Source organism: Eretmochelys imbricata, chromosome 1 (assembly GCF_965152235.1).
Source record: "Eretmochelys imbricata isolate rEreImb1 chromosome 1, rEreImb1.hap1, whole genome shotgun sequence".
Taxonomy (NCBI): Eukaryota; Metazoa; Chordata; order Testudines; family Cheloniidae; genus Eretmochelys; species Eretmochelys imbricata.
This window is the reverse complement of record NC_135572.1, coordinates 345,288,769-345,346,452: the sequence shown is the minus strand read 5'-3', so window position 1 is coordinate 345,346,452 and position 57,684 is coordinate 345,288,769. Positions and strand designations below refer to the sequence as shown.

Below are 57,684 nucleotides of genomic sequence, written 5' to 3'. Positions count from 1 at the left end.
GAATTACCATTGAAATCTAGAATGCAAAATCTACTGTGACAGCAACAACAACAACAAAAAAGTGGGCACTGTGCTATTTTTCCAAAGTTGAGGGGAAGGGTAATTGTACACATCAGATGTAGATGGTCAGTGTTTTTCATATGTCACTTTATTAATTATTTCTTGGTTTGCCCTTATATTTTTGAGGTTGACCATTATGTAATAACCATAAATGTTTCAGTCCATTACTGCACACATTAGTATTGTGCAGCAGTATTAAAGCTTATGTCCTTGTTAGCTGCTGTCATTAGAAAGACTGATTTCACAAGTGCTGAACTTCTATTGCCGTCAGTGGAAGCTGTGAGTACTTGGACCTATGAAAAATCAAGCACACAGGAACATGTACTGCAGTAGGATGACATGCCATCCAGTAGAGAAGGCAGTACTCCTACACAAATGTGAAGAACAATGTGCAAGCAAAGCGTTTTTTTTTATAGCTGATACTTTGCACTTGGTGTACGTTTTCATCAAAGGATCCTCGGGATACTTTACCAACACTAAGGCCAAGTCTACACTACAAAGTTTTTCTGACACAAGTTACATCGGCATACAGGTGCCACAGTTAGAATATTGCTTGTCATATGTATATTTGGCTCCTTCTGTCGGCGCAGCACTTACTCACCAGAAGTGCCTGTGTCAATTCACAGTGCGGTGCACCATGGGTTAGTATCCCATTGTGCAACCCACCATCGTTCAGCGTGCTGTCTTTTGGGTGGTTTTGGCAATGCATGGTGGGGCAGAAATGACTTGTGCAGTGGTGACAGGGAGCAAGGGGTCTCATAATGTTCTCCATCTCATAATGTTATCTCTATCCCATAATTTTCATGCCTATTTTCAATTTCCCACAAAATCCACTTGGGACTTGTTGCTGTCTACCGTCTCGGATAGGAGTATGGAGACTGCATAGCTCAGCATTATTGTCATAAGTGTTGCAAGCATAGGACGCATTGTCCTCTGGCATTCGCAGAGCCTCAACAAGAATCATGGGGAACATGATGATTTCCTAGTGGTCAGTTTGCTGTGGGACCTAGAACCAATTCAAGGCTGTAGGTGACCTGCACAGAGCAGCTGCAAATGGTAAAGTGCCACTTCTGGGTCCAAGAAATGAGCACTGACTGATGGGATCACATTGTAATGCAGATTTGGGATGATGAACGGTGGCCGCAGAACTGTCGTATGCACGAGGCCATATTCCCAGATCTGTGTGCTGAGCTTGCCTCAGCCATTCAATGCAGGGAAGCCAAATTGAGAGCTGCACTGACAGTGGAAAAGCGAGTGATGATCATACCGTGGAAATTTGAAAGCCAGATTGCTACTGGTTAGTGGGAAGTCATTTTGGAGTGGAAAAATCTACTGTGTGGACAGTTGTCATGCAAGTGTGCAACCAGCTCCAGCTACTCAGGACTGAGAGTCTTAGCAATGTGCAGGACATAGTGGATGGTTTTGCAGCTGTGGGGTTCCTGAACTGCAGTGGAGCGATAGACAGCATGTACATCTCCATTTGGCCCCAGACCAATGGAAAGGGCTCCTTTTCCATGGTTATGCAAGTGCTGATGGATCACTGGGGTGTTGACTGGTTGGGGAAGGTGATGACACTCACCTCTTTAAGAACACAGTGCTCTTTAGAAAGCTGCAAGCAGGGACCTTCTTTTGCAACGGTCAGATTATCATTGGCAATTCTGAAATGCCAATAATGATCCTGGGGGATCCAGCCTACCCCTTACTCGCCTGGTTCGTGAAGCCATACACCAGCCACCTCAACAGCACCAGTGAGAGATGCGACTACAGACTCAGCAGGTGCAGAATGGCAGTTGAATGTGCTTGTGGTAGATTGAAAAGGCGCTGGCGCTGCTTACGCACCTGAATCTCAGTGAGAAAAATATCCCAATGAATATAGCTGCCTGTTGTGTCCTGTATAACGTTTGTGAAGCGAAGAGGGGAAATTTCCTGCAGGGATGCAGGTGGAGCAGCTGGGGTTTGAACAGCCAGGCACAAGAACTAGCGGATGTGCTCAATGAGGGGCTATATGGGTTAGGGAGGCTTTGAAAGTACACTTTTAACAGTGAACCACAGTAATGTGGTGTACTGTGCTCAAACTGGGGCAGCAGTTTGGGGGCTTGTTAGGAATTGTGTGGTGCTTTTTACACACTCTGTCACTGAAATATGCACAAGTACCTATTAATGTTGGGGGGGTTGCTATACATTTATGACAACTGCCATGTTTAGCACTAATCCGATGGGTTCTGGGTGTACAAGACTGATTTTCACTGCCAGCAGGCATTATATACAATGTGTATACTAATAAAAGATGAATAACTAGCAAAACAAGAGTTTTGCTCTGTAACAAAAACAGCATCTAACAAAAAAATCGGAAGGACATAATAGTAAAATTTGGGAACCTTAATAAATAAGGGAAAGAAACACGGATGTCTGTTATAGCTACGCATACATCAACTGTAGCTCTCAAAGGTCAGTGTAGGTGACACAGTGGTTGTCCATGCTTTCCCCCGGTGTGGAGTGGTAGAGGTACGTGTGCTAGTCCTGAGGCCATGGGGAATGCTGAGGGGGTGAGTTAGGGAGGCAATGGGAGTTGGGACCAGGATGGTTGACCCTGGAGGTCCACAAAAGTCTGCAGTATCTGAGTGCTGATGGAGAAGCCCCATTACGTCCTGGTGCATCTCCGTCTCCTTTTGCTGTGCCTTTTCACTGCCTGCTCTTTCCTTCTCCATAGTCTTCAATATTCACCCTCCAGGCCCTCTGTTCACGGTCTGATGCTGCACTGGCTTGAAGGATGTCCCCGAACATGGCCTCCTGCATCCTCTTTTTTCCCCTCCTGCTTATCTAGTCAGTCATTCTGCTGGTGTGGAGAGTGCCCCTTCAGCCACAATGGCTGCAGCTACAGATAAAACACACAAAGGTACCAATGTCAGGATAGTAGGAACAGAAACGAAAACTGATGCTTCAGAACTCTTCTCCCCCCCCCCCCCCCCCGCCACCTTCCCTTGCTCCCCTAAAGCGTTAAACAAGACAAGCTTATTGACGCTTCTGCTTTGGAGTTCCTGATCCTCGTTGCCATTCTCAGCTCAGGCCACGGTGAATATGACCCATCAGGGAAACAGGGAATTGCTCAGTTGCACGTACAGGCCAATGGCACTGAATACTGGCACCGTTGTCCACAGGTGGTAGAGTTAGCTGATATCTCGCTCCTGAGAATAACAAAGGCAGAGAGAGCACAGCATCTGCTGCTGTCCCAAAGTCGCCCGGGCCGACATGCCACTAGCCTGTTTACTGCAATTGTGTCTACCAAGTTATTGCAGACACAGGCATGCAGGGGTGTAATGAGGAAAGCCAAAGCACAATTGGAGTTGCAGCTAGCAAGAGATGTGAAGGATAACAAGAAGGGTTTCTACAGGTATGTTAGCAACAAGAAGAAGGTCAGGGAAAGTGTGGGCCCCTTACTGAATGGGGGAGGCAACCTCGTGACAGATGATGTGGAAAAGCTGAAGTACTCAATGCTTTCTTTTTTTTTTGCCTCGGTCTTCACAGACAAGGTCAGCTCCCAGACTGCTGCACTGGGCAGCACAGTATGGGGAGAAGGTGAGCAGCCCTCAGTGGTGAAAGAACAGGTTAAGAACTATTTAGAAAAGCTGGACATGCACAAGTCCCTGGGGCTGGATCTAATGCACCTGAGGGTGCTGAGGGAGTTGGCTGATGTGATTGTGGAACCATTAGCCATTATCTTTGAAAACTCGTGGCGATCAGGGGAGGTCCCGGATAATTGGAAAAAGGCAAATATAGTGCCCGTTTTTTAAAAAGGGAAGAAGGTGAATCTGAGGAACTACACACCGGTCAGCCTCACCTCAGTCCCTGGAAAAATCATGGAGCAGGTCCTCAAGGAATCCATTTTGAAGTACTTGGAGGAGAGGAAATGTGATCAGGAACAGTCAACATGGATTTACCATGGGCAAGTCATTCCTGACCAACCTGATTGCCTTCTATGATGAGATAACTGGTTTTGCGGATATGGATAAAGCGGTGGATGTGACATATCTTGACTTTAGCAAAGCTTTTGATATGGTCTCCCACAGTATTCTTGCCAGCAAGTTAAAAAAGTCTGGATTGGATGAATGGACTAGAAGGTGGATAGAAAGCTGGCTAGATCATCGGGCTCAATGGGTAGTGATCAACGGCTCGATATCTAGTTGGTAGTCAGTATCAAGCGGAGTGCCCCAGGGGTCAGTCTTGGGGCTGGTTTTGTTCAACATCTTCATTAATGATCTGGATGGTGGGATGGATTGCACCCTCAGCAAGTTCGCGGATGACACTAAGCTGTGGGGAGAGGTAGTTACACTGGAGGGTACGGATAGGGTCCAGAGTAACCTAGACAAATTGGAGGATTGGGCTAAAAGAAATCTGATGAGGTTCAACAAGGACAAGTGCAGAGTCCTGCACTTAGGACGGAAGAATCCCATGCACTGCTACAGACTAGGGCCCGACTGGATAAGCTGCAGTTCTGCAGAAAAGGACCTAGGGATTGCAGTGGAGGAGAAGCTGGATATGAGTCAACAGTGTGCCCTTGTTGCCAAGAAGGCTAATGGCATATTGGGCTACATTAGTAGAAGCATTGCCAGGGGATCGAGGGAAGTGATTATTTCCCCTTTATTCGGCACTGGTGAGACCACATCTGGAGTATTGCGTCCAGTTTTGGGGCCCCTAGTACAGAAAGGATGTGGACAAATTGGAGAGAGTCCAGCGGAGGGCAATGAAAATTATTAGGGGGCTGAGGCACATGACCTACGAGGAGAGGCGGAGGGAACTGGGCTTATTTAGTCTGCAGAAGAGAAGAGTGAGGGGGGATTTGATAGCAGCCTTCAACTATCTGACGGGGAGTTCCAAAGAGGATGGAGCTATGCTGTTCTTAGTGGTGGCAGATGACAGAATAAGGAGCAATGGTCTCAAGTTGCAGTGGGGGAGGTCTAGGTTGGATATTAGGAAAAACTATTTCACTAGGAGCGTGGTGAAGAAATCTCCATCTTTAGAGGTTTTCAAGGCCCGGCTTGACAAAGCCCTGGCTGGGATAATTTAGTTGGGGTTGGTCCTGCTTTGAGCAGAGGGTTGGACTAGATGACCTCCTGAGGTCTCTTCCAACCCTAATCTTCTATGATTCTATGATCACTGCCTGTTGCGGGGGAATGTCTTACCAGAGGAGGAGAAATAAGGCTGCCATCACTAGAAACTTTTGGGAGAGGATTGCAGTGTACCTCTATGGAAGTTCCATTGAGATCTCTCAGGAGGATTCAAGGGATGTCCCTGTGTACATGGATAAACTGCTTTGTGTGCCCTCCCTCCGCTTAACTCTAGATAGAGGGAAATGAAAAGAAGATAACAACTCTACCTCTCTTTGGTGTACCACTCCCTCCACTACAAGTGAAATAATGAAAAGTCAAAAAATACATCCTGCTAATTTGTGGTGCCATCCCTGTAATGGAAAATTGATTTACACATTTACATGAAGTTCCTTCCAATGCATCGGGCTCACCCGTGTTGACTAGCAGGACTGGCTGCATTGCAGTGGAGTTAAAAACAGATCCTGGCTTATGGAACAGCTGGATCTCCAGGCCCCTGTCTTTCATACCCCTCCTCCTCGCTGTTCATGACTCAAGCACCTCAGAAATATCCATGGTGGTGTATGTGGGGGGGGAGTGGGATCTGCGCCAGGCATGGTATGCAGTTCATTGTAAAAGTGACACATCTGTAGATTGGCACCAGATTGACTGTTGATGTCCCTGGCCTTCTGGTATGCCTGCCACAGTTCCTTGGCTTTCACGCAGCACTGCTGCTGGTCCTCGTCGTATCCTTTCACATGCATCCCTTGAGCAAACTGCTCGTAGATGTTGATGTTTCTACAGCTGGTTTGGAACTCTGCCTGCATAGCCTCTTCTCCATGCATGCCCAAGAGATGTAATAACTCCTGTCTACACTAGGCAGAAGTGCAGCTGGAGCATGTAGCTGGCATGATCAGTTGGGCAGCTACGCATAACAATGGAGAGCCGATAGAGGTGTGCTCACCAATCTGGACAACCAGAAAAAGGAATTTCAAAAATGTGCAGAAGTTTTAAAGGGAGGGTGGTATCTGGTTTACGTGATCCCTGGGCAATGAAGCTCTCAGTTGTGACCAGAGCGGTCAGTGTCAAGCATTGTGGGACAGCTGCTGTTAGGGTCGACATGAGTAATGCCGTCTGTGTTTGCGCAGTATCGACCTCTGTACAATGACTGTTGCTCAATGCTGCTTGAGGAGGTAATGTTACTATGTTAGCGTAATGGAGCACTTAAATTTGTCTCCCATCATTGTAAGTGTAGACACATGCACAACTAGGTCGATGCAAAGCAGCTTATGTTGACCTAGCTTTGTAGACCAGGTCTAATTGTCACAAATCTTTTAACTATGAATTACTTTGTGTCTGTTTTGCAAATGAAGAAACCCAGTTGCTAGAGATTCTGCATGTGATAGTAATTTGATAGAAGTACTGTAATTCAGCATTCTTCTGATAGAAGGTTAATGGAGCTGATTTAATAAAAGGAGCATTAGTCCTACTTGGAACATGGAAAATCCGTGCAAAAGGCCATAGTGAGAATTACCTATTCAACAATCAAGCCAATAATAATCATTTTTAAGTGGTTTGAGTTAAGTGGGGAGCTGGGTGTGAAGTGCGTCTGCAACGGCCAATCTACTCCTGGGGGAGGGATAGCTCAGTGGTTTGAGAATTGGCCTGCTAAACCCAGGGTTATGAGTTCAATCCTTGAGGGGGCCATTTAGGGATCTGGGGCAAAAATTGGGGATGGCCCTGCTTTGAGCAGGGGGTTGGACCAGATGACCTCTGAGGTCCCTTCCAACCCTGATAGTCTATGATTCTATGATACACTGCAGCAGCATAACTAAGGGGCTCTAGCAGTGCTGCTGTAGCACTATAGCATAGCTCAGGGGTCTCAAACCCCATTTACCTCAGGGCCAGCGCCAGTCCTCAAATACTCCCAGCGGGCCAATCATGTCACTGGAGATGGTGCTCAGAAAATAAAATGGTTATATTGTATTTTTTATTTCAAATTTCTTAGAAATAATAAAACTGTCAGACAACTTTATATAATTCTTTGCCTGTGTTAGCCGACGGCCAAGGATGTTTGGTGAGGTGCCAGCTATGCCCGTTTATACCATCCGTGACTTTAACCGCTAGGACGCACTGTCCCTTCACGGCGGGCAGCCCGGGCTAGGCTGACGGATGCCCCAAGGTCCTAACCACCCGTGACTTTAACTGCTAGAGCTCAGAGCTCCTTCGCAGCGGGCAGTCAATACTGACTGACAGGTGCCCCAATGGCAGCACTAAGAGTCTCTCCACGCCCGTGACTTTAACTGCTAGAGCTCAGAGCTCCTTCGCAGCGGGCAGCCAAGGATTGACTGACAGGTGCCCCAAGAGTTTGCCCCGTGGAGGCGGCACAACTCAACACTAGGCTCTTAGTACTCTCACCTAATGGCCAGGCTTTAGAGCCAAAACGGCTGAGGTTCTTTAATTGTGTTGGCTGCTTTACAGTAAACCAGAGAAAACAAGTCAGGCTTATGCATAAATGGTTACCAAAATTTTATTAAGCTAGATTCTAATCATGTGGTTACAAAATTGCTAGTGCCTACTTATTTAAATGTGGAGATGTTACACACACAAACAAGTTACAAAACTGAAGCCACAATCCCAAAAAAAGAAAACAAAGTATAGAGCTCTATTTCAAAATATGTGTACACTAAAGATAGGAGATCAGGTGTGGGTGCTTCTTACCCTCCTTGCATCTCTCGATTCCAGCGGTGCCAAGCCAGGATCGGTCACTCAATTCCGCGGAAAGATGAATAAGGGACAAGGCTTAGGGACCCTCTTAGCTGCAGAAGCCTTGGGAGGCTATCACTTATCTGACCAGCAGATAGATAGTGAAAAGCACTCAAAAATCATGGTGCTGTAGGTCCCCTACTTATACCTCTGTACTCCTTTATTCTCTTTCTCCTTTCTTATGCCAAATTGAGGCTGGTCAGTCGGGGTGACGCCAGCTTTCGCAAGAGTAGTTTACACTTGCAAGGGAGAGAAACAATAAGTTTCGACTACTGGACATTTCTTTTATCAGGGTAAATATTTTCCTACCTAGGATGTTGGTGTGTGTGCATCACGCTATTTAGTAGGGGCTAAGAGCCATGTCTGTCACAGGGCCTCTGCCTGCTGTGAGCTTAATCGTTGTATCTGTTCCCAGAGGCACATTGTAGCAGCACACCTGTGCTTTTCACAGCTTCAAAGGCTGTGCTGGAATATATGTTAAGTGCCCTGTTCCGGCTTCCTCCTGTGTTTCCAGCAATGCTGGTCTGAGGGGGTTGGGGGGGGGGCTGGCTGTCTGGCTACAGCCTGCCAGAGAGTTTTTAGTGTTTGCCAGACACCTGGCAACGCTTCAGTTCTGTCAGTTTGTTGATGTTTGGCCTCAGTGACTGAGCAGTTGAAACCTTCAGGATTGCAGCAAGGTGGGCGTCAGATAGTTGTGTTCGGTATTTTGACTTGTTTATGTTCATTGTGGGGAAAAACGTGGTGCTGCCTCCATGGCTGACTCTGCCCAGCAACTAACGATGGTATCTCTGTCCCTCTCCCCCAGCCAATGGGGGCGGGGGGCGGCGCCTGCAGCAGACATTGCTGGCAGCGTGTCTGCCTGCGTGTCTCATCCGCAGGCCGCAGCGGGGAGGTTCTAGGGCCACAGATGTTGGATCACCCCTGCATTTATATATAAGAAGTAGTGGTAGGCCGTTTGATATATATGTTATAAGGATTCTTTCTTTCTTTCTTTTCTTTTCTTTTCTTTTCTTTCTTTCTTTCTCATTCTGTCCCTGCACAAACTGTATTCCCGTTTTGAGCTTACCTCTGTAAGAATTGCAAGGCCAAAGCGCTAATTATCTCAGGCTGCTACGGGGGACTGAGTTAAAGTTTGTGTTAGAAAGTGATAAGAATGGCCGTTACAAGACAGAGAGTCTGTACCAAGGAGTGATAAGAACTTCGAGAAAACAATGCTGCTCTTTGAAGCAACACGCTCTCACCCCTGAGGTGCTTTATCATGTCTATGTAGATTTTTGTATAACAAGAGATGGAAAGGGAATTGGATTGAATTTGTTACACCCTAAAAGTCATGAAATTACATTTGAAATAGAAGAATGATGAGTGTATGGGAGTGAGTGTTTGAAACAGGTAATTGATTGGTTAGTTGATGGTGCCAACCTAAACCTAAGAATTATAACTCCAATATCGATGGGCTGAAGAGAATGCAGAGTGGAGATAACCGAATGACCCCCTGAGGGCAAACCGGAATCCACCCGAGCGCATCAAGGAAGGACAGAAGAACTGAAGATAACACCCAGCCATCATGGAACTGTCATGAATGTACCATCTGATGATTGAACTGATTAATGGTCATCTCAAGTGTAACATCAGCATGATGAAGCAACCTCCATAGACTTGTACTGGGCCAAAGACCTATAAAGACAGAACCAAGGGATTGGGTTCTTTGAGTCTGGTTCTGCGACCACCCTCCAGGAGCATCAGATGCGTATCTGACCACAACTTGGCTCCACCCTCGTGTCCGGGCCACCTGGCCAGTGACATGGCATGAGCAACCCTTAGGCTGGAAACTATAACAACTCTGCAGAACCTGTGTGAATGTTTGTATGAGTGAATAGTTATAGTGATTGCATTTGCTGATTTTCTGTTGTATTTACAATAAATGCAGCATTTTGCCTTATCCCTCTTATAGGATCCTATTGGTATTATTTTATTAGTGTAACACAGATGGCCTGCGGGCCGGGACTTTGAGACCCTGGTGTAGATGCTTCCTACGTTGATGGAAAGGGTTTTTCCATCAAGATCTATCTTTCAAAGAGGTAGTGGCTAGGCTGGTAGGTACCTAGCTATGTGTTCATTGGCGATTAGCTCAGCTTAACTATGTTGCAAACAAATAGTTCAACAACCAACTCAGAGATGGACAAATTGCACCAGTCACCAAGTCCCGTTATCTTCAAGTAGAGTCTACAGCTACACTCTCTGTTAGCTGTGTTTTGCTCTTCTCTGAAACAATGACAGGATTCAGAGTCGCAGCCGTGTTAGTCTGTATTCGCAAAAAGAAAAGGAGTCCTTGTGGCACCTTAGAGACTAACCAATTTATTTGAGCATAAGCTTTCGTGAGCTACAGCTCACTTCATCGGATGCATACTGTGGAAAGTGTAGAAGATCTTTTTATAAACACAAAGCATGAAAAAATACCTCCCCCACCCCACTCTCCTGCTGATAATAGCTTATCTAAAGTGATCACTCTCCTTACAATGTGTATGATAACCAAGTTGGGCCATTTCCAGCACAAATCCAGGTTTTCTCTTCTCCCCCTCCCCCCCCCCCGCCCCCAAACACACACAAACCCACTCTCCTGTTGGTAAAAACCCTGGATTTGTGCTGGAAATGGCCCAACTTGATTATCATACACATTGTAAGGAGAGTGGTCACTTTAGATAAGCTATTACCAATAGGAGAGTGGGTTTGTGTGTGGTTTGGGGGGGAGGGGGGAGACGAGAGAACCTGGATTTGTGCTGGAAATGGCCCAACTTGATTATCATACATATTGTAAGGAGAGTGATCACTTTAGATAAGCTATTACCAGCAGGAGAGTGGGGTGGGGGGAGGTATTTTTTCATGCTTTGTGTATATAAAAAGATCTTCTACACTTTCCACAGTATGCATCCGATGAAGTGAGCTGTAGCTCACGAAAGCTTATGCTCAAATAAATTGGTTAGTCTCTAAGGTGCCACAAGTACTCCTTTTCTTTTTTCTCTGAAACAGTTACCCCAAGTTTCTATATTTGAGTTACTCCCTGCTTGAGCTAGTTTAGCTAAAGTGACAGGCTAAACTGCACTGCAACACTTGAATTACACAGAGTGATTGGATTAGCAGCTAACTCAAAGTCATGATAAAGGGAGATGTTGGGGTGCATTCTCGAGACTCCTGTCCCTAGAACATAAGAATGGCCATACTGGTTCAGACCAAAGGTCCATCCAGCCCAGTATCTTGTCTTCCGACAGTGGCCAATGCAGGTGCTCCAGAGGGAATGAACAGAACAGGTAATCATCAAGTGATGCATCCCCTGTTGCCCATTCCCAGCTTCTGGCAAACAGAGGCTAGGAATGTCATCCCTGCCCATCCTGGATAATAGCCATTGATGGACCTATCCTCCATGAATTTATCTAGTTCTTTTTTGATCCCTGTTATAGTCTTGGCCTTCACAACATCCTCTGGCAAAGAGTTCCACAGGTTGACTGTGCATTGTGTGAAGAAATGCTTCCTTTTGTTTGTTTTAAACTTGCTGGCTATTAATTTCATTTGGTGACCCTTAGTTCTTGTGTTATGAGAAGGAATAAATAATACTTCCTTATTTACTTTCTCCACACCAGTCATGATTTTATAGACCTCTATCATATCCCCCATTAGTCGTCTCTTTTTCCAAGATAAAAGTCCCAATCTTATTAATCTCTACTCATACAGAAGCTGTTCCATATTGTAAGTAGAATCAGAATGGCTCTACCCTGACATCTGGTGGTGAGATGTGGAAAAGGACTTCAGGGGCTGATCTCGTTTGCCTGGGCACACCCACCCTGTCTAGCATGATGGACTGCTTGCCCAAATGGTCACTTTGGCTGCTGTGGGATCCCCAGTCTCTCTGTTATTGGGGCAGGAGTAATAAAGTGTTGTTATCCTGGTTATGTGAATCAAGGACAGTAGAACTGTACTTGGCATTTTATGATGGAGGGACTCGCCCTCAACTATGTAGCACTCGCTGGGCAAGGGACATGGGTTCCAAAACCCAGTGAATGGAGAGAGGCTGGGGATAGGTATGTGTACCTGGTAGTGTGGGCCTATTCTTATTCTGAGGGCTTTAAACGCTATTTTGACCCCTCCACTGTGTAATAACAGAGCTAATTTTGGCTCCATTAGGAGTCTTGTTACATGCTGCAGAGCTGAAATCACTGTTACCTTGGTCTAAGCATTAGACCTATTTTGGACTAGCACTGAGGCTCCCCTACTACCAGTTAAGAGTCACTGAGAGCTGAAATCACTAAAGAGCTGAAGTTACTAAGAGTTGAGATTACTGAGAGCTGTGTTAAGTAGGGGGTGGGGGGGCCTGAAGACAAGTTGGTGAGCAGACAGCAGGACCCCATGGAGAGGCGTGGCACTTGGCCATCGACCCAGCAGTGGAGCATGTAAGATGACCCCACATACCTCCCTCCACTTCCACCCAGGCTGGGAGGTAAATTCTGCAGATGAACTTCTGGACTCTGGGGGGCTGCACTGACCTAGGACAGAAACTGGGGGGGGGGGGAGGGGGTGACTATTGGGTTGCTGGACTTAAGACCCTGAGGGAAAAAGGACACTGCCAAACTTACTTGGGGGTGGGTCTTTTGCTCATGGTTGGTGTTATGAATCCTGTTTGTGGTATTTCTCCAACATAATGCCACATTGTTTCCCTCCTTTATTAAAAGGCTTTTGCTACACTCAGACTCTGTGCTTGCGAGCGGGGAAGTATTGCCTCTTAAAGATGCCCAGGGGGGTGGTATGTAATTGTCCCAGGTCACTGGGTTGGGGCTTGAGCCGGTTTTGCATTGTGTTATTGAAACGGAACCCCTAGATACTGAACCCAGCCCTTGTTGCTGCCAACTCTGACGGGCAGAAGAGTTACAATATGTTTAATCATTTTTGTTGCCCTTTTCTGAACCTTTTTCAGTTCCAATATATCTTTTTTGAGATGGGGTTACCACATCTGCATGCAGTATTCAAGATGTGGGTGTGGATTTATATAGAGGCAATATGATATTTTCTGTCTTCTTATCTATTCCTTTCTTAATGATTTCCAACATTCTGTTTGCTTTTTTGACTGCGCTGCACATTGAGTGGATGTTTTCAGAGAACTATCCACAATGACTCCAAGATCTCTTTCTTGAGTGGCAACAGCTAATTTAGACCCCATCGTTTTGTATGTATAGTTGGGATTATGTTTTGGTATGTGCATTACTTTGCATTCATCAACACTGAATTTAATCTGCCATTTTGTTGCCCAGTCATCCAGTTCTGTGAGATCCCTTTGTAGCAATTTGCAATCTGCTTTGGACTTAACTATCCTGAGTAGTTTTGTATCATCTGCAAATTTTGCCACTTCACTGTTTACCCCCTTTTCCAGATCATTTATGAATATATTGAATAGTACTGGTCTCAGTACAGAGCCCTGGGTCTATTTACCTCTCTCCATTCTGAAAACTCATATTTTTTTCCAACCCTTTGTTTTCTATATTTTAACCAATTACTGATCCATGAGAGGACCTTCCCTCTTATCCCATGACAGCTTACTATGCTTAAGAACTTTTGGTGAGGGTCCTTGTCAAAGGCTTTCTAAATATCTAAATACACTATATCCACTGGGTCCTGCTTGTCCACATGCATACTGACCCCCCTCAAAGAATTCTAGTAGATTGGTGAGGCATGATTTCCCTTTACAAAAACCATGTGGACTCTTCCCCAACAAATTATGTTCATCTATGTGTCTGACAATTCTGTTTTGTGTGTGTGTGTAATCCGTTGGTTCAACGATGACGTTTTCATGCTATCTCTTTTTGTGGATTCTGGAGTGACTCTGAAGTCCAAAGCGTGACACGCGTGCTCGTGAGCAGATTGAGCAGACAAAGTCATTGGTGAGCATCTTGGTAGAAATAGCCATAGTATGACACTTTTCCCTTGCAGCTAACGATTGATTATTTCTGTCCTCTTCAAAGGCTTACACACATTCAGTGGCACTATTCATATGTGTGTTTGCAGGATCATACCTGACTATACATGGGAAATGTTGAAACAGACTGCACACATTTTTTTTTTTGGCAAATTCACAATGCAAGCAAATTATAAATGAGATTTCTTTTCAATTACAATAATCCCTAGGTGCTACTTTAAATAGGCAGACTGTAATTCTCTCCCTTGGAATTACAATCTGAAGCAGAGCAAACTGCTCCTGGCTGGCTGGCAGCTGAGCTGGTCTGGGTTCCAAAAATTGTGCGGAGTTGGGGAATGGTGGCCTGTGTGGATGCAGGGGAGTGGTTTAGGCCAGGTGCCAGCCAGCTCCCCAGGAGCAGGGGGCATCATACTGGGGTGTCCAGCAGTTTTCTCTTGGGGCACAGAGGTTGGTGTGCTAGAGGGCCATGCAGCTGCCCCTTGGGGCATGGTGATGTCTTGGGATGCTGAGGCATTCCACTGGGAATGGGTTTGACATACATGCGGGATGTCCCATTGTAGTGGGGTAAGAGTGTGGCAATATGGCAGCCCTTTCGTGTAGCACCACTGCTGCACTTGGTGACGTGCAGCAGTCTGTCGGGTGACCTATTGGTCTGATGTCATCACCCTGCTTTCTGTGACATCGGCAGGCAGTTTCCCATGACATCATCATTATGGTGCTTGGTCAGCGGCCAGTGCTTTAGTGGTTTTTGCCCAGCGAGGTTGCGCCAAGGCTTGCAGGCGGAAGAACGAGGAGCTCAAGGCAGGCATTTAACAAACATTAGTCCCAAAGAGGCAGCCCTCGAACATGATGCATGCCTGCCCCTAAGCAAGATGGCACCACTGGCTTCACAACACTACTCTACCATACACAGGACTGCGCCGCCCTTAATAAAGATGGCGCAGTTCCCACGGCTCGCCGTTCTGCGGGCCAGAGATGCTGTACGCATGCGCAGCACTCCAGCGTCTGTCCCCTGACCGGGGAGGCAGTTGCGCCTGCGTGTGACCCGAGAGGCGAGGGGGCGGAGTCTAGTTAGAATTTTGGCGGGTGACCCGGCTGAGGGGAGCGGAGCTGGGCGCGGTAAGTGCGGGGCCTGCCCGGAGCAGGAGATCGGGGGCCGTTAGAGGAGGAGGAAGAGGGGTCGGGGATCTGCGGGAGTCCCGGCGATCGGGGTTGTGGATTCCTGGGCAGGGGTCTCCGAGGGGCGAGAGGGGGACACGAGGTCTGTGCTCGGGGAGGGGGATTCGGGGGCAGGGGTCCCAGGCGGGGAAGGATCGGGGGTCTCGGCGGGGAGGGATCCCCTTGTCATCTCAGGAGGGTCGCTGAGGGAGGAGTCCCGCGGGGGCAAGGATCGGGTCGGGGGGGACTCCAGGAGGAGAGGAGATCCGGGCTGTGGATTGCCTGGGTGGGAGAAGGGGGCTGGGGATCCCTGGGGGCGGGAGGGGGAGTCCAGTGGGGGGCAGGTTCGGTGCTGGGGGATGTGGAGTCGGGGTGCGGGGATGGCTCTGGCGGCGCCCAGGGAAGGGAAGGGGCGGGGGGAAGAGTCATGGATAGTTCTGGGAGGTGTCTCTGTCTGGATGCTCATGAGGCCGGTCACGGCTGTGAAGCATCTCGCAGGTGATTCAAAGAGACGGGGAGTGGGTCAGAAATGAAACCAGCTCCTCCCTGACTGCTCCCCACACACCCTGCAGGGTAACCGGGGAGCCCCACGCTGCACCCGATCTCCTGATGTACTCCCTTTTCCATGGGGTGATGATTAAAATGTTATGGCTCCAGCTCCCTTTGCCTTGCTGCGTGTGGCTGTGTGCCAGGATGGACCTCAGCATTGTTTGGATGTGGGAGGGGACAGGAGGTTGAGGCACTAGATGGGGTGAGGCGGGCTCTGGGCGGTGCTTACCTGGTGGGCTTCCCAGAAGTGGTGACATCCCCCTCGCTCAGCTGCTAGGCGGAGGCGTGGCGAGGCAGCTCTGCGGGCTGCCTTTGCCTGCAGACACCTCCCCCGCAGCTCCCGTTGGCGGTGGTTCCTGGCCAATGGGAGCTGTGAAGCCAGTGCTCTGGGTGGAGGCAGCCCGCAGAGCTGAGCGGGGGGGATGTCGCCACTTCCGAACAGCCCCCTGGGTAAGCACCGCCCACAGCCTGCCTCACCCTGTCCGGTGCCCCAACCCCCTGCTCCCTGCCACACGGGGATGGGGTGCAGCACAGTGACCCGAGACTGCCCCAGCAGGGGCCAGTGCATCTGGTGTAGGCAGGGGCTGCCTGAGCTGCCCCTGAGCAAGGTGCACCGGCCGCTGCAGAAGTCATGGAAAGTCACGGAATCCGTGACTTCCTTGACAAACTTGCAGCCTTAAACATCACTTTGGCTGAAACTTCTCAAGCAGCTTTAGAGTTTACAGCAAACATTTCTTAGGGGTGGTTTACACTAGGAGCTTACATGGGTTTAGCTATGTCTTTCAGGGGTGTGAAAATTCCACCCCCCTGAGAGATGTACATATACCAACCTAACCCCTGGTGTAGACAACACTAGGTCAACAGAAGAATTTTTCCGTCGACCCCCCTCAGGGAGGTGGATGGAGTACCTACACCGGCGAACATAGGTAGTGTCTACACTGAAGCGCTACATAACCATAGATCTCTGTGTGTGTATAAGAAACTGTGCTACTTGATATTAGTAGTTCTTGTTCTGCCATCACCCACTCTATTTTTGCTGTCCCTTGTATCTTATTTTCTGACTTCAGGAGTTAAACTCTTTGGGGTATGGGGCCATATCTGTTTTTCTCAGTAATGCTCCTGGCACACTTTTGGGTGCTGCACCCAATTTCGTTTATCCACTTGACTCTTCGGTGCTGACCAAATGATGTTTCCCCCATTAAATAAACTTTCCAGATTATTGTTTGATGATCTCTAAAGCAATGTTCAATGTCTTTGAAGAAATCTGCTTGTCCAGTAACCTATAATAAGCAATAGGAGAAACCGAGTTCTTCCCACGCACCACCACTTGTTTCCTGTCTAATTAATAATATCAAAGTCTGGTGCTCCAGATTTCTAGGGAAGTGTCCATATGTTTGGATCATCATCCTGAAATATACTGAAATACTCATATACTGAAATAATCATATACTGAAATAAAAACGGGTCCATCTATTTTAATGACTGTGTGTTGAAAGAAGCACAAGAAACCTAGAAATAAAACACAGATTTATAAGAGTGAGAGTGATTAACCATTAGAACAAACTATCAAAGGAAGTGGTGGATTCTCCATCTCTTGAAGCTTTCAAATCAACACTGGATGCCTTTCTGGAAGATACTCTATAATAAAACACAAGTTATTTGGTTCAATACAGGAGTAAGTGGATGAAACTCTATGGGTTGTGTTACACAGGAGGTCCAAATAGGAGAGCCATTGGTCCCTTCAGGCTTTAAAAATCTATGAATCTATTAACATGTTTGGGTGGTTTGTTTTTTAAATAAGGAACCTAATGTTCTGATGCTGCAAAGAGCTCAGCATGGAGCCCAATTGACTTCAGTTGTTGACCTTGGGCCTGCATGTAGCTCACTGCAGGATCAGAATCTAAATGCAGAAAAATGAAATGCAACATTATAGAGATCTTAAACCAAAAATTAGAGTTCACATAAGATGAGACACAAAAAGTAAGCATAGTAAATAGAGGAACTGGGGAAGAAACACTTGCTAAAGGGAGGTGGGCATGGTTTGTAAGTTACTTCTGAGTTACTTTGGTATAAATGTGAGCCTGTAATTCAGTGTCCCTACAATAAGAAACCAATGATAGCTTATGGACTAAGAAATCATATGTACATGCAAAGTAGAGGAGATAAGCTCACCATGTTGAGGGAGCCTGTGTTGTCTAATGGTTAAATCATGGGACTGGATTCTCATCCCTGCTCTGCCATTAATTTGCTATGTAGTGGTATAGAAGTGTAAACTATTTCAGTTGGAAGCTTTGAGAGGATTATTATCATCTGTGCATAGGGGGTTGGTGAAGTAAGGAAGTGGCCAAGACAGCAACCATTGCAGTTCTAAATAGTTAAACACATTAAGAAATCTTTGGATTTGTGTCCCCAGTTTATGCATTGAATCCTTGTTTTATTTGTCATGCAAGTTAACAAGATTGCTGCTTTTCTCTCCCTAACAGCTGAGATTCTTCCTTTGGGGACTCTGCTGAAGAAGTCCTGTTGAAATCATGGATGGTGAGAAATGCAGTTTTCCTTCCCCCCGCTTTCCTTTTACATCTAGGGCCAATAAATGAGTGTACTTAATGAGTTCAGAGTTAATGAGTTCATGGTTGTAAACTGCATTTAACTAGTGTAAAATTAAATCACAGTAATCGTTTATTAGCAGATGCCTTTGAGGTCCAGAGACTAAGGCTATGTCTACCCTAGCACTTTTATTGTTAAAACTTTTGTCGGTCGGGTGTAGAAAAAACACACCCCTGAATGACAAAAGTTTCACCAACAAAAGTGCCAGTGTGGACAGCACTATGTTGGCGGGAGACACTCTCCCGCCAACATAGCAACTGCCGCTCGTCGGGGGTGGTTTAATTATGCCGGCCGGAGAGCTCTCTCCCGCCAGCATAGAGCAGCTACACAGGAGACCTTATAGTGGCACAGCTCCAACAGTACAGCTGTGCCGCTATAAGGTCTGTAGTGTAGAAGTATCCGAAATCCCCTACCAATCTATACAAAATGCCTCCATCAAAATCCTCTTCAATTGGGCTGCTTTGGCACATCTTGTTATATCAATAAAATAAAAACCAGCAGGATCTTACTAAAGGGGAAAAGGCAAAATGCCACATTTATTGTGAATACAGAAAGAATCATAGTAAGCAGTTAGTTATAGCTATAACATTCCATTCAATCTCATATTTATTCACACATTCATTCATACACACACACACACACACACACAGAGGTTCTGCAAGGTTGTTATCATAGTTACCAGCCTTGGAGTTGCTCATGCCAAGCCACTTGCCAGGTGGCCTGGACATGAGGAGGGAGCAGGGCCTTGTCAGATGCTCATCTGATGCTCCTGGAAGTTGGTTTGCAGAATCAGACCCCAAAGTTCTCACTTTCTAGAGTCCATTTTTATAGGAATTTCTTCCTATGCCAGTCTATGGGAATTGCTTCATCATGCTGTTGCTGAATCAATCAGCAGATAGCACATTCCTGATGACTCCGTGCTGCCGGCTTGTTCTTTGATTCTCCCATTCTTGAGGCTGTTGGGTGGATTCCAGTCTGCCCTCCGGGGGTCCTCTGGTTATTTCCACTTGACGCCATCTTCAGCCAATGGACGCTGGATTCTTAGGCTGGCACCTCCCTGATCATTCAGTTATTATCCACACCAAGCATCCATTCACATACATCCTCTATCTCTATTTTAATCACAATTGTTAACAAAGCGAGATGAATACAACAAAAGGGTGGGGAGTCTCTGGGTGCTGTTTCTGTTGTTACAGAGTATTGCTTTGAGTCTCTCTCTGTGTGAGTAGTTGTTGTTACAAAGAATTGCTTTGAGAACAGACTGTCTTAGAATGTACTAACACAATTAGCAGCTTGCAAGTTTCACACATAGAGGCAGAGAAACAGTACCAAAAACCAAGAGACCTCTTAATTAGTAATACCCTGGAATTTAAACTATGGGGAATCAAACTCATTTGTGATTTTAACACAGAACTTCTTTAATATGATCCAACAATCTTCAGCATCAAAGGCTAAATCACGCGATTGTTCTTTCCTTTGAATTTCATCTCCCCTCAGTCTGTTTCGTTCCTCTCTCTCTACTCATGTTTCTTTACTGCCTGGTCCCTTCTGGCCCTGCACATATTTCCTTGGTGCTTGATCCCCTTCTTCCCCAGATATGCTGCCCAGCTGCTTGGTCCCCATGCTCTCCTGGATATGCTCCCCTTCTTCTTTGATCCCATTGATATTTCCTGCTGATGACTGGCAGTTCCACCCCCACTAGTGGCTCTGATCCTTTTGGACAGCTCCTGTTTCTACTTTTTCAGACCTCCAGGCTCTTCTTTGTAATGAGGCTGCCAACAAGGAAATGCTAGCAAATTGGGGCCTGCCAGCTTTCTGCGGGCCATTGATGGACCACAGTTTGGAAGCCTGGGCAATAAACCAAAAATTAATCTAGAACTAAAATAATATAGAGCATACCTAACAAGCTGTAGAAATCTCCTGTCATTCACTGTGTTTCTGCCTGCAGCTCCAATGTACCTTTCTTGATCAACATAGCTGACAATTTCCGCTCCTTGCTTTGTTGTTTCCCATGTAATTTTTTTTATACATAGCGAATTTTAAAGAAATAGTGTCTCAGACACATTGTTTTACATTAGACGAAGAGATTGGAAGCTATTCTGTATTCCATTGTTGTCTTCCTTTTTCCAACAGCAGATTTGCTTGGGGCTAACTTATGGTTTTATAAAAAAACCAGTGCTCTGATTACATCTAATTAGCGATCGACTTTTCTTTGTAATTAGATGTGATTGCAATATCTTGGGCACATATTACATTGCAGTTTTCCTTTAATTGGGCTGTGGTGACTCTTGGTTTGATTGGTTTGTTGCAGGTGATGAAGACTTGGAGCTGTTGGCTTCCCTGTTAGAAGAGAATGAGGTAGCTGAGGATGAGAATACTCCTGAAGAGACCACAGCTCACTCAGATGAGGCTGGAGAACCAGATGAGTATGATGAGCTGTTTGACGCAGAGGATGATGCATCCTACACCGAGGAGGTTGATGCTGAGGAGAGTGAAGCCAGTGAGCAGAAGGAAAATGCATCTGCGTTGTTTGGAGATGTGGATGACCTGACAGAAGAAGAGGAAGAAACTGTACAGGAAATACCCTGTTCTCCAGCTCTCAATCAGGAGAAGGAGAAAAACAATCAAGATTTGCAAGGTTTGCTAAACAGCAATTTTTGTCTGATTTGTCATGCCCTTCAAGCTCATGACCTTCAAATATATATAGTCTCTTTACAAGCTGCGGGGATCACTAGAGAGCTGATTGGGGTGTACCAGAGGGCTCACGGGATTGGTTAGGGATATAGAGCTCTTCCTCTCAAGTCTCCAGTTCAACTCCAACCCTGTTGGGAAGTGGTTGAAAGCGCTCATGAAGACTCTTGAGTGGCCTGGGTTAAGTAAGTATATTGGGGTTAGTCCAGTTTTAAATGTCCACATGGCAAAATTTACCATCCCAAATGCCACCTTTGTCAATAGAGAGACCAAGGACTGAATGAGCCCGTTCTATGGACAAAGAGTTCTTCACCCTCTAGGGCTGTCACGCTGGCACCTTTCACCAGTACAAAAAAAATAATCACACACTTAAACTTCAACAACAGGCAGTTCATCAGAACTGCTTCTTGTGTGTTTATTGATCTTTGGGGCTGAATCTGATTGCATTGGTTAAAGTCTTAATATAAAAATGAGCATCAGAGTAACTTAAAGGGGTAGTATCAATGCTATTGTTACTATGCTAAGTTGAGCCATGGAGACACACACCTGTTGCCAATCGCAGCTGTACGGTCCAGTCCTGGTACTTTTGAAGCTGGTACTGAGTGCTCTCACTTCATTGCTTGTATTGAGAGGAAATATTAATGCACATGGCATAGCATCACCTAAGTAGTGTTGATTGTATGAAGAAATACCTTTGTTAAAGAAAAATTCAGCTCCAGTGGGGCTGCTGGGAAAGTCTGTGCTCCCTGTGAGCCTTACAGAACTTGAGCTTTCTTTTTATCATGGCGTCAGTCCTTTTTCTCTCTCCCCTTAGAATCACTTCTAAATTCCCATGATTTAGTAAAGCCACTAAGCTTCCAGTAATCTTGTAAATCTTAATCCACGTGGTTTCCTGCTAGCTTCATTATTTCTTTTCTCTCCTAGATGAGCTGAGGAAATTGCAAGAGCAGATGAAGAAGTTACAGGAGCAGTTACAAATGACTGCAATTGGGCAGCCATCCAGCTCAGGCCCTCAGAAAAAAACCCTTGGTAACTAGGTTAATTAAACACATTTCTCATGTCTCCACATCCAAACTTGTATTTATAGTCAAGTCTTGCAGAAAACTAGGTGTCTAGGCAACTAGGCAAAAGCTGTCAACTAGTAGAAGGGGGCAGCCTGGTTGAGAGAACACAGGCCTGGGTTCTGTTCTTTGCTGCTACAAATTTCTTGTGTCACCTTGGGCAAGTCACTAAATCACTGACCCTCAGTTTCCCCATCTGTAAAATGGGGATGATGCTCTGGAGGGTGTTGTACTGACTCACGTGCATAAAGCTCTTTGAGGTCCTCTGATGGAAGCCGCTACATTGGAGCCCATTGTTGGTACGTGGTACATTTCACATAATATACAGATCACATTGCTTTGTGGTGTTACTGTGAGTGATACACCTGTGTGGTGAATGTGGTAGGGATAAAAGGGAAGAGGGTCATATTTAGGGCTAGCAAAGTGTGTGTTGCCAGTGCTCCAGCTTAATACAGACTAATGGTTCATTTGTACCTGCTGTCTTGAGTCACTGGAGGATGAATGGCTGGTTTCTACCCAGCTGTTACATTTCAAATGCAGGCTTCAGGAGCTGGCAGCTATATGGAAAGGTTTCCACGTTGAGTCCTGTATTTAATTTATACAAGGATGTGTTTAGTTGGAGCAATTATTAGAGTTTGTGTCCAGCCAATGAGGTCTCATTAATATTCTTTGTTTTTGTTGACCAGGTAAATCGCCCTGTATTCCCTTCAAAGAAAGGAAAACTCCGAAACTCCAGGAGTCACCATGTTTCTCTGCTCAGCTCAACGGCCCTTTATCAATAACCAAACAGGGAGCCCAGAAACCAAAACATTCACCATCAGGTATAGGTCTTAGTAACTAGGTTCTGGTGCAGTTAAGCTGCCTTAGCGCTATGCTGCTGTCTGGTAAATATTAGCTCTCGTCTGAGAATATGAAAGTTACGCTGTAGATCTGAGGCACTGGCTTCGTCTCTTAAAGGAAACTGCGTCACTTGAGTCATTTACAAGTGAGCAGGAGTTAGTCCTTGAGATTCCACTACAGGGAACAATCCTGTACTTAGGAGGCACAGCTGACTAGCAGAATAAGTTTTTCTCCATCGCTACTGTGGGTAATATGGTCTAGGTTGGTGTCTCTTGTTAAGTTTTTAAATTGCTGAATTTTATAACTGAGAATATTGTTTTTCATTCGTTATGCAGATTTTCCTTCTTATTTACAGAGAATAAGAGTCCTCCTCCAAGGCCAATATCAAGTTCATCATTTCAACCACTCAGATCTACTCCTGGGAACAGGCCCAAAATGGCCACCAGAGACCGGACTCCTCAAGTGCAAGGGAGTTCCAGTGTGACTGATCAGCCAGTCTCTGTGGAAACCTTCTCTGGACTCAGATTAAGGTCAGTGACCCAAAGCTGTTCTGGATGTCAAGGGAACATTTTTAAATAACAGGAGAGATGTGATCCTTCTAATGGACTGTCCCAAAGGTTCTTCCTTTGTCAAATGTATTGTGAATGGGGATCTCGGGCTGTCAGACCAGGGTGAAATTTCTGGTTGGCAGTATTTTATAAATAGCTTTCCCATCCCAGAATGAATATTCTCTGATCAGGGTGGAATGTTAATAATCTAGCAGCAGCACTGGTAGGTAGTTCAGTAATTAGCAACATCTCTGCTGGCTTATTTACCATTTTTTGTCCTCTTCTACAGATGCTAACCATGCTGTTTTCACCTAGCGTCCATTTCTAACAATGTAGTAATTTTATTAGACAGTGTGCTTAGAACTGCTTCTGTCACAATATGTTCAGAGATGGTGTGGAGGCAAGGGAGACATGATGGAGCCTGCTCCTGCTTCAATCAAAATGAATGGGTGTCTTGCTATGGACTTCAATGTGAGCAGGAGGGGGCCCTCAGGAGTTGACCCATATTCCCAATGCTTGTTGTGACCACAAAAGGTCTCTTGTTACTTGAAATGGCTTTCCTCATTGGAAAGAGCGGTGAATTTCAAACCCGCACTCATGCTTGGGCAGCAATATTGTTCAGTCCTTGCTGAAATGAATAGAATTAACCACAGATACAAGTTTAACTTGTTGTGTTGGTACTTGGACACAACTAATTACATCAGCAGCCTTCAAATATTTGTATGTTTAACACCAGTAACTGACAGGAATTGTTTCAGGTTTTCTAAGATTGTACAGCTAGGAGGAATGGGATGAAATCAGGTGCAGAACATACTTTTCATTGACTCCTATTAGACTGTGGAGTGATCTACCGGGGGGATGGTGGGCTCTTTAAGAACAGAGCACTACATACTGTACTCCCAAGAACAGTCCTGCAATGATGGTGGTTGGGGATGGGCTAGACAGTCTAATAGGTCTCTTGCTGTAATTTCATGAATGTAAAAGCTATTGGTCATCTCCATGTATTGGTGCTAATGTTAGTGGTCTCTATAAGCTCTGTTTCTTCATGTAGAAAACCCCGTGTGTCATCAGTGGAAATAGACAGGAAAATGGCTGGACGGAAGCTGATCAGACTGTCTCAACTGCAAGGCAAGCTGGCTGGGGGGAATCTGGAGGAAACAGACTGGGTAACATTTGGAGTCATAATAAAGAAAATCACCCCTCAGAGCTCAAATAACGTAAGCAGTTTTGTTCTATTCTCAATTAAATGAGGGTATTTTCACTGACAGGCTAATTAGATTTTGCACATTTTGTCAGCCAACTCCACATTCTTGTTTTAATTAAAACAAGCTACTATATTACGTTTGAATATTCTCGGTAGTCTAGGTTAATTCAATGCTGCTAGTGTCAGCTCTCATATGAGAACCTGGATGCATGGCATAAGATTGTCACCTACAGAATGATGTATAAATCTGCTCATTCTGTTGTGGTACATGCATTCTGTAGGATTATTTCATCTTTATTATGACTTATATTGTTATGAATTGCTAAATTCACTAGTTTTGGCCCCCAGAAGAGCAGCTACCTCTATGAAAGCAGAAGTCACAATATTAAATAGCACCAAAAAAAATAAAACCTCCAAACTTCATTTTTATTCTTTATCCTCCAAATTTCAATCACGTGGTCCTGCAGTCCCAAAAGGTGAGCTGATGTCTAGCTCATGAAATCACAAGATAGAAAAGTTCTGTTAGGTCACTCAGTCATTTTCCCTTCCAATGAAGGCTTGGCAGAATTCAATTGTTATTATTTATAATTTTGAGAGATATCAATATTTATTTTTAAGCATTTTTTTTCCTATATTTATCCATTTAAATTTTCACAGTTGCAGGAAATTATGGAGGGGACAAGCAATAACTAATGACAATAGATGTTGAGATTCAAAAAGTTAAAGGGTTATAAGTGTTAAAAAACAAATTGTCAACATCCCATGTCAAAATATACAGAGTACGTAGCTGAAAATCAAACTCTAATAAGTTCCCAAGCAGAATTTTTCTTTCTTTGCGTATTTGTAAATTTCGGTTATCATTATTGGAAATATTTTTTGTTGGTTTGTGTGTAAGGTGAAATAGATGTTTGTTGACATTCACCAATTAAAATTCAATCCTTCCAAGCCTACTTATCATAGACTTACTAGGGCTTTGTTCAATCTTGTTCTAAAAATGCCAAATCATGGGGCTTCTACCAGTTCACTTGTGATCATTCTACAAGCTAGTATTTTGTCAGCAGACGACACGGAGCTGAACACAAGGTCTGTGTTCTAGATCCAGCTAGGTAGTCTTAGGTAAAACTCTGCCTCAATTTCATCATCTGTAAAATGGGGTCAACTTATACTGTACGGGATATTACGGATTAATAAGAGTCTGTGTGAAGTGCTCTATAGCTATTAAGTATTGGTAACAGGAGCAAGAACAGCGGTCAGAATTACATGTTTAACAATTACCTTTGTAAGTAAATAATGTTGTCATAGTATTCCCTAGCCTATACTAAATATAGAGAACAAAGGCAAAATAGTAACAAGTTTCGTGCAGATTGCTGTATGCCTGGGCAATATCAGTGGTTTTCTGATTAAGATCTTAAAGGGAAAACCAATGTCTGTTCCAGGGCAAAACTTTCAGTATCTGGCGGCTGAATGACCTGCGTGATCTGAACAGCTGTGTCTCGTTGTTTTTGTTCGGTGATGTCCACAAAGAACACTGGAAGACAGACCAAGGCATGGTCATTGGGCTGCTCAATGCTAATCCCATGAAACCTAAAGAGGGCTCGGATGAGGTAAGAGTGTTTTTATTCTCTTGGACTCATAATTTTATTGGGCTGTCACTGGGAAATGTTTCAAAACACTTTGCCCAACTGATGTTGTAATTCAGAGTGCCCTCAGAAGGAAAAGTGCTTGGAAATTCATATCCCACCCTGCAATGCATTCTATAAAATACCTCCAGCCCTACCAAAGCTCCTTGTCTTGTTTCCCTGGAACCCTGAGCATATAAAGCTGGGATTTCCTTTTCCTCACTTGACAATAAACAGATTATATGTCGAGAGGGTCTCTTAGAATCATAGAATATCAGGGTTGGAAGGGACCCCAGAAGGTCATCTAGTCCAACCCCCTGCTCGAAGCAGGACCAATTCCCAGTTAAATCATCCCAGCCAGGGCTTTGTTAAGCCTGACCTTAAAAACCTCTAAGGAAGGAGATTCTACCACCTCCCTAGGTAACGCATTCCAGTGTTTCACCACCCTCATAGTGAAAAAGTTTTTCCTAATATCCAATCTAAACCTCCCCCACTGCAACTTGAGACCATTACTCCTTGTTCTGTCATCTGCTACCATTGAGAACAGTCTAGAGCCATCCTCTTTGGAACCCCCTTTCAGGTAGTTGAAAGCAGCTATCAAATCCCCCCTCATTCTTCTCTTCTGCAGACTAAACAATCCCAGCTCCCTCAGCCTCTCCTCATAAGTCATGTGTTCCAGACCCCTAATCATTTTTGTTGCCCTTCGCTGGACTCTCTCCAATTTATCCACATCCTTCTTGTAGTGTGGGGCCCAAAACTGGACACAGTACTCCAGATGAGGCCTCACCAATGTCGAATAGAGGGGAACGATCACGTCCCTCGATCTGCTCTCTCGTTTTTCCCCTTTCTTTTCTTTCCTTTTCCAGAAGGCTAGGAGTTTTTACCTTCTCTTTTCCGTTAGAGCCACTGTTTTTCAGTAATTCTCCCTGTACCTGATTTATGGGCATATAGCAGTATTTGACCCCTTGTCACAATGACTGCCAATCCGCTTCTGAGGAAGGCCAACACCCCTTCTGGTACAGGCGGTGCCTTGAACTGCGGTGGACAGTGAGCTAGCCTGAGCCCTTGTGTACAGTGGGCTAGCCTGGTATAAATCTTTCAATTAAAGTGAACTGTAAAAGGTGCTAACTTCCAGTAATGACATATGAAGCCGTCTGTCTATCCACAGAATGCATACAGCATGGTCCATAGCAATGCAGCCTAGTCATACCAATATAGCTAAGCTCTGTTCCAAGGATGACCGTGTTCAGGGCTGAGCAGGTATTTGGTCTCCATGCCTGTTCAGTCTTTGGCTTCTCTGTGGAGACTTCCAGCAGCCGGGCCACTTGATGGTGGCTTTTGTCCTGCGAACACATGTTCACTAGAAATTTGGACTGAGACCATCCACTGGCTCATAATCCATCAATTTGCTGTCCTGTGGTAAATTACATTTGGTCACTACCAACCTAGACAGGAACTGAACCAATGACCTGGAGATCAAGGGCTCTGTTTCATTACCATCCTGTGACCCATCCAGCCCCTCTCCAGAAGTCTGTTTATTGAGCTTTGGGTTTACTCTTTGTGCTGTTTCTTTTTAGATGTGTTTGTCTGTTGATCACCCCCAAAAGATATTACTTTTGGGTGAAGCTCTGGACTTGGGAACCTGCAAAGCTAGGAAGAAGAATGGTGACCCATGTACACAGATTGTTAACCTGGTATGTATCTGTTGTTGCTTTTATGGGTCACTGATGAAGGAAAATCTGGCTGGTGCCTTTGAGCCAGTGCTCTGATTCTGTGCATTACTATTGGGTCGTAATTTATAACTAATGTGTGTGTCATTAGTTGTGTCAATGGGCAGGCCTTCACCTGCATGCCCCCTTGTGGGCTGTTGGTGCTCTACAGGTGGCCTGCCTCGGTTTCCCCATTTTTTTAAGGCTCTCTCAGTCAAATTGCTAAAACTCTTCTCAAGTCCAGAAACGCATCTCCCTGGGGCAGGATTTATTAACAGAATATTCAAAATAAAATTTCTCAAATCCCCATCAAATCTTGACTCCTTGTCTCCCTACTTGGGGTCTCCCAGGCCTTCCCCGCCTCTAGTCTTTTACTCAAAAACTCAGGGTTTCCTGCTGGAGTCTACTTACTCCCTGCAGCCACTCCCTGCTGTCTCAGGCCTCTGCTGAAGCATCTTATGTCCAAAGACTCTGCAGTCTCTCTCTCCCTGAGCATCCCCCCTTGCTGGCAGCTTCCTGCTGCTCTTTATAGGAGAATTATAGAATGGTAAGACTGGAAGAGAGCTCAAGAGATCATCTAGTCCAGTCCCGTGCACTCATGGCAGAACTAAGTATTATCTAGACCATCCCTGACAGGTGTTCGTCTCACCTGCTCTTAACCCAGCTGGTTCTACTAACTAAACCCCACACCCCATCGTCGGTGTGGCAGTCAGGGCTAATGGTATGATACTTGCCTGCTCCAGGCCTGCGGCCTTTAGGGGCAGGCCACTCCATTAAAAGTGGGAAGGTCAAGAAGGAGGAAATGAGATCTTAATCTAATCTAAATATCCTTTGGTCACCATATGCTATGTTAAGATGTGAGCTTTGCCATCTCTGCAAGGGACCCTATGAGAGTGGAGCCCCTCTGATAATCTTTGGGTTCAGTTCTACCCAGATATATACACAAGCAAATGCATCTTGAAAACTGTTCCCTTGTGACTAAGACTCAGTACATGCTCACAGCTCTGATGTCAAGACCATGTATCGAGAGTATAGAGTTGTGAAGAATGGAGGGTTTGGGTGTGGGGAATATTCTAGTTTCCACTGGCGTCTGAGTTGGTGGTAGTTCATCCAGGCTGAGAGTTCAGACAGATGTGGGGATGAGCAGAGAGGGGAATCATCCCAATAAGAGCAGAGCCGAGCACCCACAGGTAGGTGTAAAAGGAAAAGAGTACAGGCTTAGTACAGAACCTTGAAGGATACCAGCAAAATGGGGGAGGATTGGAAGTGGGGTAGAAGCATTTGGAGATGGAGGAGGACGGTAATTGTATAAGACATTTGCAACAACATTGGAACGTGCTTATATGTCAGCACATGGTGACGTGGATGTGCAGTATCCTAAACCTCAACTGCATCAATAAACATCTAGAGCCGGCAGTAATGAGCCTTGGGGAGGACATTTCCTGGCAGCTAACCTGGCTGGAGGAGGTGACTGGTTCTTGGCTAACAAGCACAACATGCCTGATCTGGAAGGTATTGCTACTAGAAACCCTGTACATAGAACTACATAGAGAATGACGTTATTTCAATTGTGATGGAAAGTTAATGAACACCATGAGTGGAGGGTGCTGTTCACAGTATTGATCTCTCCCAACAGACAAACTAGGACAATCACTGATTTTAATCTCTATTCTCTCTTGGGTTTATATTGAAACGTGTCTGTAAACTTTTTTAACTGGCTGTAGGAAACTTCTCATTTTTAGTGTTGCTTTTCTTCCATGTCTATGCTTGTAAAGAGGCCGTGTAACTGAAGGTCATGAGCCATGGCCACATACATACTGATGACCCAGATGTCGGTGAGGTGAAACCTTGGACCTGCAGACTTTGAGAATAAGCTATTCTAAGAGGGAATATGTAAGACATTAGTGTGTGGGATCTTGTCTCCCTCTAGTGACTGGTCCCTGCATTATAACAGCCTTCAACCCACAGTGGTAGAGGCCTGTGTGTGTGTTGGTCAAGCTCAATACTTGCTGGTGACTCATCATGTTTGTATGAGCACAGCTTAGTTACAAAAAGATATTGTTGTTTTTCTCAGGGGAAATGTTATCTATCAATCTCCAGTTAGTCTTCAATTACAGAGCTCCCTTATTTCTTTCCTTCAGAATGACTGTGAATATTGCCAGTACCACGTACAATCCCAGTACAAGAGGCTCAGCTCGAAGCGGGCAGATTTGCAGTCTAGCTTCTCCAGTGGCCGTGCTCCAAAAAGGATAGCTTGCAAAAATCCCAGCTTGAAGGAGCGGCTCTGTCAGGATGGGTTTTACTATGGAGGTGTTTCTTCGGCAGCCTATGCAGCCTCAGTGTAAGAGAAACTGCTTAATTTCCTTGCAGCCCTTGGCTCTTTGGCAGAATTCACTTCCTGACTACTTATAAGTGTGCCTGAAGTTACCTTTAAAGAGACCAGCATTCCTTTGGGTTCACTAAATTAACCAAACAGGAATAAACTGCTCTGAGCCACACCACATTTGGCAGGGAGCCTGCCTGGCCATCCAAGGTAAGCAGTCAGTGCTTGGATGGAAAACACCTTCCTATCCTTGAGGTGGTGTTGGTGAGTTGGTATGTGATGTTCTTACCTCAGAATCTGTACCACAACAATACCGCATTGTGAGGCTGGGGATGCTGTGCTGCCCTCTTTCAAAGGAGGGGTAAATTTAAGTCCTGAGCACTTAGGGTCGTTAAAGATCCCTGGGCACTTTTAACCACTGTGTCCTGGCCAAATGCTATCGTGGGTAATTACATTCTGATGACATATCCCTGGATCTTGTGTTTTTTCACTTCCTAACTTAAATGATATGATGTTGCTGTGTGTTATTAAATACCTACTGCCTCCCACCTGGGAGTGATGGGTGAAGTGAGCTGTATGTATCTGCTCTCTACTTCACATGGGATCTGAGACTTAATTGGACCCTTTCCAAATCCCAGTGAAGTCAGCAGTGGAAAGACTCCCATTGACTTGAGTGGAAGCTGGATCATGCCCAATATTTGCAAATCACTTTTAGGATTCTCCTAACAATGCTACCTGATTACCTCATTAAATGACATGTGTGGCTGCATGTAGCAATCTCTCCTATCTTTTTCTTGAGCTAAAATTAGCCAGATTTCGTCAAAGTCTCTGTGTCTCCTTAATACTCAGAAATGTGTATCTAAATCTTGGCAGAAATGGGAAGCCCAAGTCTTTGAGATACAAAAGATTACAGCACAATGTCCCTACTTGTGAAGGAAGCACCTGCTCAGAGTGAATGATGGGTAATTGGAGCATTTGGGGAGTTGCTGAGCTGGTACTCAAACTCCAGTACTGCTCCTCACCCTTTACTGCTACATGTCTTGGAGCAGCACTCACTTTTTGTGGGCTTTTGTCTCTGTAGTGCAGCAGCTGCAGCCCCTAAGAAGAAGATACAAACCACTCTCACGAATCTGGTCGTAAAAGGAACCGACGCAATTGTACAGGAAACTAGAGAGAAAATAGGTAACTTTCTTTCTTCCCGTCACATGCATTCCGCTTGCTGTGTGACATGTCTGTGGAGCCCATGATGTGTGAGCTAGTTTAGAGCCTCTGGGAAATTCTGTAGTTACAAAGATGGCCAGTTTGAATTCACTTTCCCAAATGATGTAAACTACCTCCCTCTGGTATCACAGCTGCACAGAGAATGTCCAGCTCTCTTCAGAGTATGTTTTGTACCTCTCTTTTATTATACAACCTCCTGCACGCACATACCTCTGGGATAGAAAATTACTGGCCAAAGTGTGGAACTTGCTCCATCCAGTCCTTGGCCAGCATGAAAAAGTTACTGCTAGACTGAGGGAGCACTGGTAATTCTAAGATCTCCAATTGTGAATCACTGGGCTGAAAACAAATGGCTTGAACCATTGGAAACAGGGTTTTCATGATTTCTGGGGACATTGAGTATGCCCCGAAGAGAGAGGCATGCTGGGGCGGTCCCAGCACAGTCCTGGGAGGTGGGGATCTCAAGAGTGCTAATCCTGGCTCTGACACATTCCTTTCATGGCATTGAGCAAGTCACTTAACCTCTCTGCCTCCATTTCCCTTTCTGTAAATAGGGTAGCCCTTGTTTGGCCTCCCAGGGGAGAGAGGAAGGCTGGTCTAGTGGTTAGGCACTAGTGTGGGACTTGGGAGATTTGGTTCAATTGGTATATTTCTGTGTGATGCTGTACAAGTCATCTCTCTGCTTCAATTCCCCCTTTGTAAAACATGTCCCTACCTCCCAGGGGTGTTGTGAGGATAAATACATTAAAGATAGTGAAGTGCTCAGATACTAGAGTAATGGGGCCATCTAAGTACCAAAATAAAGAGGTGGGATGTTGTGAAGCTAGTTTGTGACCTCTGTTAAGATGAGAGTACTATGTGAGCACTGAATATTATGTTTCATAGCCATTCTCATGTTAGAAATGTTTGATGCATTAAGTGTGAGTGCTGAAGCCAGACCTACATTTCCCTTCCTGGTTCTGAGTCTGTTGGGTTTTTTGTACACTGCTCCAGGTATGGTGAAGAGACCCATGCCATGTACTGATGAATTCAAAGAATTGTTGGCAATGCCAACCTTTGGAGCACGAAACCTCTGCAAACACTTGGCCAAAGCAGATGCAGCAGGTATGTCCAGGTACTCCCGTGACACTCCCCTTTGCTGAGCCTTGGCTCATTCCTTGCAAGTCTGAGTGTCTGTATATTTATTTCAGATGCTCGAGGGAAGCAAGGATCTGCGTTCCAGTCTATCTCCGCTTCAGCACTGCTCAAACAACAGAAACAGCAAATGCTGGAGGCCAGAAAAAAGCGATCAGAAGATATACAGAGGCGGTAAAACACGCTCCATCATCTGATGTTTTACAGGCAGACTGTCCTGTTGGGTGGGAGGGTTTAAAGTTTTATGAAACCTATCTAACTAGCAATATCATGAGGCTTATTTCAGTGAACAGTCAAATGCTGCATCATTGTGCCTGAGAACCAGAAAGGATAATGTAGGGAGAGTGTTAGAGCAGGAGGCTGGGAACCATGATTCCTGGGATCTGCCTACTCTGTGACTGACTTACCTACCTCACAGGGTTGCGGTGAGCCTTAATGTTTGCAGAGTGGTTTGAGCTCTGATTAAAAGGAAACTGACCGGCCTAACTGCACTATCCAACTGGGTGACATGCAGAATGCTTTAATAGCAATACAGGCAAGGCCTCTCCCATTGAACAATGGCTTACAATATGGCTTCTAAAGTCAATTGTACTATTTTCGAGCTTTTCGATTTGCCAAGATGAATCATGACTATACTTCAGTGTTTTTGTCCTCTTTTAGGTTTCTTCAGAAGACAACAAAAACCAATAGCCCAGCTTTACCATCCTCCTCAGGGCTCCGCTCTCCAACCCCAGGGGCTGAATTTCCCAAAGCTGCAAAAATGTCAACCCCTCAAGCACCTAGACTGGGGATAGGCTTCTCTGAGGGCGATGACGTCCTCTTCTTTGATGATTCTCCACCTCCAGTACCAAAACTGAATGGTTTAGCAGAAGCTAAAAAGGTAACAATCCCTTTGAACAGTTGGACTTTGAGCTCCTGACATGGGTCATGTTGCAACATGCAGCCTTTACTTCCGAGATCAACGTGTTAAGCTCTGTTGTACCCCATTGTAAGCTTCTAATTCCGATTAGCTGTTTGTGTCCAAGACACCATGCTACTAGTTTGTCTTTTAGTAAGTATTCAAAGTGGTAGGATATCTGCTAAAGAAAATCTGTGCTATGCAAACTTCTGGCACTGGGATTTGGAGTCTCACCTCTTGCTGGTTGAAATCCTGCCTGAGTCAGTCATGAGTGAGTTATTACTGTCTGGCCTATGAGAAATGATTTGCTGTCAGTCTAAATCCTAAGGCACAAGTGTCAGCATCACAGAAGCCATCGTTCTAACTGGCACCCTTGCTGTCAGTCTTAGCCAAGGACATGGATTGGGTACTTCCTACTCCTGAGGGTGGTCCGCTCCAGGTCAGGATTGAGGCCCACTGCCTTGCGTAGGGGGAGCTTGCACCCCCTAGCACTTCACTGTGTCTGACTGTCAGTCTGGCACCTCACACTGTGAAATTGACTTTAAAAAAGAAGTTGAGTCACAAACCTGCTGCACTTTAGTTTCCTTTGATCTGAAGGTGGGATTGACTCCCCCTTCAGCAAGTGGCCATTCTTTGGAGATTGCTTTGAAGGAGACATATTTGTGTGTTTCTAGGACAGTACACAGCAGGGATTTAAAATGTCAGCAACAGAAAACAAGCTCAGTACATGTACCAGGATGGGGTGCATAAGCACATTCACTCCCAGAGGCCAAAGGCTTTCCCTGAAAGCTCATATTATGCACTGTGCAAACATAAATTCTTGTTTGCCCTGGTTTCTGAGACAAACCTGGGAGATCTGCAGTAGCTGCACAGAAAGCAAGAGTGTTATCCGCACTCTGTTTGCTAAAGCCTGTTTTGTTTTCCATTTTGAGAGATGTTTTGAGTTTTAAGCTCCTCAGAAATGTTATAAAAATATCAGTGTTCCCTCTAATTTTTTACGTCCATGTACGGAATTAATTTTGTTATGTGCACCAATATGGAGGTGATTTGTGACACATCACCTTCATATTGGTGCATGTAACAAAATTAATGTGGTGGGGGTGGGGCTGAGGCGTTCGGAGTGTGGGAGGGGGCAGACGGTTGGGGTGCGGGAGGGAAGTGAGGGCTCTGGGGTGGGGTTGGGGATGAGGGGTTTGGGGTGTGGGAGGGGGCTCAGGGCTGGGGCAGAGGGTTGGGGTTTGGGAGTATGAGGGCTCTGACTGGGGGTGCAGGCTCTGGGGTGGGGCTGGGGATGAGGGCTTCAGGGTGCAGGAGGGGGCTCAGGGCTGGGGGAGAGGGTTGGGGTGCAGGGGGTGTGGGCTCTGGGGTGGGGCCAGGGATGAGGGGTTTGGGCTGTAGGCCTGCGGTGGGGAGAGAGAACTCTCCCCAGCCCTCTCTCGCCGCAGCAGCTCGGGGCCGGGGGAGAGGCGCCTCTCCCCAGCTGCGGCAGCTCTGGCGGGGCTGGACTGGGCCAAGGGAGGGGTTCCTCTCCCCTGGCCACAGCAGATCTGGGGCAGGTCCATATTGTTGCCGAGGGAGGGGTGCCTCTCCCCCGGCCACTGCAGGTCTGCGCTGGGGAGGGGTGCCTCTCCCCTGGCTGCGGCAGGTCCGCCCTGGGGGAGAGGCATCTCTCCCTGGCGCAGCCCTGAGCCCCGGCTCAGGGTTTAATAGGCAGCTGCGTGGCTGTGCAGCTTAGAGGGAACTTAGCTCTTGATCATTTTATTAAATGTAACCCCTTTGTGGCTGGGTCCTTTGCCTCAGTCAGTTAACATCCAAGTGAAATCTTTGGAGTGCTAGGATGTACCTTGTACATTCAGCAGCTCAGCGGATTCATTGTAATCTGTATTTTTCCATCCTCACTGCCATGAGCTTTAGTAGTCTGGTTCCCAGCCAGCAGAGAATAGGTACGTCTTTCCTTTGCAGGGGTTTAATTTCTTGTCTGTAAGAGAAAATCAACTCCTCGCTAGTGAGATAGAAGAGAGGAATCTAACATTTTTGGATAGATCTGGAGGATTATCTGCAAGTTTCTTTTAGTGCCCAGTTATTAGAGTGATTTATATAGAAATCTCCAGTGATGTTTCCTTTCTGCCTTGAAAATGCAATTTTCTTTGTTCTAGCTCCTCTCTATCTTGTCCAGCACCTTCGTCTGGATCTCAGACACGTAGCCCCGTAACACACCAGTGAGAATTATCAGCCTCGTTTTACAGATTGGGAAACTGAGTCAGCGGTTGGGTGATTTGGCAAAGGCTACACTACTAGGAAATGCAGAGTTGGGATTAGAATTTGGTTGGGATGCCCATGCTAAGTCTAGAACACCTTATTGCTTCTTCCAGTTGACATTTTCCCATCTGCCTTGGAATTAGGAATGTGTGACCTTGGATACTTGTGTTCAACATTAACATTTAGTTCCCATCTTCTAGTTGGCTGCTATAAAGAAACTGCGAGCAAAAGGCCAAATCCTCAATAAAACCAACCCAAACAGTGTTAAACGGAAACGATCTGATCTTGCCGAAGTTCTGGAGATCATGGAGAGAGTTGAGAAAAACATCCCCTCATCACAAGGTATGAAAGCACAGACCTGACTTTAAAAAGTGAGTGCGTTGTACAATACAGTACCCTCCACGTATCACCAGGTGCCTTACGACCAACCATGTTCAGCTCAGCAGCTGCTGATGAATTACAAAAGTACTTTTGTAACTAAAATCACAGGCTGTGTCAAAGAGATTTGGAACTAAAACAGGTTTTCAACCTGATTTTAAAAGGCCTAATTCCATGATGGATCTGGTGACAAAGGTGGGGTATCCTGCTGCTATGGAGACAGACAGACCCTGAAAGCTCTGTCAGAGATCATGCCCAGATTTTTTTTAAAATTAAAAAATAGGATGAGTTCTATTGGATTTTCTGCTGTTGGAAGGAATAGAAACACAAAATCTGTAATTCTGGCTTTAAATCTTTAACCTAGTCATGATCTCTAATCGTGATTTTTTTTTTAAAATGTGTATTGTTACTAAGTCCTCCTGGATCATATATGATGCAAGAGCTGAAAGCATGGTAGAAACATCAACGTGTTTATTCATGAACATATCAAGCATGTTGCAACTGTTGGCTGGAAGATGTTCAAGCAGAGCAAAGCATTGTATAATGCCTCACAGTCATCCTGTGAGATAAATATTCTCCCCGTTTCCCTGAAGTGCACACTGCTCCATTTGTCACAATGGATTGTTAACTCTGAAACTAAGAGATGACAATTTTAGGGTGGGAATTCCAATTGTGCCCAACTGATGTAGGAGCAGGAGTCCCACGGACCCTGAGAGGCTTCTTTTCCTAAATCTCCTAATCTTATCCTGAAATGTCATCCTTAATTTTCAGAGTTAACACCTTTTTATGAATGTGGTGTGCACAAATCTCTTTGAAAGGCAATGGGACTTGTGCTCCTAAGTCAGTTAGGCATTGTTGAAAATCTCACCTGTAAATGTCACTATTGCTGACTACTTTGCTGTTGATCATTTTAGCAGAAACATTTCCTGCTGCTTTACTTACCCTACAGCACTTCCCCTGGCTTCTGCAGTATCGTGTGTGTGTGTAAGGCTGCTGAAATCTTCAGCTTGCCCCCAGCTCTCCCCAAACAACTTACCCAATGCTGCTGGTTGTCAGTAGTGCAGCATATTGCAAACCTGGGCTTACCATAAACTGACTATCCCAATAGGTAACACGGGCTCTGCTATCCTCATTGACCTTCATAGTTAATTGGTTCCAAGCTTCTTCATTTTAATGAGGCTGCTGCAGAATTTCTAGTCTCCAGAATCCAGGGATAATGCTGCAGAATGTAGGTCCAGCTTGCTACAGGATCCACTGGGCTTTGATCCTGCTCTGGCAAGGAACCTCACTCGGTGTGTACGATACCTGCTATTCTAAGCCTGTTTTCCTCCCTTGGCTCAAGGTGGTATAGTATTTGTAACTGTACACAAATTACATACTTGGCTAAATCTCATCAAGGAAAGTGATTTAGTGGCTACAGCGCGAGAGTGACTCATAGCTTCTCCTTCCAGCTCTGCTACTGACTTGCCATGTGTATTCTGGTAAGTCACTTAACCTCTGGTTGAGTTTTCCCCTCTGCATGACGGGAATAATACCAATCTCATAAGTGTTGGGAAGCTTAATTGTTTGTAAAGTGCTTTGAGATCTGCAGAAGAGGAAGCTAACATTGTTAGTAGCATTTTATTTTCTCTTGTGATGACTGGATTGGAATTTGGCCTAAGGCCTGTAGCTACTGCACTAATTACACACCCTATTCTCACTCACTTCTCCTTTACAAAATATTATTTCATACGACTTGAGACATCGCTTCGAGTGCTTGTTGTTTGTAAAGTACAAAATGATGGTTATGCTTAGAAAGCAGAGCATGATTTTAAACTTACCCAGCGGCATAAACAGCAGCCCTATCTTGTTTCTCTAGCTGCAGATGAACTAGAACCTGCCCAAAAGAAACGTCGAGAACAGCTGGCATATCTGGAGTCTGAAGAGTTCCAGAAAATCCTGAATGCCAAGTCCAAGCACGTGGGCGTCCTTAAGGAGGTAATTGCTTTGTACGTATACTTGCACTGAGAGTGAAAGTTCAGGATCATTACAAATAATTAGACACTCTAACATCCAAACCTTGGTGTTGTGTACATGAGCTTTTACAAAATATGCATTCACTAGAAATGTTTCCACAATTTAAAAAAATTCCAGTGAAATTTGTTTGTTTGAATTTCCACATTCCTTTGTAGACACTGCAGCATTGTACTAATATTACTTCTGGGGGAATTCTGCGCCACTGCACAATGCAGAATGTGTGCAGAAATTAATGTTCTGCACAGAATTTTGTCGTCCCCCGCCACCCCTTACAGAAACGGGCTGCAGAGCTGATGGCTGCCACTAGGGGGCCGCTTGACCTGGCAGAGCCCAGCTCACATATAGAAAACAATGCCAGGGGGAGGGAGCTGGAGGGATCCCGGCAGCTACAGTTCCTGGCTGAAGGAAGGAGGCTAGCTACGTGTAGGAAACAACCCAGCATCAGGTTGTTTCTCTCTCTGGATCCCTGGGCTCTTGGGGGCGGTGCAAGTGTCTGGCCTGGAGGGCTGGGGCTGGGCTCTGGAGAGTAGTGGGTGAGGGTGTCTGGGCTGGGGGTGGGCCTTGTGGCTGGGCTGTGGGGGAGAAGAGGTGCAGGTGTCTGGGCTGGAGGGTGCCCCGTGGCTGAGCTCTGGGGAGTAGGGGGTGTGAGTTTCTGGGCTGGGGGGTGCCCTGTGTCTGGGCTCTGGGGAAGGGTAGAGTGAAGGTGTCTGGGATGTGACTGGGTTCTTGGGGGGTGGAGCGGGGAAGCTGGGGGCGAACTGCGGCTGGGTTCTGGGGAAGAGCAGGTGTCTGGGGTGGGGGGGGGCACGGCTGGGTTCTGGGGGCAAAGGAATGTGAGTGTCTGGGCTGGGGATGTGCCCTGTGACTGGGCTCTGGGGGGTAGGGGATGAGGGTGTCTGGGCTGGTGGGGGGGTGCAGCTGAGTTCTGGGAGGAGGGGGTGTGAGTGTCTGGGCTTGGGGGGAGGGGGGTGTCACTGCTGGGTTCTGGGAGGAGGGTGTGAAGGTGTCTGGGCTGGGGGGTTGCCCGCGGCTGGGCTATGGAGGGAAGGGAGCTGAGAAACAGGAACTAGGTTGCCCTAGGAGTTTCTTTAACTCTCTACTCCTGGGAGAATGATTTTTTGTGTCTGACATAGTTGCTGACAGGTATTTTGAAATAAATTACCAAAGTAATTGAAACTGATGTGATGATATTGTGTTATTTTGACAAAATATGCAGAATTTTAAAATATTGAGTGCAGAATTTTTAATATTTTGGTGCAGAATTCCCCCAGGAGTATAATATATGAAAACTAGGAGGTGAAACTGACTAGTCTAGCATCATTGTTCAAGGTGCATGAGGTGAAAAGAGCCAGTGAAAACACAGCTATTAAATATCTAAATTATACTGTCAGGTTTAATGTTAGATGGGGTGATAACACCAAGACTTTAGATTTTTAACTTGACAGCGTCCCTTTTAAGACACAGTTGCAACGGTGTGTGGGTGTGCGTAATAAGGGAGATGCTCACATTGGTTATAATTCTTAGCGTATTTATAGCACTTTTCACGGGAGGAGCTCAGAATGCTTTACTTTCTATTTATTTTGTAAAATTAGAACAGATGTCAGAGACCCGTTTAGTCTCAAGGTGAACCTACAAGTCCTGATTTTTTAATTTACTGTTAAAAGCTAGTAACTGCTGTGGCACCTAATAAAAGCTTTTTGAATAAGAATTCTCATTTCCCTTTGTTGGCCCAAGCACAATCCTGCAGGTGTTTCTGAGATGCTGAATGTACAGTGCCCCCCTGTAGCATACACACTTAGACACACCCTGAAATGCAGCTTTGCTATGAGGAGTGACTAAAACCAGCGCATTATTATGAAAGACAGAGCAATTGAGGCACCCACTGGAACAAACCATCATGAATCTCTTCCAGGGTGCTGGCCTAGGTGTCGTGGGACAGGTACAATGCCCCTGTGCCCTAAAGCTCCGGCAGGGAGCGTTATAAGTGGCAGTGTGCGTGACACAGAATGGCTAGTATGACCACCGTGCAGTATTGCAGTTTGCACTGGTTCAGTCCCAGCAGTGCTGGTTGCTATTATGTGATTCTCTGGTGTGGCTGACAAGGCTTTTGAGAGCCCAGATTGACTTTGCATAGTTCCAAATTCTGCTCTGCTACGGGTGTAAATCTGGAATATCTCCACTGAACTTTGGGTCTACACTGCTTTTACTGTGGGTGTGTCTCCATTGCAGCTGGAGCTGTAACTTCCAGCTCAGGTAGACAGACATTCCCTCGCTAGCTTTGATCGAGTTAGCATGCTAAAAATAGCAGCCCCACATACAGTCCTGTCTGAGACCCTAGGTATGTACTTGATCAGCTGGCCTATGCTGTGATGGCTGCAGTGCTAGGTTTATTTATATATATAGATATAGATAGATAGATATATAGTGCTGGCTTGATCAAAGCTAGTGCAGGAATGTCTGCCTGAGCTGGAAATCACACCTCTAGCAGCAGTGTAGATTTACCCAGAGAGGAGGATTTGACCCACTCCCTGTCATTTAACTGCTAAACTGATCAAATTTGATCTGAAGTCAGAGCCACAGACTTGAAACACCAAAGCTGGACTAGTTTCTGGTACGAGGGCATTTACACCTTGTCAGTCTCGGTCACTGTTTCCCTCTTCTGCAGTTAGCTGCCGTCTAGCACCCTGTCTGTCCCCTCCTGCCTGACATGCACTCTGTCCTAACAACATCAGCTTGTGGCCCTCCTCCTCTTCCTCCAGGCTGGCTCGCTCCCCACACACGCTGCATCCATGTGGCCTCCATGCTCTCCCTTTCTAGAAACCATAAGGGGATTGAGGTTTCTCTGGAATCTAGTTCTCCCCTGTGCACAACTGAGAGTGCCAGTTATCAGCGCCAGGAGTCCCAGTCATGGGCCAGGACCCCATTGTGCTAGATGTTGTTCAAACAGAACAGGACAGTCCCTGTCCCAAAGAGCTTATAATCTAAGCAGTTGTTTTATAGCGGGCCAGCTATTGCAAATATTCATATCTATGGAGTCACTTTGCTCTCCAGAAAATGGACACATGCCTATTTCGTTCCACTTCTGTGTTGTAACCATGGCTGTGGGCAGAGGGGTTGCAGAGCCCAAGCTTTTGACTAAAATGTGGGCAGTGGTACAGGCGATCCAGTAGATGGCGCTCTTCCCCTGGAGTCAGTATCATAGAATCATAGAAGAGTAGGGTTGGAAAAGAACTCAGGAGGTCGTTTAGTCCAACCCCCTGCTCAAAGCAGGACCAACACCAACTAAATCATCCCAGCCGGGCCTTAAAAACCTCTAAGGATGAAGATTCTACCACCTCCCTAGGTAACAGTACTGTAACAACTCCCCAGGATGGTGTGAGGGGCACTGTGCAACTGGAGATGAGATGCGTAAACCTAAGATACTAATCAGTAAAGATCTCACAGCACTTTTCGTAAGAGTCTGAAAGCTGACTATGGGAGCCTGGGCAAATCCCAGTTCAGGTCATCCTGCATGCCTCCCTGCACTTTACACTTCAGTACAGAAGTGAGTGTAACTAAGTCGTGTGTTAGCTGTTAATCAGCATCTGAGATCTGCCTGGGCGAGCGCTACATTTCAGCAGTGGGTGAAGTGCAGCGTGTGCGTTACATACTGTACTCTTTCAAACAAGGAACGCACACGAAATGGATTATTCGGAGCTTCTGAACATTCATCCGTCGTTCAGAGGTTTCAGTCTCTCCGGGGTGGTATGTAGCAGTCCTGGCCAACCCACTAGATGCGGAGCTGCTTGCACTGTTTCTAGGTGTGCTGTTTGCATATCAGACGACAGTGCCTCTCTTGTGCTCTGGCAGGCTGAGGCTGAGCTGCAGGAACGGTACTTTGAACCTCTGGTGAAAAAAGAACAACTGGAAGAGACGATGAAGAACATTAAAGAAGTGAAGTGTCGGATTGTGACGTGTAAAACGGTGAGTGACACTGGAGCAGGCAGGTGTGTGGAGCATGCAGAGTGGTTTGAACTGGATTTGAGTGAGGCCTTCAGCCGCTATCTCTGCTGAAGCCTGGATTGGTGATTAGAAAGAAAACCACTTGATCCTTATGAAGGTTCTTGATTATACCAGCTGGAGCAGTGAGTGATATTGAAGGAGTTAGAGCTTTGGTGAAATAGCACAGATTTTAGTATTGCATTTGAGATTTCCGGAAGCAAAGTTAAGTGCCCCTTTGTGGGTTCCCAGCGCCTAAGTCACTCTGGGGAAGATCTGCTTCCCAGCAACTGATTACCAGGTTGTTTCACTTAGATCAGACTCGATAGTCTCTCATAATTCTTGTCAGTCTGAAACTTTGTACTGGAATCTGGAGTATTCTAGGACTGGGTGAAGAATGAGCTCAGGTGCCTTGGAACATAGCAAAAGGCATCCAAACGACTAAATTTTTTTAATCTGCATTTCAGTGGCTCCATTTGGAATGGCAGAGGTGGTGCTTTACCATAATTTAAAATGCCATGGGACAGAAGGAAGTTTCTTCCTGCCTGAATAGTTTGAACCACTGACATACTTTCCCTCCTATCTGTACTCTGCACTTCGCTGGGAATTGGGCCAAACATAACAAAAGGTGGTAGTGAAGAAGAGGGAGGGGCAGAATGGGAAGGGTTTGGAGGCAGTGATCTTATCAAGTGGGCCATTCTCTGGGCATGCAAGAATGGTGGGGAGGGGTGGCATTCTGCTAATCCCAAATGAACACTCAGTTCTCCTTGGACAGCAGAATAACACTTCTTTCACTTATAGTGTCTCTGCTCTCTCACAGTGTCCTCTCTCTCTCTCTCCTTGCAGTGTAAATACACGTATTTCAAGCTCCGAGAGACATGTGTGAAGGAGAATCATGAATACCACTGGCATGATGGTGTCAAGCGATTCTTCAAGTGTCCCTGTGGAAACAGAGCCCTATCTTTTGACAGGCTACCAAAAAAGCCCTGCAGGTAGGAGGGGCTCTCAGGAACATGTTGGCAGGTTCAGTTGCACCAACCAAAAATCTGAGGACACTTTATCCCAGTAACATTAGCATGTGCTAATGCCCAAAACTGTCACTCCCTGCTGATAAGCATTATGGAAGGGATTTGGGTTCGCTAGAGATCCTCTGTACAGGGCACCAAGCGAACCCCAAATCTAAGGCCAAGTCTACACTACAAACATATATCAGTATAACTACATCGATCAGGGGTGTGAAAAATCTACAACTCTGAGCAATGCAGTTATCCCCCCACCCAAACCCCTGGTGTAGACAGCGCTGTGTCCACAGGAAGGCTTCTCCCACCGACATAGCTACCGCCTCTCGTGGAGGTGGACTAACTATGCTGACGGGAGACTCTCTCCTGTCGGTGTAGTAGCATTTTCATTAAACAGCGGCACAGCTGCACTGCTGTATGTGAAGACAAGCCCTAATGCTCCATCTTCCTCTTTCAGTGCCTGTGGCCTCTTCAAATGGGAACGTGATGGAATGCTCAAGGTAAGCCTGGGCCAAAGCTTTCTATTGCACAGTGGGAACTGGGCTGCTTCTGTTAGTGGGTTTCCCCAAACTTTGTTTTGGCACTAATATGAGCTGTCTGAGAAGGGGACAGCTTCTCTATTTATAGCCATGGTTAATCAGGGCCCAAACCACCACACGCTACGGTAAGATGTAAAGTCTTCCACTCCTACTGAAGTATCTGTGGCGACTGAATTGTCCATATGTTGAATAGTAAAAGGCCTGTGCTGTCACTGTATGCCCCCTTATGTCCGGGCGTAGTGCTGCGGATGTGCCCAGCCTTCCTTTCTCCGATTGGCGTCAGTAAATTCATGGGCGAGGGGAAGCCAAACACAAGCTAACAAAATGGATGGAGCACTTGTAACAGCAGATCATACGGCCTATCTCGGGATGCTGGCTCAGAGCTCCCAAACTGCAAGTCCACAAAGCAGTCTCTGAGCCTGGTCAGGCTGGTCTCCTGGACCCTGAGAGAGAGCACGACTACCACCCATTGCAGCCTACAATGCGTCTAGTCCCCTCACCCCTGTTCAGCTTCCTTATCGTGTTTAAAGAGGCCAGCCCAAGGGCAAGCCCCCTGATTACACCCAGGTTGCTTTGGTTGTGAGCTCCTGCCTGTTTCTACATTCCGTGTAGACATTAATGCAAACTTACAATGACGACTTTGTTTTTCCAAGATGTACCTTAAACCAGTGGTTTTCAACCTTTTGTCATTTGCGGACCCCTAAAACATTTCGAACACAGGTACAGGCCCCTTTGGAAATTCAACCTGTGGTCTACAGGCTCCTACCTTAGAAGTCTTGGACTGAAAACCGACTGAACAGAATTCAGCTACAAATGTTGCACGCGCTCAGCACAGCGTTTGACGTGTCAGAAAGGGCACTGAACTGTGGGCTTCTATGGTAACAACAACACTTCCAGGTTTTGACCTGTAGGTGGGCTATTCACATACTTTTGATTGATCAGAAAAATGGAATGCCTTTTCTGGGATCTGAAATTCTTTTTTCGTAGTCACCTTTTATGGATCCCTTAGACATAGTCTGCGGATCCCCAGGGGTCCATGGATCATAGGTTGAAAACCACTGACTTAAACCAACAAGAGCCAGGGAATTCAGACTGCTGTCCTGTTCTGGAAGGGTCACTGACAGTTTAAAAATGATACTGTTGTAAATAAAAAATACATTGCTACCTTGCTTACATATAATACATTAGAGTTTTAGATACTTAAGTTTTTTCTGTGGTAACATTTCACTATGCATGCTGTTTGGGAGAAATGTAAGAAGGGAACAGTTCTGATAGTGAAAACAAACTGATCAGTTTCACTTCTGTGTTTCACAGCCAGTTTCTAGTCAATTTCATTTTCCAAATTCATTTTTTCATGAATTAACATGGTGATGTGTTTGGGTTGTAAAAGCAGGGAGAATGTTAACTAGACAGTTTCCCTTTAACTCACCCAGTTTTCGTTAGGCATTGTAGTGTGCATGTGTAAAATTGTGGTATGGGACTGCCTAACCTCCACTTTAACGCCTCAGTATTGTACGTTTCTGTATTTTTTGGCATCCTTAGTTTATTCTTTTCTTTTTGTTGTGTAGGTTCCTTATTTTAACTGGCATGGTGGGAGGTTGCATTTGCAGGATTGTCTGTAGGAACTCTTGAAACGTTGTCATGATTTTTATGATTTATGTGGATACGTATTCAGATAATTTAGCCCACCCATGACTCCATTGATGATGATATATTGCAGCTGCCTTAGCTTGGATTTAAATCTTCCTTTGTATGTTAATATTTCTAGGAGAAGAAAGGCCCGAAGATTGGTGGAGAAACGCTTTTACCAAGAGGGGAAGAGCAACCCAAATTTCTTACTAGCCTTAAGTAATCCACCAGTGATTTTCACAACATACTCCTCATTTTTTGTCTCCGAATGAATCACTTGTTTATCATAAAGCAACTGGGTGCTGGGTTTTGCAACAAACAAGCAGGGCAATCGATTTCTTGGGACAAGGTCGTCCCATAATCTTTCCTCCAGTATGTGGATTGGAATGTCCAGCTTCGAACTTTTTAAACAAATTGAAGGAACCACATGTGAATTTCTTGTTCATGCCCTTCATTCTTAGGAACGTGCTGTTCACAGTATTTAATTTAGGGAAGAGATATCTAGTATCATGGAATCTGAACCAAGAAGTGGTTTCCTCTGGATCCTGACGTGTGTATAGAACAGTTCATTAGAACTACCCCACCGGACGCGTAAGACGTAAACAATTATAATCTTGGAGGGACCTTTGAAACAGTCTGCAAGAACTCGTAGCATTTCTGTGGTTCATATAGTGGTCCATCATGGGGAACACATCCATCAAGGTGTCTTAATTCAGCTATTCCAGCCCTAGGATGTATTCCCTCACATTGTTACAGGGTACATTAGCAGCAGCATATAGCAGGTTGAACTTATAGAGGTACATGATGTGGCATGACACTTTCCATTGGTTCCAGAAATCCACAGGGGAAATTTCAAGCTGTTTGTGGAAGTTCTTCATGTGTAAAGTTTTCAAAAGTGCCTGAGTGGCACAGGCATTTGACTTTTATCTAAGCCACTCAGGTGCTTTTGAAAGTGGCACCCCACTTCCAACTGCCCGGTGCATCTAGGCTGCCCGGGGCCGACTGATGACGTGTTATCTTTACAACCGCACACCTAGAACGTGCCACTTATAAAATGGTATTTAAATTCTTTTAATGAATCGGCCAATATTTTGTCAGTGGCTTTAATGAGCAGACAAATAACAGATTATTTTAGATAGCTTTTAACCCTTTCTCTAGCGTTTTAATTTTTTTTTAATGATTACAAATACCACAGTCTTTAGGACCCCCTAGGGCCTGAATGTGTGAAGTAGTCATTTGTGGGATATTATCTGCTTCACATTGAGCTGAGTGAGCTGCCAAATGCCAGGTCTCCCACAGAGTTTCCCTAGAAATACTGGCTGTGTTTGGCAAACGTTACCCTATTTGACAATCTCCTTGGAAGCAGCCCTGGTTTGTGGCATCTGGGTCCATCAAGTTCCTAAAACCATGAATATATTTGTAGGCGCTCAGACCAAACTCCCAGAGACCAACATACGGTTTGGTTTACACTTAAAAGTTATGTCAGTGTAACTACGTTGGTCAGGGGTCTGAAAAATCCATTCCCAGACAAACAGCTGTGTCGCCAGACCCCCTAGTGCTGATGCAGCTACGTTAAAGGAAGAGCGCTTCTGTCTGTGTAGCTGCTGCTGTTCAGGGCGGTGGTGGTCCTTCATCAACAGAAAATCTGTTGATGTAAAAGCTGCATCTATGCCAGGGAGCTGTACTGACATACCTATGCCAACATAGGCTCCGTCATGTAGACGTATCCTAACATGTCCAGTGGACTTCTAGCTCGAAAGCTCTCATGTTACCCTTTTTTGCACAAGCTATGCAGATGAGGAGTAAGTAATTTGAATTGTAAAGACATATCTGTACACTACGCAACAATTAGTGTCCCTAGTTGGTGCTGTCACCTTCAGTCTTGCCCATCCTAAGAGGTTCAGAATCATTGGCTTTAATCCACTGTGTGGACAGTTGACAAATGGGTACTGCCATTTATTGACTATTGTAAATATTTGGGGTCACTCGGAATTTTGTAAATACTTTGCACAATAAAGAGCTCCAGGGGGTTAAATGTTAATTTGTATTACAATAAATGATAACTCCTGAAGAGCTTTTTTTTTTTTTTTTGATCAGTTCTTTTAGGCAGGTTGACAGAAACAAGGAGCTAAAGTAGCTTGGTTTGCCCAAGTACACATGTGACTGGTGACCGAGAGGAATTGTCTCGCAGCTTCCGGCTAGACAACATTCTCTCTTCTAGACCTGGGCTTAAAATTTAAGTCTACATAGCTATGAGCTCAGGTGTGTGACAAATCCACACCTCTGAGTGCTGTAACTGTGCCAACCTCGCCCCCGCTGTAGACATAGCTATGTCAACAGAAGAATGCTTCCATCAACCTAGCCACAGTTGCTCTGGGATGTGGAGTTCCTACAGCAGTGATGAGCCCTATGTATAGACATGGCCACAGGCTGGTAGGAGTTCACTGCCAGTGCACAAAATCTATCACTACAAAAATTAACACTAGGCCGTGGTCTACAAATGTAGATCTGCCTAGCTGTGTTGCTTGGGAGTATGAAAAATTCATATTCCTGAGCCCTGTAGTTAATCCAACCTATCCCCAGGTGTAGATGTGACTAGTCTTTGCAAGAATTCTTCTGTTGACATAACTACTGCCAGTCGGGGAGGTGGATTACCTACAGTGATGGCAAAACCCTGTCCATTGTAGCACCCAATAGTGTAGACATGACCAGATTCATTAATAGCTTCCCTCAGTGTACAGCTAGGGAACTGGAAAGAGCTCTGGGCTTTCATTCTTCAGCCAAGGTAAAGCACTGAAGGAAGAAGAGTTGTCCTTGCAAAAAATGTTTCTAATGAAATTCCAAAACCAGAAAGCTTGTGCACAGGGTTTCTGATGTTAAAGAGCTCTCTGGCTTGTCTGTAAATTCCATCAATAAGGTAGTGATGTGTCATTCCATATTCTTTATGAAACTATGCTTATGATATGAATATGACATAACTGAGATATACTTTATACAAGATGGCTCATGTGAGATGTCATGGGAAAGGTTGTGATTTACTGAATGCGATTATCGTTTTTGTATACCTGTATCATTTCTGTATCTGAAATTAGGAATATTGACTATGTATCTGTATTTCAGCTGTGTTACTTTGGGTGATGCCCACTACTAACATTTCAGGTACAACAGTGGAAAAGCCAGACAGGGCGGATGGCCCATCAGCGAGGACAATAGACGGTGAAAAGCTTGGCCTTCCTGTGGACTCTCCATATTGCCACTGACTCATGGACTCTGTGATACTACAGAGTCAGGTGGTCTTGTCACCTGATACTAAACATTACCTGGGACATCTTGTAACTTTCCACTGTAAGGGAAGGGGAGGTAAAGTTTGGGAAACAAAGGATTCCCGTCTTATGTAAATCCTATTTAAGGGTGGGGAGGAAGGCAATAGGACTCCTCCTCTCCATGGCCTGTCTGCCCAAGAAGAAAAACTGAAGGCAAGGGGGGAGTCCAGACTGAGACAGGGGTCTAGTTTGAAAAGAAATATAACTGGAACTCTGAACCACAGACCTTTGCAAACTGCCTGCGACAATATCTAGGGTGAGAAATACTATTTGTAACCAATTTCTTTAGTGAAACTAGCTTAGTTTACATGTTTGATTTCATTTGCTTAGTCATCTGCTTTGTTCTGTTTGTTACCCCTTTTACCACTTAAAATCTGCCTTTTATAGCTAATAACATTTGTTTTGTTTATTATTAAACCCAGTTTCTGTAATTTCTAACTAGGGTGGCAAGAACTATGCACTCCTCTCTCCACATTGAGGGAGGCGGTGAATTTCATATAATTTTGGGTTTGTACTCGTAGGCGGAGGGTGGACATCAGGGTGCTGTGGCATGCCCCATAAGCTGAGCCTTCTCAGAGCGGATCTCGGTCTCTCTGTGCAGCTGGGTATGGCCCTGCCTGTGTGCTTGGCTGGAAAGGCTGGGGAGCTTAGCACAGTAAGACCAGATAAAAGGGGGCCCAGGCTGGCAGAATAGTTTGCCTCAGCAGCGTCCCAGCACACCAGGTCTCATCCGAGGGGGCCCAGCCCGTCACAAAGGTGCGTACACTTTTATACGCTTGGGGAAACAGAATTCCCTCTCCAAACTTCTAGTGTTGCTGTCACCATGGTAGGCACATACCTAGGAAGTATTGTTTCAGGAGAGCCAAAAATGAAATATCCCAGACAGAAGCATTTATCCTCAGTGGGGTTCGGAGCACTAATGTTAATTCCCTGTGTGCAAATGTGATAGGTACGTGGCACAGTGCCATGCTTAGGCTGCAGAAGCAATGGACGAGGTGGGGGGCATGAAGGATCAGGTCTTAGGCACTGGTTTCAGGGTTTGGGTGATAACATCCCATGTCTCAAGGAAAGGCATCAGACAAGAGGTGGCCTCGAGTCCCAGAGCTAGTACCAGTTGCCTAGATCCAGTTGGCTTGGAAGCATGTGGGACCCAGCAACTGGGTCCATTCACAACAGGCCATCCATTGGGTTAGTGGATCAGTTTGTAACAACCCAGATCCTGCAATCCTTTGTGGCTGCAAAGGATTTTGGGTCACAGCAAGAAATGACAAGTGGCAATTTGGTCTGGGTGAGAAAGGGGTTAGAAAACCTTGCTCTAGTGGAGTGAGTGGGGCCTGGCAGGCATGAACTCCTTGGTTCTAATTCACCTTGCTGTGTGGCTGAGTCCAAGCTGCTTAACCTGTCTTCCCCTCTCTATGGAGGATAACATACCTCAGTCCTAGGCGTGTGGCAGGGATTAATTAATATCTGCAAGCACAGAGATTTCTTTGTTCGAATCATGTTATCAAATATTCAACTGATAAGCCCTGTTAAATCTGCTTGGTAATAATTATAAACATTCATCTAGTGGTATCCTTCACGGTAAAAGGACTAAGACTCCCATTGACTTCAACGGCCTTTGGATCAGGCCCTAAACGATCTGCACCAAAAGGGGTAAGAAATGCAATAACTGAGCACTCCTTAGGAAATACTTCTAGGAGATCCTGGTAATTACAGGCTGGTAAGCCCAACTTCAGTACTGGGCAAATTGGGTGAAACTATAGTAAAGAACAGAATTATCAGGCACATAGATGAATGCAGTATGTTGGGGAAGAGTCAACACGGCTTTTGTAAAGGGAAATCAGGCCTCACTAATCCACTAGAATTCTCTGAGGGTGTCAATAAGCATGTGGAGAAGAGTGATCTAGTAGCTGACATAGTGTAGACAAGCCTTTGACAATGCCCATCACTAAAGGCTCTTAAGGAAACTAAGTAGTCATGGGATAAGCGGGAAGGTCCTCTCGTGGATCAATAACTGATTAAAAGATAAGAAACAAAGGGTAGGCACAAAGGATCAGTTTTTATAATGGAGAGAGGTAAACAGCAGTGTCCAAGGATCTTTACTGGGGTCTGTGCTGTTCAACATACTCATTAATGATCTAGAAAAGTGAGTTAACAGTGTAGTGGCAAAGTTTGCACCTGATAAAAAATTACTCAAGATAGTTACGTCCAAAGCTGACTGCGAAGAGTTACAAAGAGGTCTCACAAAACTGGCTGATTGGGCAACAAAATGGCAGATGAACTATGACATTGATAAGTGGAAAATAAACCACATTGGAAAAAATCCCAAGTATACATATACAGTGATAGGTTTCAGAGTAGCAGCCGTGTTAGTCTGTATTCGCAAAAAGAAAAGGAGGACTTGTGGCACCTTAGAGACTAACCAATTTATTTGAGCATAAGCTTTTGTGAGCTACAGCTCACTTCATCGGATGCATAAAGTGGAAAATACAGTGAGGATATTTATATACACACAGACCATGAAAAAACACACATTGTAAGGAGAGTGATCACTTAAGATGAGCTATTACCAGCAGGAGAGTGGGGTGGGAGGAAAGAAAACCTTTTGAAGTGATAATCAAGGTGGGCCATTTCCAGCACATTTCCAGGAGTTAACAAGAACATTAGATGACATTAATAGGCAGAGGTTTTAATACAAACAAGAGGAAGTACTTTTTTATACCACACAATTAACCTGTGGAACTCATTGCCAGGGCTGTTGTGAAGGCCAAAAGTATAATTAAGTCAAAAAAAGAACTAGACAAGTTACTGGAGGAGGGGCCTCGTGAGGTCATCTAGTCCAGTCCTCTGAACTCATGGCAGGACTCAGAATTACCTGAACCAGTGGTTCTCAAACTTCATTGCACTATGACCCCCCTTCTGACAACAAAAATTACTACAAGACCTCAGGATGAGGGACCAAAGCCTGAGCCTGCCCAAGCCCCACCACCCCGGGCAGGTAGGCCAAAGCCGAAGCCCAAGGGCTTCAGCTCCAGGCGGGGGGGGCCTGTAAGTTGGGCCCTGCCACCGAGGACTGAAACAGAAGCCTGAGCCCTGACATTCAGGGCTGAAACCCTTGGGCTTCAGCTTCAGCCCTGGGCCTTAGCAAGTCTAACTCCAGCCATGGCAACCCCATTAAAATGGGGTTGGGACCCATTTTTGGGTCCCAACCCCTAGTTTGAGAACCCCTGATCTAGACCATCCCTGACAGGTGTTTGTCTAACCTGCTCTTCAAACGCTCCAGTGACGGAGAATCCACAACCTCTCTAGGCAATTTATTCCAGTGCTTACTGCCCTGACAGGAAGTTTTTTCTAATGTCCAACCTAAACCGCCCTTGCTGCAGTTTAAGCCCTTTGCTTCTTGTCCTATGCTCATATGCTAATGAGAACAATTTACCTTCCTCCTCCTTGTAACAACCTTTTATGTACTTGAAAACTGTTATCATGTCCCCTCTCAGTCTTCTCTTCTCTGGACTAAACAAATTCAATCTTCTCTCATAGGTCATGTTTTCTAGACCTTTAATCATTTTTGTTGATCTCCTCGGGACTTTCTCCAATTTGTCCACATCTTTCCTGAAATGTGGTGCCCAGAACTGGACACAGTACTCCAATTGAGGCCTAATCAGTGCCAAGTAGAGTGGAAGAATTACTTCTTGTATCTTGCTTACAACACTGCTGCTAATACATCCCAGAATGATGTTCACTTTTTTTGCAAGTGTTACACTCTTGACTCATATTTAGCTTGTGATCCATTATGACCCCCAGATCCCTTTGCGCAGTACTCCTTCCTAGGCAGTCATTTCCCATTTTGTATGTGTGCAACTGATTACTCCTTCCTAAATGAAGTACTTTGCATTTGTCATTATTTAATTTCATCCTATTTATTTCAGACCCATTTCTCCAGTTTGTCCAGATCATTTTGAATTTTAATCCTATCCTCCAAAGCACTTGCAACCCCTCCCAGCTTGGTATCATCCACAAACTTTATAAGTGTACTCTCTATGCCATTATCTAAATCATCGACAATGATATTGAACAGAACTGGACCCAGAACTGATCCCTGCAGGACCCCACCTAATATGCCCTTCCAGCTTGAGTGTGAGCTACTGATAACTACTCTTTGGGAATGGTTTTCCAACAAGTTAACACCCACCTTTAATAGCTTCATCTAGGTTGTATTTCCCTAGTTTGTTTATGAGAAGGTCATGCAAGACAGTATCAAAAGCCTTACTAAAGTCAAGATATACCACATCTACCGCTTCCCCCATCCACAAGTCTTGTTACCCTGTCAAATAAAGCTATTAGGTTAGTTTGTCATGATTTATTCCTCACAAATCCATGCTGACTGTTACTTATCACCTTATTGTCTTCTAGGTGTCTGCAAATTGATTGCTTAATTATTTGCTCTATTATCTTTCCAGGTACTGAAGGATTATCATTAGTCCCCTTTTTATAGATTGGCACTATATTTGCCCTTTTCCAGTCCTCTAGAATCTCTCCCATCTTCTGTGACGTTTTGAAGATAATTGCTAAATGCCTCAGATATCTTCTCAGTCACTCCTTGAGTATTCTAGGATGCATTTCATCAGGACCTAGTGACTTGAAGACATTTAACTTATCTAAGTAATTTTTAACTTGTTCTTTCCCTATTTTAGCCTCTGATCTTACCTCATTTTCACTGGCATTCATTATGTTAGATGGACAATTGCTACTAACCTTTCTGATGAAAACCGAAACAAAAAGAGTCATGTAGCACTTCTGCCATTTCCACATTTTTTGTTATTGTTTTTCCACCTCATTGAGAAACTGGCCTACCCTGTCCTTGGTCTTCCTCTTGCTTGTAATGTATTTGTAGAATGTTTTCTTGTTACCTTTTATGTCTCTAGATAGTTTAATCTCCTTGTGTGCCTTGGCCTTTCTAATTTTGTTCCTTCATACTTGCGTTATTTATTTATATTCATCCTTTGTAATTTGATGTGGTTTCCACTTTTTGTAGGACTCTTTTTGAGTTTCAGATAATTGAAGATCTCTTGGTTAAGCCAGGGTGGTCTCTTGCCAGACTTCCTATCTTTCCTATGCAGTGGGATAGTTTGCTCTTGTGCCCTTAATAATGTCTCTGAAAAACTGCCAACTCTCTTGAACTGTTTAGACTTGCTTCCCATGGGATCTTATCTACCAACTCCCTGAGTTTGCAAAAGTCTGTCCTCTTGAAATCTACGATCTTCATTCTGCTGTTTTCCCTCCTAGTAGTACTATGGATGACTTTGTCATAAGTCAAGTCCAGGAAAAAAGTTTAGAGGAGAACATGGACCTGTATGCAGTTTTTATGTACTTGACCAAAGTTTTTGATATGGTCAACAGAGAGTGTCTATGGGCTATTCTACTTAAACTGGGCTGCCCAAGAAGGTTCATACGAATGATCCATCTGTTCCATGACCACATGACGGTGCAAGTACTCTCCAGTGGTGACTCTTCTGATGCATTTGAAATCTCAAAAGGAGTGAAGCAAGGCTGTGTACTTGCTCCAGTGCTGTTCAATTTGTTCTTTGCCTGTGTCCTCAGCCATGCCACAAGGGACTTGGATCAGGGGATACACATCCGCTACTGACTCAATGGCTCCCTCTGATCTTCAAAGACTCAATGCTAAGACCAAGATGCTAAGACCAAGACTTCTTATCAAGGCACTTTTTGCAGATGACTGTGCCTTGATGGCCCATATACGTGACGACCTTCAGGTCTTTGTTGATAGGTTTTTTGAAGCATCCCAGCTCTTTGGCCTCACCATCAGTCTCAGGAAGACAGAGGTCTTGTTCCAACCTCATTCCAGTGCCCCAGCACCAGCCATCTCCAACCAAAGCACACAGCTGAAAAATGTGCATCAGTTCAAGTATTTGGTATTTCTAGTGCCAGTTCCCTTGATAAGGAAATCGCCTCCAGAATTAGTAGACAGCCAAGCCCTTGGCCAACTCTGAACAAAAGTCCTTAACCAACACAACATTCATTTCTCCACCAAATTGAAGATCTACAGTGCAGTGGTTCTAACATCTCTCCTGTATGGTTCTGAGATGTGGACTCTATAGTCGGCACATTAAATAGCTTGAGCAATTTCACATGTGCTCCCTCTGCTCAGTAATGAGCATTCGCTGTCAGGCCAGAGTGACCAATATTAAGGTCCTTGAGAGAGCAAACACAACCAACACTGAGGAAATGTTCCTGAGAGCACAACTTAGGTGGACTGAACATGTCATCAGAATGGAAGACCACTGTCTCCCAAAACAGATCTGGTATGGGGAGCTGAGTCAGGCCAAAGAAAGAAGGGTTGTCCGCATAAGCAGTTCAAAGATAACCTGAAGAGCAGTCTCCAGTGGGCTGGCATCAATCTCAAAGAACTCGAGCAAATAGCTCAGAACAGGACTCACTGGCAGTATCTGACCAGATCAGCATCTAACAGGTTTGAGAGGGATTGACAAAATCATCTCCAGGCTGCACATGAAAGGTGCCACAGAGCTGCATCATCAAACATCATAGACCTGGACTTCCCATGCCCTCAGTGCCCTCTGCATCAGGGATCGAACATTGGAACCATATGCATAGCCAGAGATGAGAATTGCGACAATATCGTCATCATCAGTAATGGACTACTAACAGCTGTTTTCCCTCCTACTATTCCTTAGAATCATGAACTCTATCATTTCATAGAATCATAGGACTGGAAGGGATCTCGAGAGGTCATCTAGTCCAGTCCCCTGCACTCATGGCACGACTATGTATTACATAGACCATCCGTGACAGGTGTTTGTCTAACCTGCTCTTAAAAATCTCCAATGATGGAGATTCCACAACCCCCCTAGGCAATTTATTCCAGTGCTTAACCATCCTGACAGTTAGGAAGTTTTTCCTAATGTTCAGCCTAAACCTCCCATGCTGCAATTTAAGCCCATTGCTTCTTGTCCTGTCCTCAGAGGTTAAGAAGAACAATTCTTCTCCCTCCTACTTGAAAGCTGTTATCCTGTCCCCCTCAGACTTCTCTTTTCCAGATTTCATGATCCCTTTCACCCAACCTGCCTTCCACTTTCAAATTCTCAACCAATTCCTCCCTCTTTGTCAAAATCAAATAAAGAACAGCCTCCCCCTAGTGGCTTTCTCCACCTTCTGAAATAAAAAATGGTCTTCAAGACATTCCAAGAACTTATTGATTCATAGAGACTAAGGTCAGAAGGGACCATTATGATCATCTAGTCTGACCTCCTGCACAATGCAGGCCACAGAATCTCACCCACCCACTCCTGCGAAAAACCTCACCTATGTCTGAGCTATTGAAGTCCTCAAATTGTGGTTTAAAGACTTCAAGGTGCAGAGAATCCTCCAGCAAGTGACCCATGCCCCATGCTACAGAGGAAGGTGAAAAACCTCCAGGGCCTCTTCCAATCTGCCCTGGAGGAAAATTCCTTCCCGACCCCAAATATGGCAATCAGCTAAACCCTGAGCATATGGAACTTGTTGTATAATCTGTGCCCTGCTGTGTTGTTTTCCCAACCAATGTCTGGGTAGTTGAAGTCCCCCTTCACCACCAAGTCCTGCGCTTTGGATGATTTTGTTAGTTGTTTAAAAAAGCCTCATCCACCTCTTCTTCCTGCTTAGGTGGTCTGTAGTAGACCCCTACCCTGACATCACCCTTGTTTTTTACCCCTATTAGCCTTACCCAGAGACTTTCAACAAGTCTGTCTCTTATGTCCATCTCAACTCCAGTCTAAGTGTATACATTTTTGATATATAAGGCAACACCTCCGCCCTTTTTTCCCTGCATTTTCTTCCTGAGCAAGTTGTACCCTTTTGTACCAATATTCCAGTCATGTGTATTATCCCACCAAGTCTTTGTGCTGCCAACTATGTCATAGTTGTGTTTATTTACTAGCATGTCAAGTTCTTCCTGCTTATTCCCCATACTTCTCACAGTAGTATACAGACATCAAAGATGCTGGTTTGATTTCCCTTCTATGTTCTCTCTTGTCTCTCCCTTATCCCTGCTATAGTGGCCAATGCTCTGCCTAGATTCTGGCCCTTCTCCCAGGTCACGTTTTTGACTTACCTGTGGGCTTTTGTCACCTGCCCCCATTGAACCTAGTCTAAAGTCCTCCTCACTAGATTAGCCAGTCTGTATCCAAATGCGCTCTTCCCCTTCCTTGATAGGTGGATCCCATCTCTGCTTAGCAGTCCTTCTTCCTGGAACAGCATCCCATGGTCAAGGAAGCTGAAGCCCACCATCCTCACAGCAGCCTATGACTGCCAGAAGACGGGCAGGGAAGATGGGATGGATCACTCAAACTGCTTCATTCTGTACCCTCCCACTAAAGCTCTGGTACTGGACACTGTCAGAAACTGGCTAGATGGACCTAGTATGGCAGTTCTTATGTGCTTCTACTCTGATGTATTAATTTTGGCAGTCAAATTCATAATGTCAGTCAAATCATTGGACTAAATAAACTGTACTGGAATTCAATTCTGAATATGAAAAATGTAGTCTATGATGAGGGCATTATTAGGATTTGGAGCACCAGCTAATAGATCAGCTGGTACTGGAATTCCTAGGGAGGAAATGTTTACCTGGCCACGGGATTATTTCTTTTTTCCAGATGCAAACTTCCAAGTATGCATATCCAAAGGGATGGGAGCGGTTCAAGCCCTTTTATAATACCTCATATCTAATCAAACTTGCTTCAATAGATGGGCTAAACGTGTCTTCCTGTCAAACTTCATCTCCCCTTTGGAGCATTAGTGGAAAAGAAGACCCTGGGCTGCTGAAACAAAGCTTCTTCCCTTGCCCTTCACAAACGCTTTGGAAAAAATGAAACCGTTCCCATTTTAACTTTCTGCTGCAATCAGTTCAGTCTCATTAACTATTCAGTAAAAACAGGTTAATGACAATTGACTACACTTTTGAAAACAGTAGCCGTAGCACCTTCATTTTTCTTTGTTTTTAAATTCAAGATGATACGAAACTGACGCAATTATAGCGCAGATTTGTAAGTGCAGCGCCAACTTGGCATTACAGGCACCGAAGCATTCAACCCGC

At 45.2% G+C, this 57,684-nt stretch overlaps 1 protein-coding gene across 1 annotated transcript; it reads left to right on the top strand.

Annotated features, from left to right (window-relative positions):
• The first annotated feature begins 18,058 nt into the window (after positions 1–18,058).
• Positions 18,059–48,960, top strand: MCM10 (minichromosome maintenance 10 replication initiation factor). Its single transcript, XM_077836489.1, has 19 exons — positions 18,059–18,114; positions 20,495–20,821; positions 21,799–21,903; positions 22,622–22,756; positions 23,131–23,305; positions 24,375–24,540; positions 25,964–26,131; positions 27,724–27,840; positions 29,997–30,196; positions 31,260–31,360; positions 32,393–32,503; positions 32,590–32,707; positions 33,194–33,413; positions 35,891–36,032; positions 37,927–38,045; positions 41,934–42,047; positions 42,909–43,054; positions 43,539–43,581; positions 45,389–48,960. The coding sequence occupies exons 1-19, from the start codon at positions 18,108–18,110 to the stop codon at positions 45,470–45,472; spliced, it is 2,598 nt and encodes an 865-aa protein (XP_077692615.1). The 5' UTR covers positions 18,059–18,107; the 3' UTR covers positions 45,473–48,960.
• The last annotated feature ends 8,724 nt before the right edge of the window (positions 48,961–57,684 follow it).

What these genes read in the sequence shown, in the direction of transcription:
- MCM10 (XM_077836489.1), top strand. An exon ending in GTACACAGATTGTTAACCTG is followed by an intron (nt 27,841 to 29,996) that starts GTATGTATCTGT and finishes TCTTTCCTTCAG; the next exon opens with AATGACTGTGAATATTGCCA. An exon ending in CTACCAAAAAAGCCCTGCAG is followed by an intron (nt 43,055 to 43,538) that starts GTAGGAGGGGCT and finishes TTCCTCTTTCAG; the next exon opens with TGCCTGTGGCCTCTTCAAAT.